General features: G+C 33.7%; 1 protein-coding gene across 3 annotated transcripts; it reads left to right on the top strand.

Moving 5' to 3' along the window:
• Positions 1 to 12,357: 12,357 nt before the first annotated feature.
• On the top strand, positions 12,358 to 70,582 carry LOC118190086 (alpha-tocopherol transfer protein-like). 3 transcript variants are annotated; one of them, XM_085827202.1, is made up of 7 exons: positions 12,360 to 12,745; positions 14,433 to 14,750; positions 31,052 to 31,156; positions 40,556 to 40,798; positions 50,310 to 50,506; positions 62,914 to 63,024; positions 67,635 to 70,582. In XM_085827202.1, exons 1-7 carry the CDS (start codon positions 12,493 to 12,495, stop codon positions 67,827 to 67,829), a joined length of 1,422 nt encoding a protein of 473 aa, XP_085683328.1. In that variant the 5' UTR covers positions 12,360 to 12,492; the 3' UTR covers positions 67,830 to 70,582. The 3 variants fall into 3 exon arrangements, with proteins under 3 accessions (XP_085683330.1, XP_085683329.1, XP_085683328.1); XM_085827204.1 differs by lacking the exon at positions 40,556 to 40,798 and having other exon boundaries at positions 12,358 to 12,745; XM_085827203.1 differs by lacking the exon at positions 62,914 to 63,024 and having other exon boundaries at positions 12,358 to 12,745.
• Positions 70,583 to 72,089: the final 1,507 nt, after the last annotated feature.

The following is a 72,089-nucleotide window of genomic DNA, read 5'->3' as shown; positions in this document are numbered from 1 at the left end:
AAATTCTCTAGCTTTGTGACTTCCCTCAAACATTGGCAAGACCAACGGCTGTCTGGTCAATAAAAGATAACTATGTGTTTAATAGGTTACTTCAAAGCTATGAAAGAAATAACAGTTGGGTAAAAATATGGACATTTTCAAGACACAAATGTTATGTCCTTTTGGTATTAAAATTATAAACAAAATGCAAAAATTTAGTTAATACGTAGATAAATCTCAAGAAAAATGGTAAATTAACATGAAATGTTTACTTAAAGTCTATGTAAAGTTGAAAAACAGTGATGGTAATACATTTGAAAAATAGTTCATATACAGTGCATTAAAATTTTGCACCCGATCTATGAATTCATGAAAATCAGCCAAAAATGTAATTTATCACGTTCGCTTGCTTGCAATATATTCTCCTGTCTTTTTAATCTTTTTGCTTTTGAGTTGTATTATTTCTGAAGTTGTAATATTTCTGAATCTGACGTTTTAAAAGACAAAATCACTCTGATTTATCAACTTGCGTCTAAATGTAAAGTACAGTCAACCAAATGGAAGATTTTAGCATAAGTAAATGTACTACAGAAAAAATAAAATTAAAAATTCATCATTATTTTTCATGCTCTGTTCATGAAACTAGTCCTGACTTATCCCATTCCGAACATTTTCAGAAAAAATATTCGTTTCTTGTTCATGTTTTTGCATACTCATATACTAATTTTGTTGGAAATATGGGATTTTCTTATTCCATTTTATATTTCACTGTTAAAATCTGGCTTGGGAAAATTGTTTTCCTTGGAAATGGCATCCTTGTCCTATATGTCCGCGACTGTTCTAATAAATTACATTACTATCAAATTTGAATAAAATCCCTAGTTATACAGGAATTATCTTGAATGTTTCCTTAATCTGAAATGCAAAATGTAACCCATGTGCAAAAATAGAGCAAGTTTATCTTAAAAAGTTCTCCACAAATACATCTTTTCCTCGGTCCTTACATGCTTTTCTGTATTTATCACTCAAGTTCATTGTGTACCTCTCTTTTATCTAATTTGTGAAGTATTCCTCTTTGAATACTAACATTTGAACTTGTTTAACTGATTTTAAAGTACGTGTATATTTTGGTCAATGCGTGGGGAAAAGAGGAACTGTCGCACTGAGTGTTCTAAGCATTCCATACTGCATTTTTCTTAAGAGTACAGTCAGTTAAAAGAGAAATGTGTTTCGTACTTTGTGAACATTTTATTTACTTATTATGTGTCATGCTCGTGATAAATAAATATGTTATACATGTGCGCCGGACTGTGTGGTTCCAATGTTTAGTTAAAATAATGCTTTTCAAAAAAGTGTGGTCTTTCTTAATGACATGTTAAAAATGCGTTAAAATTTTTAAAGTTGGTGACTATAGTCGATCCTTATATGGACGTTCTGTCATTATTACCTATTTTGTATAACTATTTGTGTGTAATTTTATTTACTATCTATGAGAAGTTAAATGTCAAAAAAGCTGTAAAAGTTCATTATTAAGCAATGTCAGTTTGAAATTTCTATCTTAAAATTATTTGTGTTAGGTCTTTTATGTTAATTACTATGCTAGACCATTATTTGGAACTCTGCTCAATATTTCATGTAATGTATCACAACTATGTAGGAGTCATTTGTCAGATATGATAAATTAAATTTCATTCTCAAAAGGCTGTAAGAGTTCAGTGATAAATAAATTATTGACAATGTGAAATATGGATATTTTTGCAGTTAAGTTATAATAAATACGTTAAAAATATTCCAAGTTGAGAAAAAGGCGATAAAATTTCATTTCCATGGTTGAATATTAATTCCATGTGTATTATAGACTTTAAGTTCTCTTTCACAAAATGTGACTATAATTCAAATTTAAAATAATACATTACAATGTGGATATTCTTCTCTGTAATTAAAATATAATTCAATCTTCTGTACCTTGTTAAGAGAGTTAGGCTGTGATAAGTTCAAATAGAGTAGTGTTTATAAATTTCTGCGGGAAATGATGGAATCATATTAAGAATCCGAGTGAGGTTTTCATATGAAGGAAAAATCAAGGTTCAGTGTATATTTGGTGATTTAAGTAGGATGTATGCAAGAAAATACAAGATATTTTTGTAAAATATTTCAAAGAGTTAGCAAAATTTGTGTCAGTAGTATAAATGAATCTTACTTAATAAAAGGGAGTGTTCTGAATATATATGTATAAATGCCTGTAGAGTAAAATAACAAGAAATGACGTACTATTGGTACGTATCTAAACTTAACTGGGTAGAAATGCTCCATGCATTGGTTTGAGTGGGCTTCATACCATGAAAATTTATTGCTCCTTATAAGATTTGTTTAAAGTCAGTAGGTCTTACAATAAAGAAACATGCGTAAGTCTGTATTTATTATGGGGGAAAGGATTCAGAAATACAGCATGAATATATTTTATAAGTTAAATATAATAAATGAAATATAATAAGATGAAAAATGAAAACATTGGCTGAAATATGATAGATATTGTTAGCGAAATGCTGATTGGTTGTGAAAATTGTATACGTTCGCCAGGGCATATGTAGAAAGCGTGAAGCGGTTTCGGCATGCTGCAACATGAAAGAGATGACGTTTGCCTGTTTCCCCCAGCTTCGTGACGTCATGGTTGTTTTTCTACTCAACGCGATAATCTGACATTGCTTGAAAGGCCTCCCTGGCATAGTGGTTTGGGCAATCGCCTACCACACTAAATGTGGTGGTTCGAATTCCACTCGTGGAGTTATTTTTAAAATTCATTAAAAATAGATTAAAATATAATGGAATCAATTAAAAGTAATTAAATAAATAATGACATACTAAATAATTAATATACTTATTAAAAAGAGTAAATAAGTAAAATTAATGACATACAAAATAGTATTAATATTAATCCAATATCAAACTAATATTAATCACGTGTCAAATAATTAAAAATAATAAATTAAAAGATATGTCATTGCAAAAAGTTGCCACAAAACCTAAAAATATATATTCGATGTCACAAAAAAAAAACTTTGAAAAATAGGGTCGTTGCCACAAAATCAAAATGAAACTTGCATGATGTCATTCTGTCAACGTCATTCCTTCCATCTACGTCACTTCCGGTTGTCACGTGATTCAAGATGGCGGCAACCACGCCCCTTTTCTGTGACGTTACTTCCGTCCGCCGAGTACCCTGGCTTACCACTGTCCCTCATGCCACACCTTGTCAAATGCCTTTTATAAATCTAGGAAACAGCTTGCAATAGTATTCTTTTTGGAAAAGGAATCGGCAATAAATTCAGTAATATTGAGAAGTTCATGTACTGTGCTATGCTGTGGGCGAAAACCAAACTGTTCATTTTGAATTATCCCTCTGTCTTCCAAGTGTTTGGTCTGCCGTTTCTGTAGAACTCGCTCAAAAACTTTGCTAAGGCTTGGAAGCAGGCTAATTGGGCGATAAGAGTTAACATTTTTTGGATCTTTGCCGGGTTTAACAAAAGTAATGATATGTGCCATTTTCCACTGCTGCGGAAAATAGTTAAGCCTTATGCAGGCATTAATTATGTTGGTAATTAGGACAATATATCTCTTGCAGAGAATTTTGAGCACTTTATTTGTTATCCCGTTGTAGCCGGGGGCCTTTCTATTTTTCAGATTTTTTATGTTTTGAATTTCAATGGACGAGGTCTAACCAATATGCTGTCCATCTGTTCTATCAGGAAGGTGAATAATGAAATTAAAAACTTCCTCTTCTGTATCTTCATCTTGTGAGTTATTTGTAGTGAAGATTTTTTCAAGATGTGTTGCAAGAACTTCTGCCATATCTTTTTCAGAATATGCGATTCCAGTATCGGTGTGCAACGGTCCAATGTTGTCGCTATGAGTTTTTCTGAGCGCTTTCCCAATACGCCACACTGTATCAGGGTTGAAGTCCATTGAGTCTAATAAATTAGTCCAACTATCCGATCTGTATTCACTTAGAAGATTTTTAATATTCCTATTTTTTCTGTTAAGAATTCTTTTGATATTAGGATCAGGAGTACGGCGCCAAATTTTAGCGGTGCGATTTTTGTCCTTAATTTTGTCAATAATGTTATCCGGAAGTTTTTCTTTTTTATATTCTTCATATTTAGTAGATTTGTCAAGAGCACTTTTTATACAATTATTGACCTTAGTGATTTGATACTCAATGTCAGAAATATCGGCTAAAGCAGGATGCGCTGGTAGTTTTTCCAGAGAGTGAATGAATTTATCCCAGTTTATGATTTTTCTAAGTGGAATATTTTTTTCAAAGCCGTAATAAGTAAACCTGACAGGCAGATGATCGGAAGTTAGCTGGTGTGAAACTTGTAGGAAGGGAATTTGTGCAATATTTTTTGTGATAACAATATCAAGAACTTCAGCACTGCCAGTATGGCTGTATCTGGTGGGATCCGTTGGTCCAAAGATACTTAAATCATTTGTAAGGGCATAATTATGAAGGAAGTTCCCATTTGCATTTGCACGTCGAGAGTTCCAGGAGTGATGCTTCGCGTTTAAGTCTCCGGCTAGTATTGTGGGAAGTGTAATGCCGCTAAAGATGATCATGTCACTGTTGCTGATATTATGTCCCGGGGGATTATAAGCAGAAATAATCACAATAGGTTCATTAGTGCGAGAGTGAGCTATGATGGCAGTAGTTTCAATATTACTAGAACTTGGGAGATTAAAATAGGTGGCCTGCAAGTGTCTTCTGATAAGAATCAGGGTGCCACCGCCCCTGTTATTTTCTCTGTCTTTTCTAAATTTTCTATAACCTTGGATGGTAAATTTATCACTAGCTCGAAGATGTGTCTCGTTAATTAAGAAAATATCAATGTCATGGCAATTAAGAAAGTTTATGATCTCAGTGTTCTTGCCGCGAACTCCTTTGGCATTAAAAAAGGCGAAATTTAAACTGCTGGAGGCAGTAAGTTGGATGCTTGCATAGTTATTTACAATATTAACACTCATAATTTTAATTTGCTAAAAGTTCAAAGGCTTCCCACCCTATTTGGAGCTTTTCCATTATTGACTTGGCTTTAAAAAAGCGTTCAAATAGCGCTTTGCCTTGGGTAAATAGATTTTTGATCCATTTCAGGAAATCCGGGGCGGAGCCTAATTGTTCTCTTTCGTGAGCTTCATTCTGGTTGGCTGATGAGGGACTGGCTTCATTAACATTTTCGTTAGTGTTTCTACTACTCGGTAATGGGGGAAAGTTCTCCAAGTTGTTTTCTGAAGGATTTGTTCTTGTCTATCTCCAGGCATCTCTTTGATTTTCTTTTTCAGCAATCTTACGTTTAATATTGTCAGGGTGCATTTCGCAATCCCTGTAGGAACTGACGTGGGGTCCCCCACAAAGGCGTGTCTTGCCCTTTTGGATGATGGATAGATGCCGAACTCTCGGCCAATCACGGCTCAAGGATCAAGGATCAAGGAAGTGCAATTTACGGAGTTCATAGGCAATTACGCCTTTACCTCCACATCTTCAAAGGAAATTAAATCATCCGAAAGAGGGTATTGTCAAATAGGGTAAAAATTTTGATAAGCCGAATGACTTGGAGTAAGTGCCTTCACACTGAGTCAAAAAAAGGCAAAAAACTCAGAAGGTCTTAATTTTGTGCCGAAAAAGGGCCAGAATAATTTAGATAGGGGCAGCCAGAAAAATTTTGACTAGAAAAATAAAAGGTGAAGTTTCCTTGAACCTTGATAATCATTTTCTTTGCATACGTCAGATGAAGAACACGCAGGGGAATTCCGATGCGCGTTCTTCGAGGTGGGAGGGAGGGGGGGAACCTGTTTACAGGTCGAAAAAGTAGTTCTGTCAGTGATCAGCTGGGAGGGAGAAGTTTCATTTTTGACCGCTATTCAATGCGGTTTTTAAAAGCCAAAAGGACGCTGTTAAGCGCCTAAGAAAGTTCCTTTTTAAAGGAAGAGAGAAGTTAAAGTTTAAAGAATCTTTTTCAGTTTTAAAAAAATCTTTTTCAGTTTTATTGCAGTTGATAGATTAAAGTATGTTAAATCAGTCCTATTTGACTGTGGTGTTTCTTATTAAAGAAACGTTAAGGAGGTTCCTCGAGTTAATGCCGTGTGCATTAAAGAACTTTAGAGGCGGGGGGGGTTAAGGAACGAGAGGTAGTTACTCACGTGGCTATCAGAGTGCTCATATCTAGCCCATTTAAATGGCAGAGCTGAATATTCCCTGTTAAGAACCACTCTGGGTCTTTTTCGGGAAGAAGCAACAGCAGGATCGTATACGGGTAGCATATGAAGCACAGGATTTGCAACACGTTGAATATTTTTGAAAAATTTTTCCGAAAGTCGCTGTATATAGCGATTAATGGGCATAATTTTGAGGTCGTTATGAATCTCTTCTTTCCGTGCAAACCACGGAGCTTTTAGAATTTGCCGAAGCATTTTAGATTGAAATCTTTGGACATGTTTTCTGTTAGTCAGTGCACATGGGCCCCATACGGGACTCGCATACGTAAGAACTGGCCTAATCATTGATTTGTAGAGCAAGATTTTGTTATCAGTTGACAGGTCGCTATGACTAGCTAAGAGGGGGCGTAGGGCGGTTTTGACAGCTGTCGCACCCGCTATGATTTTGCGGATGTGAGGCTGCCAAGTTAATTTTGAGTCTAGTAAAACACCTAGATATTTGTAAGAAGAGACCCAGGGAATGGGTTCACCGAAGAGCATTAAGTTAGGTAAATTTGGGATATTTCTTCGGATGAACATGGTGGCAGCACATTTTGCGACATTAATTTTGATTTTATACAGACCGAGCCAGAGTTCTAAGGTCGAAAGGTAACTCTGCAATTGTGAGATTACCTGGAGGGTGTTGGAGTGTTGAGAAATGATGGCTGTATCGTCTGCGTATAATGCAAGATCGATATTTGGGGCCTTAGGAATATCATTTACATAAAGGTTAAAGTTGGCGGGGGCGAGGAGACTTCCTTGAGCCACCCCAGCATAGATTGGGCGGGGAGAGGAGAATTCGTGGTTAACTCGCACGCGGAAACTGCGTCCGGTCAAGTCCGAGTTAATAATTTTAATGAGATGAGCCGAAAAACCAAGCCGCATGAGCTTGTAAATATGCCAAGTCCTGTCAAAAGCTTTGGCAACGTCTAGATAGACAATTCCAGTTTTCTCTCGCTTACGAAAGCCTTCATGAATGAATTCCACTACACGAGTAACTGGTGAACCGTGGAGTGTTTAGGTCGGAAGCCGAATTGTTCCGGGATTAGTAAATTTTGATCCCGACAGAATTCATTCTGGCGATTAAGTAAGACAAATTCATAGATCTTAGAGAGAGAAGATAACAGACTGATGGGTCTGTAATTGACGCGCAGGTTTAAATTTTGTCCCGGTTTTGGAATGGGGACGACTGCTGCAATTTTCCAGCAGTCGGGGAAATAGCTTCTCCTGAGCATTAAATTTATGAGTACCGTGATCCACACGATAAACATAGGGGGGAAGTTTTTGATCATGCGATTCGAAATAGAATCTATGCCAGGTGCCTTGTTAGGTTTCAGTTTGTCTATGAAAACCATGACTTCAGAAGGGTCCGTCGGCCTGAGTTCAGATGTGGTAGGTTGTGTTAAAAAATCTTTAACCCGTGCTTGTATGCGCCCCTGTGTAACCGGGCGGTTACAGTAGGAGTCGTGGTTTGTTGTGAATTGAGTTGCAAGGCTGTCAGCTATGACATTCGCCTTTTCTGAGTCAGTGTAGGCCATCTGTGCGCCATCGGCTGTTTGAAGGGGCGGAATGTGTGTTTTATGTTTGCGTAATCGGGCGGCTGCGCGCCAAATCGATTTGTCTTCAGTCGTTAGGGGCTCAATGAATGTTTTCCACTCCGCTTGTTTTAATAAGCGGGTTTCGGTCCTTATCTCGTTCTGTATCTTGCGAAATTGGGCACGGATATTGGGATCTCGTGACCTTTGCCAAATTCTTCGCAAGTAATTTCGCTGCTTAATTTTGAATTTAGTCTCAGGTGGGAGCCTAGCACCTGGATGTTTGAGTGGTTTTGAAGCCGCAGCTCTCGCATTTTTCAGTAAAGACTCCAGACTTTTGATATGCCTGTCAAAGTCCGAATTGCTGGAAATTTTGATGGGAGGGAGTGAAGTTTTTTCCAAAATAAATCTAAAGTCGTCCCAATTTGTTGAGACTTGCTCCTCTAATTTTTGAGTATCGATTTTGAATATCTAGGGATATCAAAACGCGGTAGTGATCAGAGTCCAATTCCTGAATCACTTTTATCTCATGCCGAAAAAATATATTATAAAAGGCAGCCAGATCAAGAACTGCAGGGGACCCTCTAACAGGGTAAAAAGTCGGGAGGGTAGGAGCTATGATCTGTACATGGTTACTCTGGCACCATGAATTTAGACTAATACCATACCTGTTCCTATTAGAACAAAACCATGCGGTATGGCGTGAATTTAGATCACCAGCAATTATTAGGTGATTTGAAATATTCAAAAGTTTATCAAAATCACTGATAGGAAAAGCTGGCCTTCCACGTGCTGTAGACAGTGGAGGTAGATAAGCTGAGACTATTGTCAGCGGAGAGGAATTTTGAAGGAAAATTTTGATGATTGTCGCTTCCAAAAAATTTAAATCAGGGGACGGTATCATGTGGTGCTTTAACGAACGCTTCACATAGATACAAGTGCCACCACAGGGATTTCTGCCGTGACACCCTGTCAGTACAATAAATGTCATAATTCCCAATTTTGGGAGTATTCCCTGGGGTAAGGTGAGTCTCTTGGACTAAAAACACGTCAATATCGTGCTCTACTACAAAATCACGAACTTCGTGAATTTTTTATGTTAATCCATTGGCTTTCCACGTGCAAATGGTCAGTTCTCTGGTGGTATTTGAACTGTTATTCATACAATTGAATTTTAAGCCGTTATTAGAGGTTCATCACTGAAAAACAGAAGACATGGGTCTAAAAAAGCCAAATTAGGTTGAAAGCTCAACATAGCTTTCATAAATATAAAATGCCCTCATTAAAGCATCTGCTTGCCTGAGTTTAGGCATTGCTTTTTTGAAGGCAAGGAGCAGAATATGCTTGTCTACCGCTGGGTCGCGGGAGATTCCGATTAAGCATTTTAGTGTAGATGAGAAGACATCATCTGAATCATTGCTACACTGTGCTGTGGCTGACACTGCTGGGGCTGCAGGGGCTTCTGCAACTGGCAGTCTTGGATTCGTGGATTTGAATCCGTGCTCGGTGGTGTTCTTCACCATCTGTGCATAAGATGGTGAACTGACGTTGCTTGGGGGAGCAGGCATGGGACGTCTTGTCTCAGCATTTGCTGGCGGCTTAGAAGAACCCTGCGGGGGGGCTGTCTGAGCAGCTGCCCTAATCCTAGGCGCGGAATTTTTACCGCGAACCCGTTTATTACCTGGGTATCGGGGACAAGATTTATATGAAGCTGGATGATCTCCACCGCAGTTGCAGCAAGTGGCAGGTACGTCTAATCCTTTGGTACACTCACGTGCCCAATGGGGTCCAGAGCATCTGACACAACGGATTGGAAGGGTGCAGAGTTCCGAAGAATGGAAAAAGCCCTGGCACCGAAAGCACTGAGTAGGGCCCTTGCGGCCGCGGTAACGCTCAATGCTGATCTCTGTGCCCCACATGTCAGTGACGGCAAACAGATGATCGAGGAAGGGGTGTGGGATAACTTGTAAATAAACAAGTGGCATTGGGTGTCTGGAGCCAGGCTGAGTAAGCCGAACGATGCGATGCACTTTAAATCCCATCGCCTCAACTTCCTCTTTGATATCCCCGATTTCAGTTTCAACAGGGAGGCCTCTGATGACAATTTTGACTGGCCGGTCCTGCTTTAGATCGAAAGTTTTGAACTGGATGCCGGCTTGCTTCATCCAGCGGGTGACCTCCCTGAACTCCAGCTCTGTCTGAACAAAAATTTTGAGATAAGGTCCAGTCAGGATGCTCCGTAAATTAGGGACAATTTCTCTCATGAAAGACACTTGTGTCTTCCAGTTTTTGCTGCTTTTGAGATGTATTGCCGGAATCTCAGACTGCGGTGGGGGGGGGGTACGTTCCGTGCCTGCTCGGAATTAACTCCCTCACTAGTACTTGCAGTAGCAATTTCTGCGTCATTGGATTGATCATTGATTAATGAATTTTTAATTTTTTCATACTTGTTAGTATTCCTCTCCTTTTTAGGAGTAGCATTTTTTGAAGTGGCTGTCAATTTGGAATTTGGAATAATATTATTTGCATCTTTAGTGTTTAAAGCCAAATCATCTATTGTGAGATCCACAATAGGCGCCTTCCCTTGCTTTCGAGCCGCGGGGATGATAAACCCGTCGGAGTCGATAGTCTGCGTCTTTCGCTTCCGCGATGACGTCGACTGGACCGGTTTCCCCCGCACCTCGTGCGTGGGAATAGATGACGGGCGGCTAAAACCGTCACCATCGAGATAGATAAGGCCTGCGCGCTGAGTTACTACGTCACTGTTAGGGGACCGGTGTTCGCGCAGTTTAGCTTCCTTGCTAAGCACCCGTTTTTCTAAACCTATTCTATGAAATTGGTATCTCATACTATAAAATCAGTCTAAAACAAAATTACAAGCGGCAATATAATGTTTTACAAAGCTTATACGAATATGAAATATTTTCATTTTCTTTTGTTAGTATTTATTTTCAAAACAAAATTATTTGAGAATGGTGTGGTGCTTTTTAAAGCAAATAATTTCTTTGAAGAAAAATTGGTTTTAAAATTCAAGTAGCTAAAATTTTTACTTTGATTTTTCTGCACTGTCTTTGTGTCTCTCGTTGATTCTCATCACCGCATCAAATTTTTTTGTTTCACCCACTACTTTAACAAAATGTTTGCCAGTGGGAACACATGTTATCTCTCATTCTATAATTATTGCATATTTTTTATATCTATCATATTAATGTAGCAGGATTATAAAACATCAAACGAATGCAAGAGACTACTTAATATTTAGACTAACATTTAAATGCCTTATATCAGTCAGAAAATTTTTCTGAATGTAATAAATTACTAAATAGTGTAGTCTTAAAATTATTTCTTACTTACATATTGTATGTTCATCTGTATTACAGTTAATGTTTTCCTCTTAATGCTACATACTTATTCGACAGAATCTGTAGTTAAATTGAGATAATGTTTATTACATAGCTCTGAAGACAATCAATATTAAAATTCCAAATAAGACAGGACAAAAGTTTTTTTAAATAAAGTTATACACAATTTTTTTGAAAATATTTTTAAAATATACGAAATACTTAAAAAACTTTTAGAAACTGAAATTTCTTGCAAATATTTACATCATACCTATTTAACTATAAGCGTTACCTCTGTTCTGAAAATACTTTTTCTATTAATATCCACATGAAAAGAAAATATAAATCCTAACATCATGTTCAAAACTTTTCTGTATAATGTAAGCAATTTTTTTAACTTAACTTACATAGCTTTTGGTGCTGCCACGTACTCAAATTAAAGATTGTAATTTAAAAGATAATTAAAAAAATTGTTTTTAAAATTGCATTGAATTGAAATACAATGGAAACAAGTATGTATACATATGAATTCAATTACTACTGCTTTTCAATTACTGTATATTTTTAAAATTTCATTTTGCAGTTTCGCAATTTAATTACCTTAATATGAATCTTATATACATTACTTAGAAACTTTTCTATCATTCTCAGAAAGATTTATATTGCATAACAAATTTTAAACAAACTGATTGCATGTTAATAACATATATAAAAGTGAACAGAAGCTATATTAGCTAAACATATGCATTTAAGTTTCATCATGATAAAATGATATTTAATGATTTGCAAAAAACATTGATATTTAAATTTAAGAACACAGTACTCTGTCAAGAATCAAATTTACTCTGCATTTGATATTCTACATATTATGTAATGAAATAAGTGTTATGATTTTAACCCCTTAGGACAGTTATTTCATATAAAATTAGTTTCCAATTAAAATAAATAATCATAAATTTTGCTGACAATTTTTATATTACTAGTGTTAGTAATTATTACAAGGGATGATGCTTCAGATGTCAAAAGTAAACATAAATTCAATTCTTAAAACATAATGAATAAAAAATTACAACTTATAAAAGCCAACAAAAAGTTTGCTGAGGGTCCCTTAACCGTGACGTCACAAGCCAGTTTCGTTTCAGAGCGCAGGCCTTATCTATCTCGATGGTGACGCTAAAACCCGCCGGGAACTGAAGGAATTCAACCAATCAGAATTAGACACCGCTGGAGACTGTTTTTGGCGATCAATTTTTTACGCCAACAATCGAAAAAGTTGTTCATTTCTCAAGCGCTCAAAAACAAAGCAAGTTTTTGTTTATATTTGTGCTGATATTATTTCATTTGTTTAGATCAGCGATAATTTTGCAATCTTTATTTTTAAAGGCAACAGAATGAATATGGAGAATTCGGAGGATACTCATGTAAAATGCGAAATGTGTGATAAAAGTTTTAAGACAAAAAAGATACAAGTGAAACACATGCGACTTGTTCACGGTGTTTCATCAGAAAAATCAAAAACTGTTCGATGTATCGAATGTTCTTCTTCATTTTTTAGTGTTGAAAATTACAGACAACATTTATTTTTTGACCATGACGTAGCAAATGCACATGAAAAAGTCTTTTTAAAGTTTACGTCTATGGAAGGTTAGCATTTTTATTAATTTAATAAACTTTTAATTATTTCAGAAGGTTTCCAGATACTAATAAATTATGATTTTAATTTCGTTTTTTAATTTAAATTTTTTTTATGCTGTTGAGTTTTGAAGAAATTTTATCCCTTATGTATAACATGATAGCAAAATTTCAGTATATTGTTCTTTTGAAACGTTCACTGGTATGGTTTGCTTTGTTTGTTAATGGCAAAGCACACTAGGGCTATCTACCTAAGGGGAGGGATGCCTTCGTGGAGGACCTTCTAAGGGAAAACTAGCTCATAAACACATTACACATGGAGAAATTCCCGAAACCATGTATGCAGCCAGCCCGTTCACTGGGTTTCGAATTTCATACTGAACTATTTGTATTCAATAACTTTACCACTCTGCTCCTAGTGGGCTGAAAAGTTTACAGTATAATTTTTTAAAATTTTATTATTTATCTAATAATATTCAGAACACCCTTCCAATTTTAACTCATAACAAATGTGCATAGTGTGTTCAAAAAGTCTTCCAACTTTTTTATTTAAATCTTAATGTAATTAAAATACTTGATTTATATTGCTGGTTTTCAGGCACATAGCTAGAGTGGGAGCAAGGGGGAACATCTGTCCCTGGGCGCAGCATCCAGGAGGCACCAAACTGACGTTATGAATTTCTAGAATGAAATGTTTTCCATTCTTGGCAAACAAGAGGGGCGTAAGATCTTTAGTTGTCTGCAGGTTCAGAAAACCCTATCTACAGCTCTGACTGGAATAAAAAATGTATATATATATGCATATGCACTATATACATGCACACATGAAACACATTCATCCATCCATACATGCACACATGAAATACATTCATCCATCCATACATGCATGTATGTATACATTTCTGAATCCAGTCCTGATAACAGAAGTGTATCACATTTCTTTTTCACAATTATAATATTTTCTCACAGAGGACTAGGTACAATATTTTTGCAAGCATAGCAGATGTATCAGTGATTAATGTATGTAATGGGGTTGGTAGACTTTTTTAAAAAATATCAGTAGCGTAATGTGAGGAATGCAAAATGTGAAAACTACCTCGTAACTTATTATATCTAGGAATTTATACTCATGGAAAAAAAAAAAAAAAAAAAGAGAGAGAGAGTCTCGTGAGCGGTAACACAGCTGAACACTGTTAATGAGACTTGGTTTAAATCCTAGCAAATGTACTGTTTGAGTGACAGTTTTCAAGATGTTCCCTGTGTGTACTGCAAGTATGAAAGGAGCCAAAAGTTCTTTTAAAAGATTATGTGGATTTTTCTGATTTGACCCCCAGCGTGTTCTCCATCAAAACTGGGGCAGAGCTGTACAGTTAGTGAGATGGAACTATAGCTGTGAACTGTTGATAAAATTATGGTGGTCTGCCCACTTGTTCCTGTTCTATCACACAGTATTTAGCATTTGTAGTGTATTAATATAAGAATGAAATTTTAACTCTCATTAATAGTACTGAATATATTAATGAATAAATTTTAAATAATCATTCATACTGAGTTGTACAAAACTTCTCTATAAATATTACTTTTATAAAATTAACACTGTGTTTTCTGATGAATGGTATAAGCTAGGAATATGTTAATTCTGAAAATTGTGTATTACAAGAAACTAAAAAATATTTTGAATGAAAATTTTTATTTATAGATTTTTATAAATGGCTTGCTGAAGAAGAAAAAGCAACAAATTCTTCATATATATTGCCTAGAGGAGAAGAAAAATTCAAAAATCATTCAACAGTTAAATTTATTTGCAACAGAAGTGGGGTATACATATCTGGGAGTACTGGTAAACGCCAGTTAAAATTTCAAGGTACAAGGAAGATTGGCTTTTATTGTACGGCTGGTATAACAATGAAAATTTTTGACATGCATGTTGATGTCATTTATAATAAATGTCACTACAAGCAGGATAATCTTCTGGGCCACTTACCAATTGCAGAGCAAGATCAACAAGCAATTGCTGGTAAGAAAATGTTTTACTTGTTTTTATAAATTATATATATATAAGTAAATTTAAATTCCATAACATGACTCTTTATATATATTTCAAAGCAATATATAATATATACATTGGTCTGTTAAAGTTAACACAAGTGGTGTCCAATAAAGGTTGTCTAGGTAAATGAATGTAATATTATATTTCAATAAAGCACGAAAGATACATAAATAAAAGAATGGTACTTTCATACATGAGTGGTCCATATTAGTATACAGATGCTGTATGTCCAAATGTAGAATAAACCAATAAAATAACATTCAGTAAAGGATGTTGTCACCTTAGAATGTTATGTTGTTGTCAATAAGTTATTTTGATTGCCTTTCCCATTCCTCCGTCAATACCATCTTGAACTGCTGAACATTTTGTGACTGATTTAGACCAATGGCATAGCTAGAGGGGAACATCTATGCTCTGGTGCAGTATCCAGGGGACGCCAAATTGAAATAACAAAATTTTAGAATGAAATGTTTTAATTATTGGTAAACCCAAGGTGGTACGAAATTTTCAGCTGTCCCCGGATGCTGAAAACGCTAGCTACGACTCTGATACATACCACAAGACATTTCCAGCATCTTATATGTGTTCAATCAGATTTAGATTTTGAGAATATGTAGGCCTTTCTACATATGTATACATGCATAGACCATTCCAGTATCTTTATTTTTTAACAGCTGTGTAGGAGGTTACAATACTACTCATGAATTACTGTATCTGATTTTCCATATATGCTTGCAGCATGATGCACCTCCTATAAAAGTAATCATAATCAATGATATTTATGAGATGATTATGCATTCCTGTCTCTTACCAGATAAGTCAATATCCAGAACTGTCGTTTACATTAACCGCTATCCTATAATTCTGGGTGTCATCTGTGAAGGATATCTTGCTGTACTGCTTTTTTGTCCAGTACTGTATTTTATGGCAGTACTAGAAACAGCATCTGAAATAAGTAAACGGTGGATTAGTGATGGCTATCAGGTGCTTTTATATAGCTAGCATGCCACACTGTTTTTATGGTAATGTAGACTCAATTTTTAAGATTTTTATTTTCTTTATTTAAATTTTGCCCCCCTGTCGTCTTTCTGAATAATTTTGTTATTTTTATTATTGGTGTGGACAGAAAATCTATTTCATCATCTGTCTAAATTAACAGATGTGAGAGAGATCTCATAGCAAATATTAAAAATTAAAATTTGAGAAAATAAAAATATTTATTGGCCTGATAGTTACCTTTTTACAGACAATCCGCGGTTCCAGCACTCTGATACGCCATCTAGTGGCTAAAAGGTGGAAACATAAAAAAATGGTATTTATGTTTGACAGTACTATGTAGTTTGCGAAGCGTGTTGTGATGAAAAGTAATTAAACATTTATTTTTTATTGTTGTGGACATTATGTATAACTTAGAAATACAGACCACACGTTTTGTTGTGTATCCCAGTGTAATTCATGAGCTTAGAAGGAACCTGAGTTATGCTTGCATCGTATTTTTGGCTCAAAAAATATCAAGCAAGATAGCTAAACGAAGAAAGTAGTGGATTCACATATTTTGAATTGGAAAGAAAGTTGGATGTTAAATGAAAGTGCGTTCTAAGCATTTAAAAAAACTGACTACATTTTTCTCGTTTTCTATATAAATGCAAAATTTCTTTCTCGTGTATATGTATAGACAGTCAAAAGTCGTTAATTTGGATATCCATAATCCGGACCTCAAAGCTAAAAACTTTCTGCGCATGCGCAGCGTCGACACATGCGCATAGACGTTTACGTGTGCGCATAAGGCCTTTTACGGCTGCGCATATGCGTGTGCGCAAGTGCAGAATACGTTTTCGCGTGCGCGTTTTATGTATAACGGCCGGTATAAGCTAAAATTATCTAATTATCTATTTCAGTTAATGTTGCTGATTGCGTTGTTCCTTAATCTTCAAATTGGATCTGGCTTATTATTTTTTGCAGACTGTAAGAGCAATACTATAAAAGTAAACTTGAACTTTCGATTATGTCAAATAGAATTTCCGATTCTGGAGCTCCCAAAGGATCGTACAAAACGAAAGTATGTTTCGATGTCCATCAAACAAAAAGTGGAATTACTGCAAAAATTGGATAAAGACATGAAGAATGTGACAGAGAGGTTAATGAAAACAAAAAAATTTCGATTGACAAGTTAGTCGGTATTCTCGGCACAGCAATTAACGGGATTTGAACAGCGGAACTTTGTAACTGAACAAGAAATTTTGTCTGTTTATAGAATTAAAGAGAAAGTATTATCACATAAAACGAAGCAACTTAAACAACTTACATTGAAAGAAATGTTTAATAAAGTAAACAAATAAATATTAAGCTTTTTTTTTGTAAATTTTATACCCTTTAGATCATAATTGTTCTTTATTTCATAAATTACGGTTTCATATTTTTAATTTTAGATTTTATGCGTGCCATCTTACGAGATTTAAACTGATGATCTATAATCCGGAAAAATCGATAATCCGGAATCGCCGAAGTCCCGACGAGTCCAGATTAACGACTTTTGACTGTATAAATGTGTATGTGTACTCTTCGAAAGTAAACATGCATATTTGTGTATTGAAGTATAAATCATTATAGCTTATTGATCTCTTAAATATTATTAATACACATACGTATACAATTAGGTTTTGATGCATATTTTACCTGCAGAATTTAAATTCTGTTTCAGTTCATGTTAGCAATGATTTAAATGAAAATTTGTAGCATGGCACATATAAAAATAAAAGTTTTATTTTACAGTATTTTTACTAAGAAAATTATGGTACATATAAAAATTGCTAAGAATAACAAAACCCTCTTCTTTTTGCTACTTTCTCCTTTTTCAATAATGAAATGTCCTTCAATTTCATGCAATCAGGACGCAATAGAACTTATCCTTAAATAGGAAGCCAAATTTGTACATTGGATTTTTCTAGTAAAATTCCGTGCATTACCAAATGATCTGCTTTTTAAAATTCTCTCTACTTCAGTAATACAGTGAGAATTTACACCTCCTTGAACAAAATTAAACATTTCGGAAAAGCTAAGCAAATTCATTTTTGAATGTACGAAGTCAGATCACAAATCAAAATACCGGTTTTTATCTGCCACACTAATGAGTGAGAGCGCCACCTATAAGTGAATTGAATCGTCGATTGAATGACGATTAAATATAACTTGTCCAAATCTACATGTACTCATATATGTAATACATGTTTACATGGTTTGGCTGTTGTGTATATACCTGAAAATTCACCAGATACGTGGCAGTTTTACCAAATGTTGAAATTGGGGATATGTCTAATTAGAAAATATCACAATTTACATTAATTTTTAAATTTATGCAGATTTTTAAGAAATTGAATTACATCTTTTGTTTAAAAATTTACATGCACAATTTAAATAATAAAAATAAATTATGTGCTTTAGTAATAACCAATTTCGTTTTTATGTGTGTGTATTTTAGGCAAACTTATACATGGGGTGACTTCAACAAAAATTCTCCAAGAAATAAGAGTACCTGAAGAAGAACTGAAAAGAGGAAACCTCATTTCAAGGAAAGACTTGAGTAACATAAAGCATAAATTTGGGATTTCAAATACATTAAGCGGGTGTCATAATGAAAACAATGCTCTTAGTGTAAAGTCATGGGTTGAGGGCATGAAAGAAAAGGCAGACAATGTTGTTTTGTTTTATAAAGAACAGGGAATGAAGCATGATAATCTGAATGAAAATGATTTTCTCCTGATAATCATGACTCCTGTACAAAAACATATCCTTAAGGTATTTGGATGTGGAGATAGAATTTGTATTGACACTACACATGGGCTTAAAAATTATAATTTTGAGCTGGTAACTTTACTTGTGATTGATGAGTTTGAAGAGGGATTCCCTGTTGTATTTTGTTTTACATCATCTGTAAATTTTTAAACAATGTCATTGTTTTAAAAAATTGTACATTCTGAAGTTGGTCACATTAATTGTAAAATTTTCATGTCTGATGATGCACCAGTTTTCTATAATGGGGTGTGTCTTGGGAAAGTGTCTTCGGTGCAGCAATGTGCAGATTACTATGTGCTTGGCATGTACACAGGGCATGGCAAGGCCATTTGAACAGCATTGGTAATAAAGAAAAGAAAAATAAAGTATATAAAGCATTAAAAACTATTTTATATGAATTAGATGAAACTAGGTTTACTGTTATGCTGATGGAATTTCTTACTGAGTTAGAAGAAGATAGCGACACAAAAGAATTTTATGTCTATTTTAAAAAATATTATGCAAATCGGGCAGAAATGTGGGCTTATTGTTATAGGAAATATGCCCGTATAAATACCAATATGCATGTAGAAGCCTTCCACAAAATTTTAAAATATATATATTTGGAAGGGAAAAAAAAGTAAGCGTGTGGATAATTCTATAAAAAGCTTAATATGCTATTTGGAAGATAAAAATTTTGATCGGTTATTAAAATACCATAAAGGGAAGATGACAAAAAATTTGTCAGTTTCTTTAAAAAGACACAAAGAAGGTATGCTATTGAGTTCAAATTGTGTAAAACTGAATGACAACAATTGGAAAATTAAGTCCTCACAATCTGAAACAGTGTACTATATTAAAAAAAATTCAGAACACAATTGTACTGGTAAATGTGTAATATTTTGTAGGTCATGTAATGAATGTGTGAGTACATTTACTTGTTCATGTCCAGATTATACAATTCAAAACAACATGTGTAAACACATTCATGCTGTTTTAATTTCTGAAAATAAAAGTGTTGGTGCCAATGTATTGTACACAGGTTCACTGGCAAATTTTCGAGAAAACGTAAATGAAAGCGCTATTTCAGTAAATGATAATACAGTTGAAAAAAATAACAATATTTCAGTTAAAGAAAATAAAATTGAGATTCTGAAAGATAAATTAAATTCAATAATAATTAATTTAAATAACAAAACAGACATTCAACCCTGTGTATACAAAAGTGTATTAGGCCATGTTAATACAATTCAAAATCTTCTACGAATAGATGAAGAAAATGCTACACTAATTTCTAAAGATATAGTTTCTCCCTCAGAACCAAGTAACAAAAAAAATAGTCCCACAGAAACCTTTTTACTCAGTAAAAAAGCAAAGTTCAAAAAAAACGTTTAAAATTAGCTAAACCTTCTACCAGTGAAAGTTATGATTTCCAAAAAGTACTTTTAGGTGACCCTGTCATTAATTTTGGAAATGATCATATATATTAATAGTACAAAATCTCAAATCCAGAAGTCCAGTAACTGGAATGATCTATTGTCTCCATCTAATATATACTTATATTTCCCCCTTTTTTTTAAAAAAAAAATTGTTCTCTTGATATAGTATAGGAACAAATATGACATTTAAGTGAAAGCAAGTGTGGTATAAATGGATTTATGTTCCAATTAACATTTAATTATGCCCTTGAATAAGATCATCATAATACATCCTGTAGTGTAGAAAAATTAAAATTTCTGCTGCTCTGTGCTTGCATTTTAGCAGCATAATAGCCAGATTTCATAATGATCTGAAACACTAAAAAATTTTAAAACCAAATAATTTGCAATTTTTATTACATATAAAAATTGGTGTTTAAAAATTTAGTATATAAGCACCTGTATTATATTGATCATTATATTATGTAATTTTAATTCCATGCTTTTAAAAATATTATAATAGTAGCTGCATATTTATTTTTTTCTTAGGATTGTTTTCTCTATAAATGCATTTGGTACTCTTTTGTTTTTGTGACCAGATTCAAAGATGTATGTATGCATGCTATATAAATGAATGTATGTGTACATGCATGCATCTATGTATATATACATACACACATTTCTGAGTCCAGTCCTGATATCAAAAGAGTACCATTCTTTTATTTGTGTTACATGTGCAACAGTGAAGGTGAAAGTTGAGACAGGAGATACGAATATTGAACTTCTTTTCTGAGGTGTTTTAATATTTGAAAAAATATGTTGCATTATTTAGTATAAGATAACTGTAATTCATAGTGCATAATTTCAGTTACTGTATACAAATTATGTGTTTAGAAATTGTATAATTGCTATATGTATAATTTTATTTTTATTGCTATATATTCTTTTTTTTTTTTACTGCTTATATGCGTACAGAAATAAAAGTTTAAAAACCAAGAGTAGTGTATGAGCCACTGTATAGAATTATTCTTATTCTCATATCTATGTGTACACTAAAGAGATAAAGTTATAAAAAAATATTTAAAGGCAAATTATGATTTAATATCTGTCATGATTAAAATACTACATTAAAAAATTATGCATTCAGCAACTGCTATAGCATTATTATAATGTATGCATTTAATTACTACATATATAAATATATTTAACCCTTTGGGTACTCATCAAATTGATTAGAGAGACTTGTCATCTGCTTACTTGGGCGAAGATTTCAATTTTGTGTCATGTATATATTTATTTATATTTTGTAACTAAAATGTTGTTTCAAAAATATATTTATATCACCAATATAAGCATATTCCAAATAAAATGTATTACTTTTACATATTAATCCATATAGTGACAAATTAAATCCATCCGATGGGCATAAAAATCTTCAAATAATTCAGTACTCAGAGGGTTAGCACAGTTTTAAGCAAGAACAGACCCATTTATTTGAATAATATTAAAATAATGAAAACAGAAGTACTTCATTTTTAAACAATTTGATACATACAAACATTTCAAGATGCACATTTATTTTCCAAATGTTAGGTCACAAGATTATCGTGCTTATGATTCTTTAGCATTTTTAGATAATTCTTCGAAAATAAGTGGGAGTAAAACAGTCATCCAAATTCAAAAGCTTTTGACTTTGACTTACTTTTTTCTGGTCATTAACTACCAAAGAGTTTTCGCCAGTAGATCGCATTAAAGTGCACTAGGCAAAGATATTTTCAAATAAATGGTACTAGGGAAGTACCAATACCCGTGGGCGAAGAAAATTCAGCTGCGTGAGCAGGCATATCTTAATACTTATGAAAGTAGGCATTCATCATAATCAAAAGCTTTAGAAAGTCGAAGCTAATGCTTTCATCAGGTTTCTATTTCTTACTGGTGAGGAAATCACCTTTTTCATCACCATTAGTTCCACAGTGGAAAGATAACCACTGAACAGTTCTGAGCTGAAAGTATCTCAAAATTTGTCTAGGCGTCTTAAAATATAGATCTGATATACAAGTAAGATCTATATTTAATAAGATCTGATATATAAGTAAAATCAGTACTTTACTGTTATCAGGACCATATTCAGAAATGTATGTATATATGCAAGTGTGTATACACATACATATATACATGCAGACATGAACGCACATACATTTCTGAATCCAATCCCGATAACAGAAGAGTACCGTAAAATCTATTTAGCCTATTCTTTGTGATAAGATTTCACACTGAGAAAAATTATTACCATCTTTCATAATTAGTATTTATAAGCAGACAAGTGGATAAGACTAAGGAGCATTGGTAGTTTGAACACTAGTGGACAGGCTAGCTGCATGGGATATTTCTCGTGTGTCACATGAACAAAAGTCATTTTCTGTTAAATATACTTCATGAAAGTCTTCTACCCTCAAGAAGATACTCTTTTCATGCTTTGTAATAATCAATTAAGTAGATAAAGAAACATTCTCATTTACTACCATTGGTTTAAAACTCAAGAATCTTTTTTAAAAAATCGGAGAGTCTCTTATCAATTGTAATATTTTTATGCATATTCTGATTTATGAGTACAAAAAATTTATTTATCAAAAAACAACAAATTTATTTTTTGATATTTATAGTTCTACTGAAAGAATACAGAATCATGAAAATTCACCATAATTCCACAATCGGAAATGATACCAAATTATAGGAACATAGGCAGTAGATGTGTAGGCAACAGTATAAAATTTGTTACTCCTTACAAAATAAAAATTAGAGGCATCCAATGCTGGTAGCTGTTATTGGAATATTTTATTTATATAGAAAAAGAAAATGCTTTGGATTTCAAGAAAACTTACAGAATTTCGGCTAGGGATTAATACATGACATCTGAAATCATAAGCAAATGGAATTAAAATTGCAGATTAAAGACTGTGATTTCTTAAAATATAATTACAAACTCTGGGGACTAGTTAAGGTGATAAATTATGACATATTATTCAGAAAAATCTTGACAGTAAAAGAAAATAATGTATATAGCAACACATACAAGTGTAAAATGCTCCACAGACTCGTCATGAATACAAATTACTTGATTACGCTAATGTTGCAAAACTTCAAAAAATACATCTTTATTTTTACATAACACAATGAAATGAAATAGAATTATTTAGATGAAGAATAATGCATAAACAAGTTTCATGTTAATTTCTGAATTATTTTTTTCTTTTGGGAGTTACTGGGTTACCTGATTATGGGTTTACTGGGTTATTTTATGAGTTATCCCACATCAACATTTTAATATATTGATTCTCTGAATAATCATTGTACTTTTTATATTTTACTAGGAGCTTTTGTTAGTATAGTTTTGCCTACGGAAAAATACACAAAAGATAGATTTCTTAAAGTTTTAAAAGTAGTTTAAATAAAAAAAGACGTATTCTTAAAATATTTTTCTTTATTGAATTTTACGATGTTTACAGTACATGAAATAATAAGAACTTAGATATCACCAAGCATTTTCAAATACACAAAGAGCCATGAAATTTCGCAATGCAATAATTTTTATCAATTATTATATTTACGCTTTATTTCAAAGCGTATCAAAAAGTTATTCGGTATCGAGATAGCAAATTGAGTGGAATATAAAGTTGTATTTGTTTTCGAAATTAAGAGTTACATACTTCACTTATCGCCCCTACAATAAATTAAATATGAAATCATATCAGCGTACCACAATATAACCAAAACAAATAAACTACTTCCACCCAAGAAGTACAAACAAGTTACCATAACATTAACAAGTGCATTTCTTGTATGCTAGTTTTGCACAAAAATTGCGTTTGGCGATCCGAAAATGAAGCCAAAAGTTCCTGGCGCAATGGTCCTCTCTGATTGGTTGAAGTTCTCCAGTTCCCGGCGGGTTTTAGCCGCCCGTGAATAGATGCCTCGTGCTTTCTAGGATCTTCTGCGGATTGAGCGGCAGCCATCTTGGCTAAGCGCTCGCTCTCCAATATATTTAGAAATTCCTCTCTGGTTGAGGGAAGATGAAAAATGGGTACATCTAGAGCATTAGCAATGTCATTAATCTTATGGAAAAGTGACTTACCCGCCCGGTCGAGCTGGTCGTATCCATTTTGATCCAGTGGCGTTGGCGTCTTCTTCATAAAATTCTTCTGACGCTGTATGGCCTCAAACTCCTCAAACTCTCCGTACTTTATTCTTTCCTTTAATTTTGAGTTTAATTTCTTGAGGTATTTTACGAAAATTGGGTCTGAGGGTGGGTTTTGATACTTCCTTATAAGTATCAGTTAGGGTGTTCGTTAATTGATCTACTGCCTTGTCTATATCATGGCTGGATTTAATTTCGAGGGAGGGTAAGCTTTTAGAATTTAGTTTAAAACGAAAATTGTCCCAATTTTTTGAGACGAGTGCCGGAAAATTTTGAGTAAAAATAGAACAGCTAAGGTCGATGAACACGGGGTTGTGATCTGATGATAAACAATTTTCAACAGTCACTTGGTATCCAAAAGGGATGTTTCTAAAAAGTGCCGAGTGAATAAAAGAGGGGGCACCCCGTGAACCATATCTAGTGGGGGAATCCGGCGCAATAATTTTAATTTGGGCGCACTGAGCCCATTTTAGGAGGCCAAGACCAGCAGGGTTTGATCTATGACAACGCCAATGCTGATGGTGACAATTTAAATCACCAGCTATGATAAGATTATTTGAAAAATTGAGCAGTTTATTAAAATCTACCACAGGAAAATTTCCACCTGGTGGGAGATAGGCAGAGATCATAACTAGGGATGGCGAATTTTGAATAAAAATTTCGATAATTGTTGCTTCAAGTTTGCTCATATTTGGTGTATCAATTCTGCGATGTGGTATTGAATTTTTTATGTAAATACAAGTGCCACCATGATAAACATCACGTGAATCTGAAGCTTGTCTGTCATTTTTATATAGTGCATAATTTACAAGCTTGGGAGCTCTCCCTGGCTGGAGTTTGGTCTCTTGGACAAAAATGATATCAAAATCCTTCTCTTCTACCTAGTCTCTAAACTCATGAAATTTGGAAAGAATGCCATTTGCATTCCAGGTGCATAGTTTAAGATTTTTCAATCCTTTCAAAGTATTGAATTTTAATGAATGTGGGAATCAGAGAATTGGAGAGTGACATAGCTCTCAAAGATGTAGTAGGCCGCGTCAGCACCAGATGGAGCCACTCTGAGCTGCGGTAAGGCGTTTTTGAATGCCAAAAGTAATTTGCTCTGGTCAATACCAGGCTGGTTAGAAATTTGAATAATAGCCAAAAGGATTTCGGTACAATTTAGTGTCGAATTAGCTCCTAAGGGGACCGATAAATTTGGAATAATTTGTGGTGCTGCCTGTTGCATACCCATAAGGGCAGCAGAGTATGAAACTCCAGAGCGAGTATTATTTGCACTGGGAGTGTGTGCAGCCGGCAGTGTTGGGAATGTATTGTGTTGTAAATTAAATTTGTGTTGTCAACGGTCTGACTGGGCTTGGTACTTGGTTTAGGTGGCTGACGATTCTTTGATCCTGGGAATCTCGGGCATGATCTCCAGTTGGCTGCATGGCTCCCGGAACAGTTGGCACATTTATTTGGTTCTTCGAAGGGCTTGGTGCAGTCTTTCGCCTGATGCGGACCAGCGCATCTTACACATCGTTGGGGTAGAGTACAAACCTCCGAAGAATGAAAGAATCCCTGGCAACGCCAGCATTGAGAGGGACCTTTCAATATGCTGAATTGCGTCTCCGTCCTTCCTTTTATTCTACTGTTGAGCTGCCGACATCACACGTTTTGTGTACGCTCACGTCGCCTCTGACGTTTCGTTCCTGATATCTGCATACACATCACGTTTCTACTGACTTACGTGTTCATTATACTGATCTCCAGACCTCCTTTTCTGCAATTTTATGGTTATCTGCTAAATTTTTACATTGTTGCTTAAGTTTTGCACACCAGTTTATTTATTTTAAACAGTTGAATTCTCTATTAAATATCAAACATAAATGCTTTGCAATGTGGCAGCACATGCTTTTAAATCACTTAGTTTTTTATGTAAGATTTCATTAAAAGCGCAAGAAATGTAAGATAAATTTTGTATATAAGATAAAGGTTACGTGTGGCGACCCTAAGTGGCAACTCTAGGTGCCGCCATTTCTTCCCGATGCGAGGAACGTACATACATAAAGTGGTGTATGGTGGTGCATTGAGAATACGGCAAAGCACACTAGGCCTATCTGCCTAAGGGGAGGGATGCCTTCGTGGAGGACTTTCTAAGGGAAACTGGCTCGTATACACGTTACACATGGGGAAAACGACGAAAACACCCATGCAGCCAGCCCGTTCGCGGGATTCGAACCTCGGACCGAACTACCAGTGTTCAGCGCTCGGCCGCTGGTGGGCCACATGCATAAAGATACTTTATAATTTAATAATAATTGAGATCGAGTTCAATTCATCATCAAAAATTGCATTACAAAAATGTAATCTAAGATTTAACATATTAATTAAAGTGTCCCTGTAAATTTAATCAGTAAGTTTAATTACTGATTGTACTTAAAATTACTACACATTTTTTTTTATTAACAAGTTGTGTTTTTCACGAAGCTGTGAAAGCCCTCGCTTTCCTTTTTTAATTATTAACGCTACTGTCAAAAGAAGAGAAAAATGTTTCCTTCACTGTTGACCTTCCTGTCGTTTAATGTAATACAAACCTTTGATATCTTTCATTTATGATAAAGATATCAGGGTAGTTGTAAACATTCTAAAGTCTGAGATAACTCGTATATTTAATTTTGAAAAAAAAATGTAAATATCACGTGAATAAATGCAAATGCGATAAATCTGCGCATCTAATTTAAGAGGAAATGCATTCACTAAGCAATAACGAAAGACGTTTTTTTAATTCAGCAGCTTAGTTAAATCTAATATCAGTTATATTATAGCTGCCAATTCCTATTTTCTTTCTCATTCCTTTCTTATTTCATTTCTTATTTCATATTTTCTTATTTCATTTACTATAACTACTATAATATTATTACATTTTATTACTTATTTTGATAAAAAATTTAAATATCACGTGAATAAATGCAAATGCGATAAATCTGCGCATCTAATTTAAGAGGGAATGCATTCATTAAGCAATAACGAAAGACGCTTTTTAATTCAGCAACTTAGTTAAATCTGATATCAGTTATATTATAGCTGTCAATTCCTATTTTCTTTCTCATTCCTTTCTTATTTCATTTCTTATTTCATATTTTATTTCATTTATAGTTTCTTTCTTATTTTTTTTCTTTTTTCTTTTTTTCTTTCTTATTTTCTTAATAATTAACTTACTTTTCTTCTATGTACTTGCGACTAAAATAATTTATTCATTGCATGATATGCAATATTTAAATAATTTACCCTCTACTCATTCGGGAAGCAAGAATCTTTAAAAAAACAAAGCAAAATGAAATGTGAAGTTTCTGGCAGCAATCACAACATGATTATGGTGCAAGGAAGTAAAAACATGCGTAAAATTGCAGTCGATAGATCCATCTGTTTCCTTTTTTTGCATTCCTATCGAAACGACATTTTTCAAAATTTAAGTGCATTTTTATGCAGTTGCATATATCTAACAAACTTTAAATTTTGTTTTCATAATATTACTTGTATCCCTACCGGGAGAGTAGTTAAAGACTCTGACTGCCGCTCCGAAAGGCTCATGTTAGAATCCCGCAGAAGGCAAGGATGTTTGTACACATATAGTGTCTGTGCGGTATGGGGAGCACTCTAAATATGCGGCGAGCCAACGACAGGAGCAATCTTGCACTCTTTGCCACGATACATTTTGTGGGCTTATTCTTTTGTTACTGTCATACAAGTGGGATAAGTCATAACAACAACAACATAATTTTACTTACCCAAATATAATGAGTGAGCCTATTTACATTTGTCTTGAAGAGGGAATGTATTATTTAGGTCCTGATCTTATTTAAAATTATGCTATTTTTTTAAATATTCGAATTTCCTTCAATTACAAAAAATTTTCAAATTTTTAGGTAAAACATTTGGAATAAAAATAAATTCACTTAAATTTCTGAATTAAAATGCAAATATACATCACTGCAAATCCGAAGTGATTCTATGAACAATAAAAAGTTCAACTTACTTTACCTAAGTTACCTTACTTACTAAGTTACCTAAGTAAGTTTTCTGGGTACCTAAGTAAGATCATGTATCTAAAAATCTGTCCATCAGCGCCGAACGGTAAAATCGCTGAATAGTGGTAGTTATCACTTCGGTTAGATTCTAGGCGATCGAAATGGCTGAAATTTTTCGTTGTTTTCCCAATGTGGCACGTATATACGAGCCAATTTCCCTTAGAAAGTCTTCCACGAAGGCGTCCCTCTGGTAAGGCAGATAGCCCTAATATGCTTTGACAGAATCATAAAGTTAACCAAAAGTGTCTAAAATCTATGATTTCAAAACTTGTTCAATATTTCTTTCCAAAAAACTAATATTCAGGATAAAACTTAAATTTTTACTTTAACAAAAATTAAGGTGTAGTTCCTATAATAAAAACATTTTAACTATGCAATTACTCGTAGTTTTACTAGGAAAAACGACGGGTTCATAACAATGGAAACTTTCACGTTTTTCATAGTCGAAACATTTTCACTCTCCTTAAGTAAACAAATTTTCAAATATTAATTGCATTCAGTGATTATTCTGGGCAGATTTTATAGAATAAAAATGAGCATTATGGACTAGACCAGAGCTTCTTAAACTGTGGGTCATGACCCCATGGTGTTCGCGAGACCTGCAACAGGGGGTCTCCAAAAATTTAGTAATTTTGGTATTACTTTAACTTATTATAATAATTTTATAATTACGAAATATTTTTATATAGTGGATCTGAAAATAGATAAAGATAAGACAATACAAAGAAAAAACGAAAAACGTTTCGACGCATTTTTAGTTCAAAGGGGCTTTGCTTCTGAAGAACTATTTCTTCGTTTTGCGATTTTGCGTTGGTTCACTATAAATGTCCATTTCACTTTTCAAACTGTTGCTAGAGAATGTTAAAGTCCTGCATTATATTTGAAGAAATTAAATAATGGATTGGATTGGATTGGATTGGATTATTCATTTATGTCAAAGCACACGATGGCTATCTGCTTAAATGGAGGGAAGCCTTCGTGGAGGACTTTCTAAGGGAAACCGCCTCGTATAGACGTTACACTTGGGGAAAACCACCAAAAAGCCCATGCAGCCAGCCCGTTCGCGGAATTCGAACCTCGGACCGAACTACCAGTGTTCAGCGTCTTTATCGCTCGGCCGCTTGTGAGCCCGAAATTAAATAATGAAAAATCTGCATCAATGTATGTATATTTTTCGCATTGTGATAAAACAACGGTACATAGAGCCATCGAATTTTGAATGACGTAATCCTACTACGAATATGGGCATGGGGAAGCCCACATTTGAAATTTGTAATTTGTTTTATTATCGATTTTGTAAAACTTTAACAAATTTTTGACTAACAAAGTCAAGGATTTAAAAGCGAACAATGGCAACGTAGTACAGAAAAAAACTTTCTTATCTCCAGCGCGCGAGACCCTGTATCCGAAATTTTAAGATACGCTCAATTTAAAACTATTTTGCGATATTGCTCTTGAACTGAATTTTATGGTTTGTGTGCGAAGAACGTGATATTTAATAAATAATGGTAACAGACAAAATGCTAAAAAAACGCCCCTTTGGACGTAATTTAAAATCTGAAACCTTTCACATTTCCCTTTTTTTTACTTATTCATTTATTTATTTATTAATTTTAATAATAGAAACAGTACAAGTGAAGAAACTGATAGTTTCACTCACGCGTGTGTCGGATTTGCGTAATGCTTATGGGGGGGTCCCACAAAATTTTCTTACATATTAAGGGGTCCCCAAGCCAAAATGTTTAAACCCTGGAGTAGACAATGTAACATGTATTTATTGCGGACGCACTGTAACAAAATAATATTCAGGATAAAACTTAAATTTTTACTTGAACAAAAATTAAGGTGTAGTTCCTATAATAAAAACATTTTAACTATGCAATTACTCGTAGTTTTACTAGGAAAAACGACGGGTTCATAACAATGGAAACTTTCACGTTTTCCATAGTCTAAACATTTTCACTCTGCTTAAGTAAACAAATTTTCAAATATTAATTGCATTCAGTGATTATTCTGGGCAGATTTTATAGAATAAAAATGAGCATTATGGACTAGACCAGAGTTTCTTAAACTGTGGGTCATGACCCCCATGGTGTTTGCGAGACCTGCAACAGCGGGTCTCCAAAAATTTAGCAATTTTGGTATTACTTTAACTTATTATAATAATTTTATAATTACGAAATATTTTTATATAGTGGATCTGAAAATAGATAAAGATAAGACAATACAAAGAAAAAACGAAAAACGTTTCGACGCAATTTTAGTCAAAAGGGGCTTCGTTCCTGAAGAAGTATTTCTTCGTTTTGCGATTTTGCGTTGGTTCACTATAAATGTCTATTTCACTTTTCAAACTGTTGCTACAGAATGTTAAAGTCCGTACGTAATAAGTTACGAGTACGTAATAAGTTACGAGTTGAAATCCTTCCTTGAAAAATAGTCAAGGAAATATAGCGCTAATGAACACAATTAGTGAGAACAAAAAAATCAGAGAATTTACAAGGATAACGAGTGTCCCATCATCGTTCGGAACTGGTTACCTTAATTTAAATACGTAAATCCGAATGCGCAAACTGCTTATCGCTGTTCTGCGCAAAAGGAAAAAAATATCGGACTTTGAATAGATTTAAAGAGTGCAGCGCGCGCGAGTAAATTTTGATAAAGAAGTTAAACTCGGTGATGTATTAAAATAGAATAACCTAAGGCTGTACTTATTAAGTCACTAATTAAAAAGTTATCCGAACTACTATTCATTAGAAGTTAGTACTCATTTTACTTGAGGTTATTTTCTCAGTATGGTACTTGTGCCTTTTTCAGCGGAAGGCGTAAGTCCTGAAATGGAAGCAATCGCAGAAAAGGATCTTGGAGAGACACCTTCCGTAAGGAAGGATTCCCTAGAAAGACTAAAAAAACTCATAGCAGGTTAGTATAAAATATTACTTGTTTCACACTGTCATTAATACATATTGTCACAATTATATATATATATATTATGTTATCATTTTGATCCAGTTAAAAGCAATATTTGTCACTGTTATTAAAATACGATAACAATTTTATCATGAATGAAGTGAAGCACATTGTATTAAAAATATTAATATTTACGTGTCTTAAAGGATATCAGAAACCCCTATACCGACAATGTTAAATTCGCCATTTTCGATGTACCTTTTCTCAAAATCTGCTGTAGATACCAGCTTGAAATTTTTTGTGTAATTAAAGTGTACCTATCTGATTATACTGAAATGAGCTTTTGAAGCATTTTGAATTTTAGAGTAAATTACAGAATATTTTGTTAGGCATAGTAAAATTTAGCACTTTTCTCACACAAAAAATAATAAAAAAAATTTTTGTAAGTTTATTACAAAAAGCTCATTTCAGTAAATATTAGGAAACCTAATAAATAAGGCATAAGAAGTTTAGATACCTGTGAGAGCAGTAGTTCCTGAGAAAAAGTACATCGAGTATAAAAAAAATCCCGTTTGGAAAAAAACGCGTTTTTATGTAAAAATCCTCATTGATCAAAGTAGCAGATGACAAATTAAAACTAGATTTTTTTTACAGTTCTAATTTTCATAGAAATTAAAGAATGGCATTTTTAGAAAGATAAAAGTGTAGAGAATTTGAAAATTCAAAAATCCGAAATCACAATTTTTTGAAGATTTTGGGGTTCCAACACCCCTTAACTAATTATGATCCTAATGTCTATCTACAAGCTTTAAATTAGAAATTATTTAAAGATTTTCCAAAATGTGCATTGTAAAGATTCTATAACGTGTATCTTAAGTTACAGATGAATGGGAAGAATCTGAAGAACTAGTAAGCGAATAATTGCTTGAGTTCGTGAGACAGGTGACGGAGGACGGGGACGCCTGGTGTTTAACATAGGTAAACAGGCGTGTGTCCCACGCCCTCCCCTATCTAGGAATAACGACTCCCTGGGGCCCCGTGAGGCTGCCTCGGGAGTTTATAATACAGATCTAAAGATCAATACATGGCCAAACAGGGCCTGAGGATTATTGTTTGACAATGGTTGCGTGACAATAACTTTGTGGGTGTGCATGGCTGTTGGAATAACACAGATACATAAAAATATACAAAACAAATATAAGAATAGATACATACACAGGCAAAAACAAACAAATACTAACAGATACGAACATAAGGATGCATTGATATTAAGATAAATATGACAGTGTAAATAAACTTGGAAAGGGTTAAAAGACCTTTTATTATTCAAATAAGATTTAGCAGGACTCCGTCTTGGAGTTTTACAATAAAGCCGACACTCGGGCTTGAACTTAGGGATCTAAGAATTAAAATTTAACTAAATTAACTACAAGGATATAGCCGAAGCTATCACAATTCTAACGGAGTTAGCCCCTTAACGCTAATTGACTGCGAAGCTATTAAGGGCCTAAAGTATGGCCGAGCGTAATAATAGCTTAAGAGAGAGTAGCCTAAAAAGGCGGACGCGTGTTAGTAAGAATCTCTGGTTCTCTCTGACTAATACATTAGAACTTCGCGGTTAAATACCGCTCTTCCTTAATTTGCATTCAAACGTGATTCTAAAACTACGTTCTGGCCGGGAGTAGTAAGTTGAAATTAAGAAGCGATAGAAAAGGAAGTTTAACTCAAAATTAAACTGCTGGTATAATTAACATAATCCTTACAACGTTAATTACATACATTGTTTTGGGAATTTTAAAGAATTTTTAAATATTTTTTATGATGTGCCTGCAAAGGTAACAAAAATATTTCACTAGCTGCAATATGTATGTTAATTTCTGGGAGCTGTATAATATGGAATTTATATATATCCACATACAGTAAAATAGTAATTGCTAAACATGGCATGTGGAAGATAAAACATTTCATCTACAAATGATTGATGGATTCTAATACACAAATATTTCGTATATTTTAGCAGTATATTTATTGGTTTGTCAGAGTCCATAAATGCATAAATAAATTTCTTATAGGATAGATATATTGTAATCATAAGGACTTAGAAACTTACGTATGCCATTATTTCTGATTTTCAGCTTTTCTTCTGCATTATATATATATAATTTAAAATTTTTAAATCAAATTCATAAATTATGAAAATAGTGCAGTATGCTTCGAATTTATTCAATTAATAAAAATATAATAATAGAGGTTAAATAAAGAAGCAGGCCCACCAGCGGCCGAGCGGTAAAGTCGCTGAACACTGGTAGTTCGGTCCGAGGTTCGAATCCCGCGAACGGGCTGGCTGCATGGGCGTTTTCGTAGTTTTCCCCATGTGTAACGTGTATACGAGCCAGTTTCCCTTAGAAAGTCCTCCACGAAGGCATCCCTCCTCTTAGGCAGATAGCCCTCGAGGCTTTGCCATAATCACACACACACACACACAATAAATAAAGAAGCCAAAAAAGTTTCAATAGAGCCGCATTTCTGAATTATATCTAAATGACTGTGAAAATTTAAAATAAAAGAAAGCTGTAATACAAAATTTAATTTAATAAAAATCATTAAAATCCTTAAAAACGAAATACACTAAAAATCAAAACTTTAAGATATAGTTCATTTTACCTAATCGTTAAGATATTATCTGCTCCCAAGTGACCTTTAAAATAAAAATTAAAAGTAACTAAACGGTTATGAGGAAAATTCTAGAGTAACAAACCGAAAAAAACCACAGGGTAAATTTACAGCAAGACAACATATAAATACTAATTAAAGTCTGTGCTAAAGGAAAAGCAGAATATATATTTTTCCAAAATAAAAGCAATTTTTCTTAAAAAAAGCATTTCAAGTCAAAATTTTGAGGAAACGAAGACTGTTTGAAGTAATTTTATATTTGAAATATTTCAGATTTCGGTGTTTGAAAGAACGAAAGGATTTAAATTTACGATATACCTTCTTCAGGGTGCTCGCAATCCGAGAATGGTGCATAAACATACATATAGATATAGGAATTGACATAGGAAGATGTTTAATAGCGTCGTTATAAACAGAAAAACGACGAAACCACTAAGCTGTTAATCCGTTTTCTAGGACTCAAAGCTAGGCCGAATTGTTTATGTCAGGTGGCCTTTTCCTATTAAGTTAATTCTTTTTCATGCGTAAATTTCATGCGTTTGAAGTTTAAAATATGCATTATAAATAATGTTTTTCGTTCATACTTTGGTGCAAGTGGTTGCAGGTAACGTTGATATGGCTTTTAGGATACAATTAAAGTTTTACAATTTTGTAATAATATAATCTAATGGCAAAAAGTTAATTTAATTTTTAATTCATTGTATATTGATAAATGCCAATTTAATCTGGTCTAATGGAGTAAATTTATGCATAAATTTGAAAAGATTTTAAGGTCGTGGTTGTAAGTTACAAAATCTACAGTTTTAAAGTCTTGTTAGACTGAGGTTTAATGGATTTGTGAGACTACTATCTTGTTGCTATTTTAAAAAAATCTGATGTGGACACCACATGACTTCCTTGTACGGAATATTAAATTAAACGCATTTTTTCTTGAATTTCATTTAAATTGATTGGATTGTATTGAATCTACTTCGTCGACAGCGCATAAACCACAATAGAATAAATGCACTCTTTAAAATTCACTATATTTATTTACTATAACGACACTCTGAATGCACAAAATTTATATCATTTGAAGAATTATCTTATCGTTGCCACATGTTCTATTCAAATACTATAATAAAGCTACAACGATGTATGACATAAATTAAGGAAACAAAACAGAAAAGAAACAGTTTTTCACAGACGATTTAGTATTTCTCATTCAATTAATTCAGTTCTCACTTCGCGACAAGGCAAAAATACATAAAAACTCAAAATATCCGTATTAAAAATTACGAAGTAAATCTTAAACACTTATTTCCTCGAAAACATTCCAGAAAGGATTAAGCCTGATTTAATTCGCAATAATAAATGAAGGCGTTATCTTTGTTGTTGCGAAGCTAAGTTTCTCTAGATTGGCATCAAATCTACAATTCTGCTGTTTCGAATGTAAACAAATATGTCCGCCATGTTATTTAAAACTTAACCGCACTTAAACAGCTTTTAAATTGTTGATAATTGTACAAATATTGCTTCCAGAATTACGAAAGGCATAAAAACCTTAACCGGAAGAACAACATAATTCAATCATTTTTAAAGCAAAAAATGTACAATTTACAAATATATAAGAGTAAAGAAACTGAGATCACCGAGCCGCGTAACAGAGTGGATATATATATATATATAAATATATTTATATAGGTTTGGTGCGGCCGATTGCAACCAAAATACGTGGTGCACATCTACATCTTATAGCAGTCCTATATACAAAATTTCAACGTTCTGAGGCTACTCGTCTTCGAGTTATGCGAGATACGTATGTACGCACGTACGTACATACGTTCGTACAGACGCCACGAAAAATTCTCTTCAGAATTCATTTTAAAGCAGTTTTATCATTTTTTTGGAGGAAACGAGTATTTTATTCTGTCCTTACGTACATATATGACGCAAAAACATCGTTAAATTGCATTCGATAGCGGTCAAAATGGATATTTTCGTTGAAATATGCTGCCTGAAACTTTTCGCGATTACAATACTTCCTTTTTACTTCGTACAAGGAAGTAAAAAGAAAACATGTCCTTTAGGTTTAAAACACAGTTGTGAATTTCATTTTCTTTTGTATATGTAAAACGTATTATAAAATTTTGATCTAAATAAATTAAAATAATTTATCTGCCATAAGAATTACGTTCTAATAAGCCATCATTTTCTACCAAACGTATTACATAATGTAATTAAATATCGTTTTCATTTAAAGATACATGGAAATTCATACACGTTTTAGCAAAGATACATGGAAATTCATACACGTAAAAGTTACGCTTTTCATGTTTCCAAAGAATATTATTTTTATCCTGTAATAAAACAATGTTGTTCAAATTGTGATGTTAAAGAATACTTATTAAAAGTAAGTATTGCTATTAACAATAGCAAAATTTACAATTATAGTTTAATAATTTATAATTATAATTATATTGATAATAGCAAAAAAGTAATTTTTAATATTCTGACTTAATGTAAAATTACAGCATTTGTAAACATATCTTCTTCAAAAGTAAAAATAATAATTAAAAATTAGATGACTCCTAAATACTCTGGAATTTGAATTCGAATCCTAAAAATTTTCAAATTCTTCGTATAATAATAGTACAAAAAGGTATTATACCATTAAAATTTTTTAACTAAAATCAGACTTTAAAATTTGCATTAAATATAAATAAATTTAAGAATAAAGTTTTAAAAAAGGTTTTATTAGAAGATACAAGTGAAATTTAGCGAAAGAAGGGATGATTAAAATTCTAGAGGTTCTCTTTTGATGTAATTTGACACAAAATATTTGAGTAATGTTAGAAAATTTTACATTTGTGAGAAACTTTTATAGTCATAGCAACTGTAGTGGAGGGAAGATTATTTCAAGAGTTAATACAGATAAGCACAAAGCATAGGATTCTAAATTCTCTCCAGAAACCGAAGAGTGTATCTCTCAGTGTCGTTTCAAAATGATGCAGTTCAAGTCCATTGAGATGACAACCTGTTTTTAAGTTAACGCTTCTCATGGACTTCAATGAAAACTAATGTTTCCGAAATTTTTAAGCAAAATTTTAACGGTTTTTCTAAGTTTAAGATATAGAAAACTGGGATAAAAGCACCATGATTCGTGTTTTCAAATCTCGTACCGGTTTCAAGATTCATGGGATTCGAAGATTTTAAATACCCATCCCTAAAATAATAAAGATTGAAATCTTAAACAATTTAATGTACGGACGGTACAGTGATTAAGTGAGCCAATTGCATTACCGAAGAGAAGGGCCTCGAATCCCGCAGAAGACATGGTTGTAACTTTCCGTCCATTCATAGGAGGAAGCGGTGGCCTTCTATCAGGTGCCTCCCCAGTAAAATGGCTACCACTTCTGGCCCTAGAAGTGTGCTGTGCTAAATAAGCAAGTGCTCGCCATTGGATAATATACACTGCTCGCCATTGAAAATGCAATACCAAGAAGGAGTGGTCAGAAATTTATGCAAATTTTAGAGTAGACGCACGTCACTGAGTTATGCGGATGATGGGAAATGCGCAGCTCTCCCAAGCACGTGATGCAAGGGAAGGAACGTGCAGAATGGGCAATATTCGTGTCGTTATTTCTGCCAAACGAATTATCGAAGAAAGTTGGTTTTTGTCCCGGAGGTTTGGTTTGATTTTGGTTTATTAGATTACGGCAAAGCATTCGAGGGCTATCTGCCTTAAGGGAGGGATGCCTTCGTGGAGGACGTTTCAAGGGAAACTGGCTCGTATACACGTTACACATACGGAAAACCACGAAAACACCCATGCAGCCAGCCCGTTCGCGAGATTCGAACCTCGGACCGAACTACCATTGTTCAGCGACATTATCTCTCGCTTATTGGTGGGCTTTTGTCCCGGAGGATACGTGTAATAGGAGAGAATGTTAGGCCGCCGTCAACGAAGGCACTTCCAGCACATAGGCGATTTTACGAGGGGTATGGTGATCCGACTGAGAAGGGCGGGTTGGTCCTTACGTCAAATCGCTGCCGATACCCACATGGAGGCGAGCATGGTGCATAATCTACGGCGAACATGGTTGGAACAAGGAAATGTGAGAAGAAGGAAGGGTGCAGGTGCAGCCATAGTGACGCCAGCACACGGGTATCGGCGACAAGCTGTGGCGGTCCCGCAAGTCACTTCTACCGCGATTCTGCAGCATTTGCAAGATACCCTGGATGTTCCCGTGTCGAACATTTCCTGTCGATTGGTTGAACGTGGTCTGCACACACAGAGTCCGTTAAGAAGACTGCCATAGACCCCACAGCATAGACGCCAACGTTTAGAATGGTGCCGGACTGGAGCGATGTGGATGGCAGAATGGTGAAACGTCGTGTTCTCAGATGAGTCAGGCTTCTGTTTATCCAGTGACAGTCGTCGCATACGTGTGTGGCGTCGACGTAGAGACAGATCTAATCTGGCAGTAACTGTGAAACGCCCCACCGCTCCACAACGTGGCATAATGGTTTGGAGCGCTACTGCCTACGATTCCAGGTCACCTCTAATTCGTATTCAGGGCACAATGACGGCCCAACGATACTTGGATAATGTACTGCGGCCGGTTGCAATTGCCTACCTTAAGGGGCTGCCTAATGCAAATTTTCAGCAGGATAACCCCCGACCACACAGTGCTCACATCTGCCAACGTGCTGTGGAAGGTATACAGATGCTTCCCTAGCCACCGTACTCTCCTGCCCTGTCACCAATCGAACATGTGTGGGATGTGATTAGACGCCGTTTCCAGACTCTTCCCCTGCCTCGTTCAGAAGACGAACTGTGGCAAATGGTTGAAATGGACTGGAGAGCCATCCCTCAGGACATCATCCGCACTCTTATTGACTCTATGCCTAGACGTGCTTTTTCGTGCGGTGGTCTTACACCCTACTGAGCTTTGTCGCTTGGCTGAAGGCACATGCAGGGACGAAAGGCAATGAGGAGGCTGACATCCTAGCCAAAGAAGCAGCTAGGGGTCAAAATGCACAAAATTTATCAGTACCATGGCCTGGCTCGCACCTTAAAAAAATCATAACCAACAAATCTAAAGCTGAATGGCAGAACTGGTGGGACAACGCCGAACAAGGAAAAAGGACTTATCAGTTGTTCCCAAATGTAGGCACAGCTCCCAGTTTAATAACTAGAGAAAAAGCGTGGTTCTTATCAGGGCATGGCCCTTTTCCCACGTACTTCTATGCAAGGAGACTAGCAACTTCAGATCAATGTGCATGTGGAGAAAGAGGCAGTCCCGACCATTATATATTCAAATGCCCCCTTACAGCTGAACATCATCTAAAAGTCCCTAATTCAGAGAGTGAAGTGACTCCCTTTATTAGATAAGCTACCAAGAACATCGACCTCCGAAAAAAAAATCATAATTATAATGAGCTTCCTGTCCACAAGAGGCACTGAGCTATGCAGCACAACCTAGAATAATATAACAAAGCTATTACTTAAAATATAGTATGCAAGCAGACCTGGAGCTGCCCTCCATAGCATGTAAGTGCGAAAGGTACCAACTGTAAAAACACCAATGTATATTTAAGGGAAAAAGAAAGGCACTACCCGCGGTCTGGTAAAATACAAAGCATTGCAAGCAACGCCTGGCAGGATTACCTGTAAGTCCTGTGGGGTGTAATTTATCTGGATATCTAGTGTGGCTGGACAATACCCACATTGCCAAAGGTTAAAAAATGGGTGTCCACCACATTTCTCCATATCCATATCCTACTGAGCCGACGCCGTTCTCGCTCTGTATTCTGACTATCATTTTGAAATAAAGATCACTTATTGCTGCTTGCTGCCTCTGTCTTTTTTCCAAATTTCATCACTTTCTGACCACTCCTTCTTGGTGTTGCATTTTCAATGTCGAGCGGTGTATATATATATATATGTAAGATATATATATATATATATATATATATATATATATATAATTTTAAGAAAACTTTCTTTTGCTTTTAGTTAGCTTTTTATACACTCATATCGCAGGAATTTCCACTTACCCAGCATTCCGCATTTCCCGAGCTCTCTGGATAGTCGAGCTTTTACAGTATCAGTTTTGAAATGTTATTAATACTTTTCGTTGCTAGCAAAAACTGTATTTAGGCGGCAAATTTAATTCAAAAGAAAAATCTCCCGGAAACAATTATTTTCCTGAATATAACAGCTGCTTTGATGTTTAAAAGCGAAACAATATGCAGGATGATTCAATATTATCGCGGATATTGTTGTTTTTGTAGGGTAAACCTCTCAAGGCTCAGGTCATAGAAACAAAACTCTATTTACGGTATACTCTCTTTTGCTTGAGTATATTATCCATTCTTATATTTCCCTAAAAAAAGGAAATATTAAAAAAATAATTTGATGATATATCCAGATAATAGATTATTCCGGCTATTGAACTTCCGAATTTCGGATTTGCACCGTATTTAACACAATTATCTGCCATTTAATTGCATTTCAAATTTTATTGATGTATTGTAATCGCCTTAATTTTGAGAATTACTTTTGCCCTTGGCTGTGTGCACCTTCCATTGGCTGGAGCCAAGGGCCGCTGTAACAGATTTCCTAAACTTCTGGTATGATTAATTTCATCCAGAATGACATATACTGTGGTGAGAGTGATTTGAATCACTGCTTATCCACTTTACAGTCCTTGCAGAGATAATCAAATAAGCCTGTTTCATTCTGTTTTGCAGCTGAACCAAATTTCTATCCTTTTATGGATGACCAGTTTTTGTTGACGTTTCTTCGACACCAGAAGCACAAGGTCCCAAAGGCTTTGAACACTCTACGAAATTATTATCACTTTAAAGAGAAGTACTCCCGCATTTATACTGATTTCCTACCTTCCGAACATAAAGAAGTCATAAATACGAACTGTTACTCAGTACTGCCTTACAGAGATTCCCAAGGCAGAACTATTATCGTCTGCACACCAGGTGAGAAATTCCATTATAACCTTAAAGTTATAAGAAGTTAAATTCTTGTATTTCTCAGCATAATTTTCCCCTTCTCTCCCTCTCTATAAATATATATATAGAGAGACTGATATATATATATATATGCGTGTGTATGTAAGGTAAAAAATATGTTTGTCGAAAGTTATAATATAAACTAGCAATAGCCTCTTAATTCCCTTACCTATCCTAAAACTGGGAGTTAACTAAGTAATGCCTTTTCCTGGACTGAGTCATTTCTGGATCAAACCATCAATCGTATGACTTCTGTAACACTAATGACGTAGCTTTCTGAACCTAAACTCAGAGTTTCCAGAACTGAAACCTTTCTCTTAATTAGTAATCTAAACCAAAATCCTTTCTTGGTGAATTTGATTCTACCTTTGTAGCCTCTAAGCCGCTACTTCGTTCGATTAGCATCTGCCAGCTATTGTCCATGGTTCTAAAAACATTAGCTACATAAAATTGTGCGATGCATAGCTCACTCACACTGATGATGTGAAGTGGAAAACAATATGATAATCAGAATCCATTATCCAGGAAACTGATATAACTGACTTCGCTGGTTAGTCTTTACATACACTATAATCCAGTGTCTCTGGCAAAAAGTTCACATATCCTCAAATGCTGGCTGAAAACTATAGAACTTCTTTAAAGCTACCTACTTCCAAAAGTGGGACCATTTGACCCACGGCTTCTGCTGTGACAAAGCCCGTCTGCTTCCGTTCCACGGTCACTGTTCATCTGATACTGTGCTGGAGGCAACCTGGAGTGACATCAGTTTTACGTCTCCTGACTGGGTGTAACTTCTTACATATATATGTACAATAATAATATGTAAGTGAAAATTCTAGCTTTAATTTTTCAAATGCCCTTTAATTCTTTATATTAGTTTGAGTATTTGTCGTTTTCATCCATTAAATAACGCTGAAAGATGTAGTAAATAGTAACTTAAAATTTCCAAACCAAAGCTGTCTTCCTGTTGAACTAAGCCTTCATATATTTTACAACTCATTTCGCTTTCATTCTCGATCTATCTAGACTGATGCTGTGCTGCTCCTTTCTTACAGTAACGGTATCAAAATGTAAATTTTGTAAAAAACAAGCATGATTAGTGCACTATATTATTTTTGGCTGCAAATCTCACCTAAATAAAGATATATATTACTTAATTTCTGCTATGACTTTAAGTATATACTTTATTAAGGGTAACATATGCTACATCAATCTTTCCACTTTAATTCATAACATATGTATATGTAATAAGATGCATAATGGTGAAGAAAAATTTTCAGACGTCAGCGTAGCTACATGGAAAAAATTTTATTTCTTGATAAATAATTATGAGGGTACATATTCTCTTTCACACATCACTATAGATGCGACAAGCATCCCCACAATGTTAGCTACCTACTTCCAGTATAGCATGAAATACATTTTAGATATTGCACGACATAGAGAACAGAATGATGCAACAGCACATAGTATAGTGAGAGGCAAGCAAATGTAGCGCGCATTTCATCAAAGGGTATTTATAGTCTTGATTTCTTTATTTAAATTTTAAAAATAATTGCACAAGAGCTAACCTCAACTTCAGGATTAATAAAATGACATAATGCGGATTAGGTTTTAGATGATGCAGTTTACATTCATAATTTTTATACGCATGGAAGAGGATGTAGCTAAATTAAACTGAGGAAAAGGGGACGAAGCGAAATTAAAATATGGGATTAAAAGGACTATTGCTAGATTAAAGTCAGTAGTTTTCTTTCATATTTTATATTTTCATATTTATATTTATATATATATATGTCTATATATATGTCTATATATATCTGTATATTGATATAGATATATAGAAAGATAGATCTGTGTGTGCAAATAAATACACTGACAGTCAAAGAGTAAGGTCACAGAATAATCAGAGGAAATGAGAATATATAAGAAGGAATTGCTGATCTCGTACCGTCTTCTCAGGGGGCAGGTGCCGAGAGAGAATCTAACAGGATTGCCATCATTGTGAACAACACGATAAACAATTACGTTTGGTTTCCAATGAAATGTAAAGAAAGCAAATCCTACACTTTTCTACATTAAGGCAGCAAATAGTTCATTAATAAAGTCCACGAAGGCAGGTACAAAAATAGGATCACATGACGCAGATCAGATTAAAATTGGAAAATAAGCAAATTAACATTGGAAAATAATAGTAAAAATATCCATCTGAATTAATCAGTTAATTAGAAGCAACAAATCAATCAGCAAAATAATTAAAAAGAGGAAAATAATAATCAAATCTAAATGACAAGATGTTGAAAACTGCAATCATCGTAGAAGTAATTTAAATTATAAGTAGCTCATATAATACAAATTAAATAAATGTATATTTATTGACTGAAAATTATGGAAAATAAATTCCAAAACATATGTTTTATTAATTATTAGAAAGTAACCAAGGAGTGAAAGTCAGTTCAAGAATACTTTTAGTTAATTAATTAAACACAGCATTCAGATGTACAATGGTGACCAAAATTGTGGACACTTTTGGAAATTTTTATGTTTTTCAACTTTTTATGCTTATAGAAAACGTTACGTTTCACAAAATGCAAACTTGTATATATCATTTTTAAAAAACATTTATTACTGAATTCAATACAAAACACAAAATTCAATTATTTGCAATACAAAAAAAAGTTAAACGATAATAGTTATCGATATACATTAGATAGTGATGATTGCAGTGAGTTATCAGTACTTAGTGGGGTACCCTTTATTTTTGATTCCAGTTTCACATCGAACGGTTCATTGAGCTGATAGGAGTTTTAAGCTCTTCTTTCGTCATTACATGATGCCAGGAAAATATTATAGCCTCAATTAGTTCCCTTTTATTTGATGGGTGCCTCATTCGGACAAGAGTTTTCAAACGGTACCACAAATTTTCGATAGGATTGAGGTCAGGACTGTTTCCTGGCCATGACAGCAATTTAACGCTCTTTTACGAAGCCACTCTTTCGATATTTTGGCAGTGTGGCAAGGAGCAGAATCCTGCTGAAAAATAAACGAAGTATTGTTGGAAAAGAGATCTCTGATGGAAGGTAGAAGTTTTGGTTCTAGAATAGTGTCAATGTATTTTCTGGCATTCAGTGTCCCATCGATGACATGAAGGCGACCAATACCATCTGCTGACATGCATGACCAAATCATAACACTAACTGGGTTCTTCACAGTTGCTTGAATGCAGTCAGAATGTAGCTCTTCTCCTATTCTACGTCTTACATATTTTCGCCCATCACTACCGAATAACGATATCTTAGTTTCATCACTCCATATAACTTGTGACCACTGATCATCTGTCCAATTAATGTGTTCCTTTGCCCACTGTAGTCTTTTTTTCGTTGCTGAAAATTAAGATAAGGCTTTTTTCCTGGAATTCTACCTCTCAGTCCAAAATCTGTTAATCTTCTCCTGATTGTTCTTGAACTGACAGAAACACCAGCATCATTCAAATCACTTCTGGTGGCCGCTGATGACAATTTTCTATCTTGGAGACATAGTCGTTTTATTCTTCTGTCATCAATAGATGTGGTGAACCTTTTTCGGCCTTTTCCTTCTTTGTTTTTTATTGAATTTGTCTCCTGATATTGTAAACAAAACTTTCGGACTCCAGATGTAGTCACTGAACCACCCACCTGTCTTGCAATTTCAGCATAGGAAAGACCACTTTCTCGTAACACAATAATATTACATCTCTTTCTAGGTGTCCCATCTACTCTTTTATTTGATGTCATTGTTTCTTGACTAAATATTAAAAATTTTTACAAAACCTCCTACTTGAAATTGCTGTGTATAAGAAACAGGTCCTCCTTCTACACAACAAAGCAAAATACTGAATTTTTTCAAGTGTAAACATGATGTCAGCTTCTACTGGCAGTTACTAACATTTGATTGGTTCTCAGAACAAGAACAGTGATTGGCCAGGAAAGCTAGACATTACAAACCACTTCATAACTGTGTCTTTTATTTATATTAAAGTACGTATAACTTTTTTTGTATTGCAAATAATTGAATTTTTTGTTTTGTATTGAATTCAGTAATAAATTCTCTGTAAAATGATATATACAAGTTCGCATTTTGCGAAACGTAACATTTTCTATAAGCATACAAAGTTCAAAAACATAAAAATTTCCAAAAGTGTCCACAATTTTGGCCACCACTGTATGTATTTACAAATAAGTGCAAGTGTGCATAGCATGAATTCAAAGAGAACTCGAAAAAATTATTAATATGCTTCATACTTTTTGTTAATAAAGTTTCATATATGTAAACTTGTAAGCGCTAATAATCGATGCATATGTAAGTATATCAGAAGAGAGTTGTAGTTACAATTACAGCCGTTATTTTTAAATTTAAAATTTTAACATTATTTTATGCTTATTATTTTTTGCATATATTTTTCCTATTTTTATTTTTTGAAGGAGGGAGACTTATTGCTTCAACACGTTTTCTTCTTTTCCGTTCATTTCTCTTTTCGCACTGATTTCTCATTTAACAACATTAAATTCTAATTAAGACACAATAACACGCCGAAAAAATACTAATTCAGAAGTCAAACAACGAAAATCAGCGTTATATTTTCAAAATTTTCACAGGACTAGTTTCGATGGTTTTATCGAACCAACATCCTCAGCTGCAAAACCGCAAATGAACAAGATAGGAAATAATGATTAGATAAGAGAAGAAAGCCTGTACAAGAATAAGCAAGTGGCGCCATCTGTTGATGAAACCAGAACTAAAACATAATTTCTTTTAAGGCCGAAGGCAAAGTTGGATTGGAATTAGGATCATTAACTAGAACAAAAAGATTTTTTTGAATGTGAAATGCCTCTAGAAAATCCAGTTCTCCAATGGAAGATGTTTTTTGAATAATTTTGGCAGCAGAAAAATTGAAAGTGTGATTTTCGGACCAACAATGTTGAGCAACAGAAGACTTCTGTGTTTCCTTTTTTCTAACATAGGCCTCATGTTCCTTGACGGGAAATTTTAAGTCTCTCTTAGTTTGGCCAACGTAAATTTAATTTCCCATCAATAAAATTCCGAGTTCCATACTCAAGGACCCCATTCCGGATATGAATACCTGGGGTATTTATAGGATTCCCTGCCAGTGTGGTTTAATTTACATTGGCCAAACTAAGAGAGCCGTAAAATTTCGCGTCAAGGAATATGAGGCATATGTTAGAAAAAAGGAAACACAGAAGTCTCTGTTGCTCAACATTGTTGGTCCGAAAATCACACTTTCAATTTTTCTGCTGCCAAAATTATTCAAATAACATCTTCCATTGGAGAACTAGCAATTTTACTTGGTCTACAAATACATTTCAATTATGTGTTTATTGTAAATGCAGTGTTCATTGTTTCAAAGTTGCAGAACTATGATCTGAGCTCATTCGTGTGACTACTGTTGAAGTGAAAATAGTACATGAAACGGATAGTTTGAGGCTTAGTCACTAAATGCTTACATGCCTTCAGTATGCTAGTTGTTTCGGATATTTTCTATTTACTTGGCACTTCTGATGTACGCTTTCCATGAACCAGTAGCTAGTTTGTTAACTGCAGGCAGATCTGCGGAATTTATATTGCTTATAGAGTTAGAGCGGGTTACCAACATTACGTCTTATAAAACCTGTTTATTTGTGCTTTTTGTTAGATCTACCTTATAACAATATCTAATTCTTGCAAAAGTGCATTATTTCTCAGTGTCCTTTTTGTGCTAGAACTCGTCTATCATGTTGCATTCAGATTCTTAATAAAATTATAGCAGAGATTTTAATTTAGAGAATACACTTCACATAACATGTCTTTAACAAAGGGTTAAAAAATGGACGAAATTTGACGTATTTTTTAGGATAAATGGGAAATTATGCTCTTTTTAAATGTTGTGCGCAAAATAATTTTATAATTATTTACATAAAAATGTATGTATTATTTCTGTACGTCTAGGAAGAAAAAATTATTAATAAATAAGTAAAAAAAGAATAAGTTTACATTATTTATTCTTAATTTTTATCCAAATCTGTAAGTTTTCATAATTTGTTCATTTTAATGTAAGTTTAATGAAGTTATTTTGTTCATAAATTGCTGAATCAATTAATTTTATGCTGCATCAATTAATTGAATTAAATGCATGCAATTAAGTGAATTGCTGTATCAATTAATTTTAATTATTTAAAATTAATGTCGGCTCGTAAATTTAATACTTAGCTGCTAATACCTTCGCATTACAAATTGCAGCCAACAGACATTTCGGTACATACGTATTATCCTGTCGACTATGAAACTGTGGCCAAACATCGCTAAAGCGATGTTTGGCCACAGTTTTATGTAGCGCCCGTTTTATCGATGAGGATCACATAACATACAAACGCATAGCTCTTGAGCTTTCTTTTGATGGAAGCTTAGTTGATTCTCGATGAGTTACTTTGGGTTCTTATGAGAAGGATATAAATTTTCTGTTGCGACAGCATTTTTTTTTCCTTGTGCTGTATTTTGAACAAAGAATGGTTGATCTTTACATTACGGTAACTGGTAGTTTGGCGACATTTTGGAAGCGATAAAGGTTACTACCTGGGACTTTGGTAATAATGTGAGCAGTACTGAGTTCCGATTACGCATTATTTTGTGTGGGGGAAATGAGAGATCATGGGATATGTCATGTGATATTAATGGACGAATTACGGTTCTTTAATCGGAAGAGATCATGGGATATGTCATGTGATTTTAATGGACGAATTACTGTTCTTTAATGGGGAAAAATCTGGGAATTTTGTATTTGGCTTTATTCTGTGTTGTGTGAAATAGTGTTTGTGAATTTTTGGATCCCATGGCCGTAAGTAAAGTGAATTCGAAATGGGTATTTAGTGGTATTGAAAAGGATAGTAAGAAATGTTTTTTAAGGTTGTGTGAGAGAGAAATAAACATGTTTTATTATGTTATTTATTTTACGTGGTATCTTGCTTTGAAAGATAAGTATGATTTTAAAGATTCTGAAAGAGAATGAAGAAAAGTGTATCCGCCACGTAATGAAGATTCTGAAGGAGATTAGGTAAGTTAGTATTTTTAATTATTTTTATGCATTGTTGGAAATGTAAGGTGGAAAGGAATTTGGTATTATTGGGAAAATTGTTATTAGCAATGATTTAGTTTAAAGTAATTAGGATTGTAAGGTAATTTTTATTAATTGAATGTATGTGCTCATGTATATTTTAAGTGGTGTTTTTGAATTTAATTATATTTTAATGAAATGATAGTTATTTTGTGAATTTTATACTTGTAGGAATTTGGTGTATGTTTAAGTTGAAATAAATGTGCATGGAAATAATTTAAATATTTGATAATAAATATTTGTAATGCTTCATGTATGAATTCGTTGGTGACGTGTATAATGTAATAGATGATTTAGAGGTAAAAGTTTTTGGATATTTTATTTATTTTATATGTGGAAATGTTCATATTTGTAAAGGGTAAATACTTTTTCGCGATCATGTAATTTCATATATGTTCTTTTTACCGGGTTTAAAGATTGAGAAAATTGTCATGTATTTTCGTGAAATTTTTCGAATTTATGAGAAAAAAGCAGTGTACATGGATATAGTGAAGAGTGTGCGCAATGCCATTTTTGTGCAATTCTGGGATGTTTTTTTAAGTAAAAATAAGTCGGCGTGTACATGGTTTATGTGTATGTGTTATTTTGAAAAACGCGTAAGGTGTATGGTATTGTGCACTTTTTCCGAATTTTGCAGTGAATATTTGTCATGATTAAGCAGTTTTGTTTGATAAAATTTCTAGCATAAGTGTAATTCGGCTAGTAGATTGTTGGAAGAAGTGTTCAGTAGATAAGAAGAAAAGAAACATGTCTTTACTTCGTGAAGACAAAATGGCGGCGGGGAAAAAAAAATAGAGGGTTGCTGTAGGGGAGTTGGTCGCCAAATTTTCGCCAAAAAATCGCCAAGTTACCGTAATGTAAAGATCAACCCAAATAATTAGTTCGAGAGGTTTGGCTTGGTTTTATTTATTAGATTATAACAAAGCATACTCGGGGTGACTGTCTAAGGAAAGGAATATATGTGGTGTTCATCTTGTCCCGCCCCACTTAATAGGGTACTACATGTCCAGCTCCACTACATTTTTGTCATCCGCATCAGGCAGAAGGCGGGAGACAAGCCTCCAAAACATGACATTGAAATTCACCATTTACTGCCGACAGTCTCACATTCACCGAGCACAGATTTTTTAAAGTTAATCCTAATCAAACGTGCCCTAGGGGACACCAGTTCCTGTTTTCTGTCTCCTAGAAGGGCGTGGCTAATAAATTTCAGCCTGCCAATTTGACTGGTCGTCGATAGCTCCACCAATACTACGCGAGCAGCCCAGCGCCAGAGGATTTACACATAATGCAGACTTAACGACAAGCAGTGACGGCTACTGATATCTTAGCTTGAAGACTGAAGCCAGTCCTTCCTTGGGCCAACCGTATTGAACAATCTTCCCTCGGGGTCCTGTAACCGCCAGTTTCGCGCTTCTGTTCTCCCAGTGTTCTACTGCCATAGTAAAGTACTAAGTCAGTGTATACACCCCAGAAGTTTAAGGAGAGGGATGCGCCTATAGAGCATTAGGGTAAATTGACTGGTATCCATAATACATATGGAAAGAAACGCGGAAAGGTACGTGTAGCCAGACCGTTCGCCTAGAATTGAACTCAACAAGTGATCAGACTATACCTTTCGACCACATCCGAGGTCTTAAGAAAATAGTAAAAATCGACATAACCTTTACAGGAATCGCAAAAACGAAGCAAGTCGAATACTGCCGCTATAGTGGTATATTCGGTGGATTGTGCAGGGACACTGACTAGTGTTTGATTCCAAGCGTTGCAGAATGAAGTGTGGCTCAGAATTCCGCAGGAAGGTTTGGTGGGACTTTGTGGGAATCTCCATCAACTTTTCACAGTTTGATGGTAGCGGATTGCCGACTTTCATGTTTCAAGGGATAATACTTAAATACCAAAATTTTTTGCAGCTACCAACCTTTATATTTCAGATGGAAAATAAATGTAAATTTAAATTTTTCGTTTGAGTTATTATTATTGTTATTAGCGTTTATGCTTATTTTGATAAGCTTATTTACTAAGCGAAATTTAAAATAGAATTTTAAACACTTTTATTTTGCTAGGAAAATATTCCAGTGTCTTAAAATTTTTTCATTTCGTTTTAAAAATATCAGACCATTTAGCGGTTGTCAGGCTGTGCATTCGGGCCACATGCAATTTGTATTTGTGACCATTGCATTTATGACCATTGCATTTATGTCACCTTCTTTACTTTCTCAAAAAACAATTATTATATTTTTATTTATATTCTCTATATGTATTAAATGATTTTTATTCATGCAAGTAAAGCTTTAAATCTTAAAGTGGGGAAAAAAACATTATTAATTGCAGCTCGATTTAAATGGCAAGAAACTTCTATAGACGATTTTATGGCAGTAACTTTGACAGTTGGGTTGCTTGGTTGCAAATTTGATGCTGTTTCTATATGCGGCTGGGTGCTAATCTTTGATGCTAAGGACTTCTCTATGGCAGATTTGTTTAAATTTGCATGTATGAAGCTTTTACTATTTAGCTTCAATTCTGTAAAGGTAAGTACAGATTAATATTTTGAAATTACATATTTTAAGTATGTTAAACATAGAAAATGCCGTGGTTCGCCAAACAAATATTTATTACTGAGATATGCAGAGTAATACGCAGAGTTACATGCAAGCAGAGTAATACTAAGTACAAGCAATAGCACAGATAAATAAGTACAGGCAGAATAATACTAAGCAGGCAGAATAACAGAAAAATACTAAGCAGCGATAAGCGGTTACAAAGGTCATATATATAACTTCACAACAGATCATGGTTTAGCAAATCATAAACAAGACACAATAAATAACCAATCAAAAGTAACATACAGAATGAGATTTAAGTTTCAGAATAACTCGGACCTGGCTGAAAGCTAATGAATGTTTCGGCCATGACAGAAAGCTATACTTCCTTTTAACCAGTAAGAATGCGATTACAAATATCTCAACACTCCCCCTTAATCGCATGTTATACAAAACTTAAAAGAATTACACAATTTCTAAACAGCTCAAAGATAACAGTTCATAGAATTTTGTTTTGAACAAAGCCTTAGTTAACATATCCGCAATTTGTAAACCTGATTGTACATATTCAGTTCTAATATTATTTTCCTTAACAGTCTTACGAGTGAACTTTAATTTTATATCTATATGTTTCAACCTACCTGAAAAGTTTTCATTAACAATACTTTTGATAAATGACTGGTTATCCTCAAAATATAAACATTTTTAACACTGGAAATTTCATTTACTACATTTTTTTTTCCATAAAACATCTTGAATACTTTTACATAAAGCAATTATTTCAGCTTCTGTTGATGAAAGTGCAATACACTTTTGCTTGTTACAGCACCACATAATAGGACAATTTGAAAACATTATAAAGTAACCAGTAATTGATTTCCTATCTTGAGTATCTCCCCCCCCCAATCTGCATCTACAAACACAAGTTTGCCCTTTCCAAATCACCATATTTGTATATCAATTTTAAATTTAAAGTGTTTTTCAAGTACCTAAGAATTCTTTTTAAGGCACACCAGGCAACATCAGTAGGATGCTCCTGCTGTTGGCTCAAGCAATTTACTGCAAAAATAATATCTGGCCGTGTGATATATGCTAAGTAAAGTAAAGATCCAATTAATTCTTTGTATGGGCCATGAAATGCATTTCCTTTCTGAAAATCAGCTGCTGTAGATTTTGGTTGAATGGGAGTTTGGGCTGTTTTACAATCAGACATTTTAAATTTATCAAGTAATTTTTCAATGTATGGTTTCTGATCTAAATATAAACAACCAGACTCAAATTTCAGTCTAATACCCAAAAACTCTGAGACACTTTCAGATTTTGACATTTTAAATTCATTTGATAACAATGATATTATAATATTTGTTTCTTTTACATCTGAACCTGCAATTAATAAGTCATCTACATAAAGAGCCATAATTACTTTCTTACAATTTAAATTTCTTATAAAAATACATGGTTCAGAGTCCAATTGCTTAAAATCTAATTTAATAACAAAATTAAGAAATTTCTGATACCATTGTCGAGGAGACTGTTTAAGACCATATAAACTCTTTTTAAGTTTACATTTCTTACCACTCATATCATCATATCCTTTTGGCTGGTCCATGTAGATGGTTTCATCTAACTTACCGTTCAAGAAAGCTGTCTTGACATCTAAAGTAAAAGTTTGCAGACCTTCATTATTGATAATTACCAGGATTAAACGTAAAGAGCACATACTAATCACTGGAGAAAACGTTTCTGTATAATCTATGCCTTCCTTTTGCATAAAGCCACGAGCAACAAGCCTCGCTTTGTAAGTTCCATCTTGTTTTTTACGTAGAACCCATTTGCAGGAAATGGCTCTTTTATCAGGGAGTAAACTTTGTAGGTCCCAGACGTCGTTATCTTCCATAGATTTCATTTCCTCGTCCATAGCTCTTTTCCATGGTTCTTGTTCTACTTGTGGTAGATTTGCAATATCTTCAAATGTCAGAGTGTCTTGTGCAAACATTACTTGGTAAATCAAAGGATCAGGATACCTAACTGGCTGTTTCTTTTTTCTTGAGGATTTTCTTTGTTCCTCCTTCTTATTTGCAGCATTTAATTCGCCGTTATCAGTGTCTGAAATTGATTTATCTTCATTTTTAATGTCATCATTGTTATTTTCACTCAAATCAGAACTATCGCAAATATATTTTTGATTTTCTACTTTCTTCTTTTCTTCATTAAATTTAACATTTCTGGAAACAATGATGCGTCTTGTTTCTGGAATCATTAAACGATATCCCATTGTGGAATAACCTACAAATATCATTCTGACAGAATTTTCATCTAGTTTCTTTCTTTGCGATGGTGGCACTAGAGTATAAGCATCACAGCCAAATACACGCATGTTTTTTAAATCAGGATTTTCACTATACTTCAGAAAATAAGGAACATGATTGTCAATTGAACTATTTGGGAGTCGATTATTTATGTAAGCAGCCGTAAGTACTGCTTCACCCCAAAGGAATTTTGGTAATTTTGCCTCAAGTATCATTGCTCTAGCTTTTTCCAGTACAGTTCTATTTGCTCGTTCAGCAACACCATTTAGAAAAGGTGTATAGGGAGGTGCAGGATCTATTTTTACACCTGCTCTTTTAGCAACTTCATGCAATTCTCCACTGACATATTCTTTGGCATTGTCACAGCGCAGTTTTGCAACAGTTGGATTCAATTTAAAGAATAGCTTGAGTTCATCAGCAATGTCACTTTTTCTTTTGAGCAGTCTGATTTCCATAAATTTCGAATAGTCATCAATTATAGTCATGAAATACCTTTCCCCATGGAGTGTTTGAGGTTCTATTGGACCACATATATCAGTGTGTATAGTTATAAGCGGTTTGGATTCTTTTATGCGAGGACCCTTTCCTATAGGCAAAGCACTTTGTTTGGCACGAACACATACTTCACAAAAGGATTCTTTTGCAGGAAGATTCATCAGTTTTAATTTTTGATCACAGCAGTGTCATAACCTTCTGTGCCATAAATCATCATTCTTTACTGCTAAAACTGTAAATAAATTTGGTGAAAAATCACTAAAATATTGTCCGCATTTATCCAAGTATCCAAATCTAAAACGTTTGTTTTTGTTTTCAATATAAATTATTTCATTTTTAAAAATTACGCTCAAACCTGCTGCTTCAATATTTTTAACAGAAATTAATTGTCCGTTTAATTTTGGAACGTAAAGAACATCTTTTAACATTATTTCAACACCATTCTTAGTTTTACCGCAAATATCACCAATTCCTTCCACTTGTAAAACCGCCGACTTAGACGCGCACTTAACAGTTCCAGTCTTAGGCTTAATTGAGGTAAACCATTCCTTGTGAGAAGACATATGAGAAGTTGCACCAGAATCAATAATAAATTGATCATGCACAAGATTTCCAGCCATAAAAGATATTGCAGGGGAAGCATACTTATTACTATTTGAATTTGCCTGCTTTTTAGAATTATCAAAACATTCACTTTTGAAATGACCACTTTTCCCACAGTTATGACAGATGCAGTTCTTTTTCCTACAAAATTTAACAGAATGTCCTTTTCTTTTACAATAAGTACAAAACAATTTTTTACGAGCACTAATAAAAACAGAGTTATCTGTATTTGTTTTAGAATACTTATTTTCATTTTTATAATCAAACATAAGAGATTCACAATCAATAAGTCTACTTGTAACAAAATCTAAACTCAAATTATTGCTTGGCTGATTCTCTAGAGATGCCTTAATATTTTCATATTCTTTTGGCAAAGACATTAAAATGTAAATAATAATATCAAAATCGCTTACTTCAGAGCCAGAGACGCGTAAACTACTCACCAGGTTCATTATGCTGTCGATATGCTATCTCATTGACACATCCTTGGATTTCCTTATGGTAGCTAGACGTTTACGCGTTAAAATTTGACTCACTGCACCTTTAGCGCTATACGTAGCTTGTAGTTTCTTCCATATTTTACATGCAGTGTCTTCACGTTGAAGAGAAGCAATAACATTGTCACTTAGAAGGGCAAGTATTAAGGCATAAGCTTTTTTTGATTTCAAAACATCTGCAACTCTGTCCGCAACTGCTTCTGTTTCCAAAAACGTATCCAATTCCCTTGCCGTAAATACTGCTCGAACTCTTCGACACCAAACAGTAAAGTTATTAACACCGTCAAATGGCGCTACACCAAAAGCTTCCCTTTCACCTCCGGAAAAAGCCATCATTCACAATATACCAAATCAAAATCACGCGAACGATAAATTATTACACTGAAGGTTCAATTAGGGAACTATCAGCGAATTCTAACTTTTGAAGGAACCACGCTCTGCTGTTAAACATAGAAAATGCCGTGGTTCGCAAAACAAATATTTATTACTGAGATATGCAGAGTAATACGCAGAGTTACATGCAAGCAGAGTAATACTAAGTACAAGCAATAGCACAGATAAATAAGTACAGGCAGAATAATACTAAGCAGGCAGAATAACAGAAAAATACTAAGCAGCGATAAGCTTTGGAACTTTGCGGTTATACTGGCTTTCAGCAGGAAATTAAAGTCCTGCTCTTGCCAGTTCCTGATGTGATCCCATGTGGGGCCTGACAGAGTAGAAACCTGAAAGAAATATTCTCTCGTGGAGGTAGAAGTGTGCTGGAGAGAGAAAAAGCACTTTGCTCCTGTACTGCTACATCTTGGATGGAATCCGCCAAGCAGGGGCCGGAGAAAGAAACTTCGGATGACCTGTGTAGGATAGCCCGATTACTAACTGTTCATTCGTCGGAGCCAGTCACGTGGGAGGTCACCCTCCCAGAAACTGACCCCGATCGATGCTGCTTGAAAACCAGAAAACTGGAACTTAGAATTCTGAACTCAAGAGGTGGGCGGCAAATGGGCGGAGGATTTTGTCTTCAGCCAGGATTTCGTAGATAAGAATGTCCGTGAAATTAGCGGGATTCACATTGATAATATTATTAAAAAAGTTGTTGTTTATTCTGCTGAGGTAGTCCTGAATAGTATCTACTATTTTCAAGTCGGAGTGGAGAGTCCTATTCCGAACATAGTAAGGAGCTTTTGTGATGATTCTTAGCACCTTATTCTGAAGCACTTGGAGTTTGCTAATTTCGTTTGCTTTGTAGTTTGCCCAGGCTGGGGAAGCATACGTGAGAATGGGTCGGATGACAGTTTCATAAATCCTCTTTTTCAGTCTGAGGGTGAGGTTTTCATTCTTTAGGAGAGGAAAAAGCCTGAAAATCAGCGATAATGCCAATGCCAATGATTTGAAAATTACGGAGTTCCTATGGTTCAAAACCATTTACCTCCTCATCAGAATTACTAAAAGCGAGCAGAAATGAGAAAAAATTTTGCATAAGTGAATTACCTGATGCACACTAGAGGGAGCCACTGGCTCAAGAAAGTTTAGGGATAGAGATGAGATAATAAAAACTTAAGAATCAAAATATTTTTTAAAAGTTTTTAGGTTTTATAATTTTTTTGTATTTTATATTTTATACTTTTTTTGGTTTTTATAAATTTTTTTTTTATACACAATACAACACTAAAGCAGAAAGCGGAGAGGAAAGATTTTAAGATTAATAGGCTCATTGGCATGTGGCTAGCGGTTACAAAGGTCATATATATAACTTCACAACAGATCATGGTTTAGCAAATCATAAACAAGACACAATAAATAACCAATCAAAAGTAACATACAGAATGAGATTTAAGTTTCAGAATAACTCGAACCTGGCTGAAAGCTAATGAATGTTTCGGACTTGACAGAAAGCTATACTTCCTTTTAACCAGTAAGAATGCGATTACAAATATCTCAACAAAGTACAAATAATTTATGTACCTTTTTCTGCTTCTCTACACTATTTTCCATTTTTAACATCAATAGCAGATTTTCTTAACATGTTAGCTTCTCGATTTCAATGTAAGCCGTCAAATTGCAAACGGACTGCTAATAGTATATTGGCATGAACAAAATTTTAAGGAATATTAAGCTTTTCAGTTAAAGTTTTATACTAGAACGATTGGTAAAAGTATATTTTAGGGTACCCCTTGGCGAAACTTGGCAATTTTTGGCGGTACATGGATACCGAGTTTGTGCAATCCTTTGATTTGTTTTTTTGGCCTGTGCAGCGGCGATTTTAGCGCTAAAAATTGCCGCTACGCAAGCCAAAATTACAAGTCAAAGAATCGCACAAACTCGGTATCCATGTACACATCGACCTATTTTCACTTCAAAAAAATCCCCGAATTGCACAAAAATGGCATTGTGCACTCCCTTCACTTTATCCATGTACACATCGACCTATTTTCACTTTAAAAAAATCCCCGAATTGCACAAACTACGCTTTACGCACTCCCTTGAGTTTGTCCATGTACCCATCTATATATTTTCACTTAAAAGGTCAAAGGAGCACCCAATTCTACAGTAGAGGCAAACAAAAAATACATAATCTCAATAAGCTACATTTTAAACCAAACAATAAAATAACACAAAAAAGAAAAACCTGTTATGTATTTTAGCGCTACACAAAGCAAAAATCCCCTTACCTTATTTAGATATTCGTTCGTCTTCAGTCTGGGGCACACAAAATTCCTTAACAGCATCCAAAAAATTATCTGAACTGCAATCCGTATATCCGCGTCGCCACAGAAATTCACAAAAAATAAAAGTCAAAATATATATTACGTAGTTTCGGACTATGGCTACTAATTAAACCTTCTTTTACACAATTAATTCACTTTTCCTCTTTCGTTCCAAATAGTACAAAAACTTCAAATTAATTCTACTACATTCAGCCATTGTACCGTCTAAACAATGAAACAAGCAATGTACTTCCTAAGCAACACACATCACAAAAGCCTTTGCAAAACATCCCATGATTCAAAATTTCCCAGAATAATGCAAACGATTACGTCATAATAGGGTTTCCATAATGTTCAACTACTCAGGTTACCATAAATAATACAACAACTTGGCGATAAATGAAACAACAACTTCGCGATAATACAAGGGGTACCTTAAAGTCAACTCTACCCGAACGATTTATGTATGTGCAAAGCCATACATTAAAGTCTTCATCAATACATGAGTTACTTCATGATATGGAACTACTCTTATACACGCCCTCAGTTGGCGAGAAACTGCACGGCGCCATATTACTATCTGAATTTTTTATCTACATTTCGAATTTTAATCCTAAAATGTCTGCAAAAACGCGTTTTTCGCACGTGCAAAAACAATGTTTTAAACACAAAATTTACGCTAAAAATCCGAAACAAAAAATAGCAAAAACGTTAAGTTTCTAATGAAAAATATTTGACAAGAAACCATGTTCACAGTGATCTTTTTAACTTAAAATACCATCAGAGAATTGCACAATCTATGCAGCATAGGAATCTAGGAATTACGCCCACCTCGCTAAAATAAACATAACAACAATAAATTTCAAACAATACCATGTACACAGCGTTTTGTTTTAATTTTAAAAGAAATCAGTGAATTTCATAATCTAGGCATCGCGCACAGCCTCGGCATTGCGCACAAATCCACAAAATAAACTAAAATAACTAAAATAAATTACAAACAATTCAAAAAACAATAATAACGATAGAAATTCATTCTACAAATTAAGAACAACAATAAAATAAAATGCACTCACCATTGTGAATGCTTTTTCAAACAGCAGAAATATCAATTTCAAGCATCAGCAAAACTCATCAATTTCCACAGCTTGATTCTTTCACCCTAGCTTCAGAGACACGCAGTATACAAAGTCCAGCATACATTCGTGAATAAAATCCGCATAAACACACTCGTGAACAAAAGACTCGTTAACAACTCCAACATCGTACCTTTTAATACTAAATTTACCTTGCACACAATCCGAAATACGAGACTGAAATTTTGCCACCGGGCCAGTGCAACATATGTCATTTCAAAACTCCCACGAAACTTACCAAAGCTTAATCCTAGTACACGGTGCACATGAGAATTGGCAAAATTCGGGTTAAGAGATTAATAAGCGCGCCAATTGTGGTAATTAAGCCGATTTTGGACGCTCTGGAGGAGAGTGCATTTGGGAGCCTTTTCGCGCATGCTCATTAAATATTTTAAATTGAGAAGTTTTGATTGGTACAGATGGAAGAGAAGAATTATTTCAAACCATTGTTTGAAGTTCCGTTAATCTTCGGTCTTCGGCTGAACTGAATGAGAAAGGATAACGTATGTTCAGGTAAAATTTATTTATCTTTTATTTTTTGTGTGGTTCCACCGAGTTTCTGATTGGTTAATATTTTTTAATTAATCGGTTTTTGGTCAGATACTGAATATTATTTTAGTTTGATAACGTCTTTTATTCTACAGTTCGTGTTGCTAACGTATTTTGTTCTACAGTTCTATTTGCTAACGTATTTTGTTCTACAGTTCTATTTGCTAACGTATTTTGTTCTACAGTTGGATAACGTTACTTTTCGATTATGATGTGCAGTGCTATGAATTGCGAATATTTAAACACGAAATGTTTTTGGAAGTCAGAACTGGAAGGAAAGCTTGCTGTAATTCAATGGGCAGTAGATGCCGGATTGCTGCCGAATTTTAAAAATCGCGCCATGGCCGCACCGTATACTAGGATTTGGAAGGAACGTGGAGTGCTGTTAAGCGTAGAATGAAGGGGACAAAAAAGGTAAGCGAAGAGTTTGTCTCTTATTTGGTGGTATATATGTGGCGGCGCCTAAAAAATAATAAATCGTCATCCGAAAAAATGAAAGACTTTATATTTGCAATAAAAGCAATATCTCCGCCACCCGAGTTTGAGGGCCATGGCATTTGAGTTATGACACAGACCCTAAAACATATGTGACACTGAGCCATGGTATTTCATATATGAATGTTTTGTATTTGTTGCGATGCATGTTGAAAATTATATTTTTATTTGTTATAAAGTCTGTTAAAAATTATTTTCAATTTCTAAATGCTTGCGTTTTTTCGTGTGTCTCACCGTATGCTTACGATTTATTATCTTATGATTATCATTTTGTTTACTTTTTTTGCCAACTCAAACTTGTGGTGACGCTTTACTTTGAGGTTGCCAAAAATTTGGCGACAAACGTAAACGCATCATTTTGGTGTTGGCGACAATTTTAAAAATCTCGCCAAGGCCGCACCGTATACTAGGATTTTACCCTTACCAACCAACCATTATAGCAAAATAAAGCTTCAGCGTCAAAAGCGTTGCCATACAATCAACATCGTGCCAAAACCCAACGCAGAACACATATCGCGACATTTGGAGACGCCATACATCTGAGGGCGTATATAAGAGTAGTACCCATGGTATAAAAAATTGTTCAGGAATCCTAGTTAGTTAAAATAAGTAATAAAAATTTTACTGCATCATTGTTACGGAAATTACAACTAAAGATTAAATGAATAGAATGCACTTTTTAGTGAAGTATGCAGTCAACTCAAATAGCACTGTATGAATTTTCACTCTGTGTGCTTACCGTAGGTCTACGAATACCACGCACCAACGAATAAAGCTGCGTTCACACTGGCACGTTCGAGCGAAATGCGGCCAACGTGGGAAAAAACGGTTTCCGCATAAGTCAATTCACATCAGGTCGGAAACTTTTGCTTTAAAGATTGTCACATGCGCACATTAGATGGTCCTTCATATCGGAAACTTGGGGGAAAACGTGAATTATTGTTTCTTATTAGCAATTTCGATAGTTTTCAGCTGACGCATTTCAGAAGAAACAGCATAATCGACTCGCCCGTTTTTTAATCAGAGCAATCAGAGCTCGTTATGATGAACTCGCAATCTCGATCAGAAAAGATAACTTTCCTCCTACCGCATTCATTGATTAAAGAACAGGTTTTTGTCACCTCCATTTCAGCACTTCTATTTAGAATAATGTTTTCTCGTCTTCTGTCATCTTATCGATTTGTGAGACATAATATCATGTGCCAATGATTAGTACATCCAAAATAACTCTTAAGGCTGAACAAATTCCCTTTAATCTACTGACTTGATATTCTTTACACTGCTCCTTATTGTAATGGTGTTAAATATCTGGGTGCTTGGGCACAATACCTTGCCCCAAGTACAATAAAATTTAGTTATGAAATCATTACAAAACGTAACTTAAGGGAAATAATAGGCCATGTGAGCCTCTGGTTCAAAATAATTTCAAATGTTTGAAGTATAGAGATAATGTTTTTAGTGAAATAATGGTGAATCCGCATATTGTTTATTTATTTTTTGCACTTAGCTGCAAATTTTCTCAAATTTCAGGTTTAAATGAAACATTTGCTGTCATGTATCGAATCTTTTATCCCTATTCAGTGCGTGACTCAATTCTTTATACATGAGGACGTTTTCAGGTTTCAGTCATTTGAAACAATGAAATTTCTTTAAATGACTTGGGAAATATATTCAAGTATTCTAAGCAGTGAAAAGTTTGAAGAACAGAATAAGCGTTTGCCGAAAGACTATCGTATAGAATTTCTGTGGCATTTGGGATATTCTTACTCTCTTCTTTCAAAATTTCATTCCCATTCTTACGTAAATCTTTGCTTTCCACCATTTACAGATAAGAACCTTTAAAAGTGAAAAAAAACATTGTTCCAGTTACTTGTTATTCATGCTGATTTTGAAAATTCCTCCCAAATATTAATTTCATACGTACAATAGATAAAATCTTGAGAAAAACAAAATAACCATTAAAATTATGCAACTCTGTATGGCATAGCTGTGAGGTGTATCTGAGTCTCAACTGCAGGAAGTGCTGCTGTGCGATACGATTATAAGTACGCACTAAATCTAACTAAAGAGCTAACAGAACTGAATAGCAACAAAATAGCAAAAACGAAATTGCTCTATCACAGGAATGTGATTGTGAGATGGCATGATTGTGAGGTCTATACATTCTATTAGAGTTTCTGCTAGGTTTTATAAAGTTATTTATTAGCCTTTGTCATGCGAACGTGACCTTAAAATGGGTCTTTGATTATATACCTGATGTAGAAAGTATAAAATTCAATTTTTATAAAAATTATTATGTGCATGCCAGTTAATAGTGCATTTAATAAATGCAATTATTCCAGTTTATTTAAAGTGTATTTAATCTTTATATAAATACTGCGATAACTACAGTAAAATTGGGTAGAGACATACACTGTAGTTTCTTTGCATAACCCGCATGTAAATACAGCAGAACTTTATTCTAATTGTATAAACAAGATTATCGACTGAGAAACATTTTGTTTGCTTAAATTATTATCAAAGTTGTGATTTTACCCCAAGCACAAGAATAAATTTCACTTGTAAAATAACTAGTAACGAAAAAACATTAAGACATTTCTGGATGAAATTTAAATTATAGAAGAAACAGTCGTTTAAAAAGACGGAAAGAAAGAAACTTCTTTTACAAAGAACACAGTGTCATCTACCAAATAAAGCACAATCAACGGACTTCAGATCTTTCAATAAGGCTTTTAAGCATTCCAGAAAAAGGAGACTTTAATTAAGTAATTAACTAAAGTTAACAAGTTGAGTTCTCATTCACTACCTGAGAAGGGTTTTTGATAATTTATACCTGTTAATGATTTTCCACATTAATTATATTACTCTGAAATCTTATTTACCAAATTTTCCAAAACTTCTCTTTAAACAGCATTCAGGAAATTACATCAAAATTATCCACGAAACAGCTTAAGTAGTTAGTGAACTAAATTCTTTTGAAATAAAATCTGTTTATGGGGAGAATACTTTTGCTTCTAAAAAAGAAGGAACTTTTGGCTTCAAAATTTATAGTTTTCTAAAACTCTGCATGCTTAAAGTCAGTCTGAGGATGAATTTGGTTTACATTTAGCATGTCAGCTTGTTTTCTATATATGAGAATTAAAGAGTTTTAAAAGTATCTTGATTCTTGATCAATATTATTCTTTAATTTAAGATCTTAATTTGAATTCAAATCACTTATAAACATTCCCCAGTAACAGCCCAGTGAACGTCAGACCCGAACAAGCGTAGCCTGTCTTGAGCTGACGATATTCCAATAAGACTGATTCATTTAGACGCAGAGGCCCTATAAAAGTTAACTAGAGACATTTAAAAACTGTTGCTACGCTTATAGATGAGCTGTCTACGATACAAATCAAACTACGTTAGTGGGAGCTAAACGTAACACATGGAAAATTTATTGTAACTCAATGTTAGTTAAATAATCCTTTCAAAAGTTAATCAACTATTTACAGTTTAATAGAAATAGAGCCTGTTATAAAAGAAGTTAATTTCTCTAAGATAAATATTGAACGTATATCTATTTATGATATGCATTTGCTTATGAAATATTTTATAAACTTGTAGGATTGCCTGCCTTATCGGATTAAGGCAATTCATGTTGTAAATGAACCACGGATTTTCCATGCTATTTATAATACTGTGAAACATGCCCTGCCTAAGAAGATAAGAGGAAGGGTAAGTACAGTTTTCATTAGTGTTTCTAAAATCGATGAGGGAATTGAGGGATTATTTGAAAGACATGCCATCTGTCAGGAGCTTCAAATGGAATTTCTATGCTATGGGTTTATGCAAAATCTATTTACAGGCTTTTTAATAAATAAGGATAACTATATTAATAAGAGATAGAAGTTAGCTTTAATAGAATTAATATAACTACATCGTGTATCAGAAAGACTACTAAGATTTTAAACACACAGGCTCCAGTTCAAAGAATTTTTCATGTTTTGCATTTCTAAGCCATTTGACACGGTATTAATCAATTGACATTAGTTGGTTCTGAATGGTACCACTCAAAGTTAAACATAATTTAAAATTCGTTTATTTCTATTATACTGAAACAGAATTCAAATAAATGGTTGCAATTACTACAATGGATTATTAATGAAACAAGAATTTCACTATTTACTTAACAGCTGCTTTAATAGCTAGGGTGGGGTGGACTATTAAGAACCCTAGCAAACAGAAGCCAGGTATTCCATTAAAGATTGAAATACAGAAAACAAAATAAACCTTATAAATATATTAATTACTACATAGTATAAAACAAAGTCGCTTTCTCTGTCCCTATATCCCCGTGTATGCTTAAATCTTTAAAACTACGCAACGGATTTTGATGCGGTTTTTTTTAATAGATAGAGTGATTGAAGAGGAAGGTTTATATGTATAATAACATCCATTAAATAGTGGAGAAATACTGTTATTTTTGAGGTTTCTAATGGGATGTCGTAAATAATTACATTTTTTCCGCTTACATTGCAAACGCAGGCTGAACCTTACGAGATTTATCAAAATAATGTACTAAGTATTGTACACATTGAAAAGTTCTACAGATTAAAAAATTGCGGGACGTAGCGTTTGTGGCGGTACCGGCCGGCCGGGGCGGCGGGAGCGAGCCTATAAATAGTGCGTCGGAGGCCGCGGTTCTCCCTATAGCACTTTGAATTTAGCATCGATCGGACGCGTTTATTATCGGAGCTCTCTAGCTTTCAGCGCGACAACGTGTCAATAATTATAAGTAAGTTACGATAAATAATTGTATGATAGTAGTTTTAAAATATAAATGATATTCTATTCTAAGGTTAATTTTTAAATCGCACTTATAGTAATTATAAGTACGTAAGGTTAGATAAGATTAGATTAAATAAAACCATAATTTATGGATTGGAATTTTCTATTAAGATCTTGGTTAAAATTTAGAGTGAAATCAATTTAATATTAGGGAAATTATTTTCAAAAATCGTAGTTTAAGGTGAGGTATGTAAATTCAGAAAAAGATTATGAACTGCGATTCATTGTTAAAATATCCATTAATATTTTATATTCGTGCGAAGCCGGAGCGGGTCGCTAGTAAGAAATATGAAAAATAATTCCTGTAAAAAAAATTAACTTGAGAGTTTTTTTTTTTTTTTTTTTTTTAGTCCAAAGAGTCTTTGTCCCTGAATGACTATTGTTTTCGTTTTGCGATTTTGCGTCGGACTCATAAACGTCGGTTGCCACAAAATGTTAGAGTCCTGCATTATATTTGAAGAAATTAAATAATGAAAAATCTGCATAAATTATTGTCTATTTCTCGCATTGTGATAAAACAATGGTACATAGAGCCATCGAATTTTGAATGACGAAATCCTACTGCGAATATGGGCATCTGAAATCCCAAATTTGGAATTTGTTTTATTATAGATTTTATATTTTGTAAAACTTTAACGAATTTTTGATTTACAAACTCAATGCTTTAAAAGCGAGAAATGGCAACGTTATATAGAAAAAAAATACTTTTATCTCCAGCTCGCGAGACTGTGTATATCGGAAATTCTAAAGATATGCTTAATTTAACATTATTTTGCGATATTGCTCTTGAACTGAATTTTATGGTTTAAGTGAAAAGAACATGATATTTAATAAATAAAGGTAACACTCAAAACGTTAAAAAAACGCCCCTTTGGACGTAATTTAAAATCTGAAACATTTCAGATTTTTTTTATTTATTTATTTTTTTTATTATTATTATTATTATTTTCCCAGCTGAAACTTCAGGTTGATTCAGAGATATGCTGTGTATAGCAGGTTTTTTTCTTTGTTTAATTTAATACTACAAAGCGCAGGAGAACTATTTTACCGGTACAGGAAAGTTATTAAATAAAATTATACATTTTAGTAACCCCTGAGGACACAGTGTCTTCAGTGATACAAGTCTAATAACAAACAATGTTTTCGGTCGAAAATTTGCATTTCTTACTTGCGGGGGAAATGAACAATGACGTCAAGAAGTTTGAGAAGTTACCTTCGAATTCTTCTCTATTCTTCACTTAGGTTCCTGTTTTGTTGAATGAATGCTACTTGACCGTCACAGAGAGTATGTGGAAGTTAACGGATCCCGTTTAACGAGATGCAGCGGTCATTAGCTATTTCCCACATGGAAGAATTAGAATCCTGATAAGGAAAATTCAAGTTCCTTTGACTGTATATATATAATGCATCATCAGCAAGAAATTTCTTCTTGTAAACTGTGTGAAAACCTAAAAAACTCTGCCAGCGTTTCTTTAAAGCGATAGGCACTTCCATTTTATTTCATTTATGCTATATTTAGCATCACAAAAATCTTATGTCTTCACAATCCGAATTCTGTACCTGATTGCTTTTAAAGCTCTATTCTCGAAACTGCTCCTTTTATTGCTTCTAATTTGTAAGATAATTTAGATGAACAAGATCCTCTACACGTAACTCCAAGTGTTAGATAAATGCTAGTACTTGCTAACTTTGATTTACAAATGTTGATCTCAGTTTCCTTTGCTGTTAAAATTATACGAGACTTTGTAATTTATATTGCTTAAATTTTGTTCTAAAATAATAAAATATTCAGTACGTTTTATGAATTTTATTATAATATGACTATTTTATGCAAAACAATGAAAAGAATACAAAATGCTTCATAGAAATCGTAAATGCTGATGTTTCATTTTTTGAGAATAAACAATTTAGTTGATTGCTAAGTTGCAACTGTCATATTGGATATGTAAGTAGACAATTGGAAAATATTAGCAGTTCACATATTTGCGAAGAAAGAGAGGATTTTTCAGAATATTAGTTGACAGAATATTTGAATATGGTGAAATACAACTCCATTAAAAAATTGTTAAGAGGCTTTTTAGCTAAACTAACAAACGTCAACCCAAAATCTGAAATGTTGCATTTCAAGGACGCCAGAGATCACGTGTGCAAATTAAGATATTGGAAAAACATCTGTCTTAAATTTATATCATCCTTATTTTTTCTCGGTGATGCATAAATTCTTTCGCAGTTAGAAATTTGTTCCCTGTCTTTTCTTTTTCTGATTGTCATTATTTCAATTTTTATTATTTTTGATAATGCTTTTTTTTTAATCAAATTTTGATTGTTATGCCTATAATTACAAAAAAATAGTCATAAGGAAGAATGTAAGGAAATAAATTTTGTCTGATATTTCGAAACAGAGTGCCTTGCAGTTAATAATTTAATTGAAGGCAGTGTTTTTCCTCTATTATATTTCCTGTGTTGCTATTTTGAAATCTGATGTTTTTTTATATTTGTAGTCAGTTTCGATACTTGATTTATTCTCTTATCAACATTATAATCTAAAAATAAGTAAATAAATAAATAAAAGAAGCAAATTTCATTTCTTTTTTTCAAGTACTAAACATGTGACCGGCAAGGAGTGGAAAAATTTCTCCTTAAAGTTGCTAAATCAGTTTATAATGAACTTACGTTAAAATATACATATTTCCTACTAAACAATTAAACTGAATAGGCACTGATCAGTGTGTTTCATCTATCCTTCATCAATATTGAACTCCTTTTTAAAACTTTTCTCTAAACTACTTGCTATCATTATTTTGATCTATTATTTTATCTAATAGGTTGATGATTATAATCTTGAATTAGGTATGAGAAATAAATAGTTGCAATAATTTCTCATAATATTTTTTCTATACATTCAAAATGTTACTAGGTGGTGGGAAATGAATAGTTTCAATATATTTCTCATGATATTTTTTCTATACACTCAAAAATGTTACTAGGTAGGGGGAAATAAATAGCTCCAATACATTTTTCATGGTATTTTTTCTATGCACTCAAAAATGATACTTATCTTTAAATTTTAAACATGAGTATAAATTGATTCAATGCGGACAATGTACTCACGTGACTTTGTTTTACTCTCCCCATGACGATATTAGGAAAATGTGGCATTACTTGCGGGGATATTATGGCAAATTTTCTGACTATTATTTAATTAATGAAAAACTCTATAATAAAAATATTAATATATTTGAGCACAGTTCTATAAAAAGTTATATGATCAGCTAAGACATTTTAAGTAAAAATATTTCAGTAAATATTTCTGCTCCCATTGTACTCTGTATTAATGTTATAACCAATCCATAAGTTTTGAAATATTAAAATTCATTGGTGTATTTCTTTTCACACTTTGGTACATAGGTATTTCGCCCATTATTATGCTCTGAGCAAATATTATCTTTAATGCAAAAAAATTAAGTAGTGTAATAATAACATAATTCTTTTCATAGGTATTTATGCACGGGAGCAATTTAGAAGAACTCCATAAATACGTTTCACCAGAATTCCTTCCAGAGGAATTGGGAGGATCTTTAGGTCCCATAGATAATACAGAATATTTCAAGTATGCGCTCACGCAAGAGGCAGTTTTGGAAGAGATGAGAAACTGTGGGTTTAAAAAGGGAGACACGATAAAATCTGAGTGATAAATAAATGTTATAGTTACTAAACTTTATTTATATTAATATCTTTTTAGATTACAGGTTATATTAAAATATAAATTATACTCTCAGGTCAGGTAAATTTACTTAAAATTTAAAAAAAAAAGAAAAAAAAAACAGAAAATGTCATTAAATAAACTCAGGAGAAAGGGTATGAAATTTTGAATCAGTGAATCAGACACCGGAAACTATCAACCATATCTGCTAATTTATGTAATCAAACATACCAAAAAGTATTGAAATCAGCAAATCTTTTAAAATTTTATAGTTTGCTGAAATATATATATAAATGTGGGATTTTAAATCCTTAATATTTTTCCTCGCGCGCTGTCTAAATTTTAGCTGTTAGCACGAGTGAAATTGATAGAACTCTCACCATTTTGTTTTAATGAGAGGAGATGTAAGATGTTGTTTTATAGATGTAAGATGATATAGATCTTGTATTAATAGATGTAAGATGATATAGATGTATTAATAGATGTAAGATGATATAGATATTGTATTAATAGATAAACGGTGTTATAGATGCCGTATTAATAGATGAACGATATTATAGATGTATTAATGTTTCATTAAATATGTTTTGTTTGAGTATGAATTGTAATTTCGAAACTAAAGAACCCAAAAAATTGGTGTCAGAAGTGGGATCAAATTACAAACAACAAAAAGAGGAATATGAAGCAGTATTGGATGATAGAAGAAATATTTCTGTTAATAGTGAAATCCATGCATCAACTGCTCGAATTTTCAACAACTCTTCTTTTGCTGCTGTTGATGAAGGTCATGAGCTAAAACGAAATATTAGTAAGTCATCAGTTCAATTTCCATTTTCACAGTTTTCAAATGCGTATATAAATTTTAATGATATTGAAAGCTTGATTTCTAAATTTGATGGCAATCAGTATAATTCGGTTGACAAATTCATTGAAAACTTTGAGGATGTATCTAATTTGTTAAAACTAAATGAATTTCAGAAACTGATATTCGCCAAAAGATCTTTAACTGGCAAAGCAAAATTATTCATTGAAAGTGAAACGAAAATTTATTCGTGGAATGCCCTTAAGGCTTTATTAGTAAATGAATATGGTATTCAGTATAACTCTGCTCAGTTACATGAATTATTATCAAAACGTAAAATGCAGCAAAAAGAATCTCTATATGAATAATTTTTGGTAATTAAAAATATGTGTTCTAAAGGTAATATTGAAAACGCTGCTTTAATGGAATATGTTATTAATGGTATAAATGATTCTACATATAATAAAGCTATTCTTTACGGTTGTAAAACTTTGGCAGAATTTTAGGAAAAACTTAAGATATATGAAAAAATTAAATTAGATAACGATAAAAATAAATCCGTTAAGCCTTATTCTAAAACCAGAATGCTTCTAATTTTCAAGCAGGTACTGATTACACTGCTGGAAAAGAAAGCATTAAAGAAATAATTGACGCAGAAATTCAAAATAGTTTTGAAACTTACCGAGAAGAGCTCCGAAAAGATGCGAAAAAACAAATGTTTAAGATACAAGAAGAAAATAAGAAAGCATATAACCTTCGAAGACGTTCTTCAAAATGTTATGAAATTAATGATTTAGTAGCAATCAAAAGAACGCAATTTAGACCAAACCTTAAGTTAAAATCAAAGTATTTAGACTCGTCTCAAATTGTCAAAATAAAGAATAATGACTCCTGTGACGTTGTAAAAGAAGATCATGAAGGGCCCATTAAAACAACTGCATGCGCTGAATACATAAAACCATGGACTCAAGCAGAAGATGTATAAAATAATACTGATTATGAGGTTTTAACCAGGAGTGATACAACTGATAACCGAACTGTGATGTTTTACCTAATAATGACTTTTATTTCAGTTAATGTTATTTTTAAGGTGAAATGAACTTTTCCAGAAGTGTGAAAGATTGAAGATACTTTTCGATTGAGATGAAATTTCTGAAAAATAGAAGGGACTGTTGACGAGGTTGTTGTTGCAAAGATGAAGGACAATTAAGATATTTCCTTTCAATTTTGTCCTTAGCACACAATCTTCTCCTCTCCCTTCGTATTTCTTTTCAGGTTTCGGCTTATTCTTGATGATGGTCCTTTTACAGAAGACGATGATGTAAGATAATCAATGATTTATGATGCCAAGAGTAGAATAATGTCGTCGAGGTTGACGCATAGCAGGAAGGCCGAATGTGGGATTTTAAATCCTTAATATTTTTCCTCGCGCTGTCTAAATTTTAGCTGTTAGCACGAGTGAAATTGATAAAACTCTCACCATTTTGTTTTAATGAGAGGAGATGTAAGATGTTGTTTTATAGATGTAAGATGATATAGATCTTGTATTAATAGATGTAAGATGATATAGATATTGTATTAATAGATAAACGGTGTTATAGATGCTGTATTAATAGATGAACGATATTATAGATGTATTAATGTTATAATTTGTTTGAGTATGAATTGTAATTTCAAAACTAAAGAACCCACATATATGATAATGTAATCAATTAATCAATATTGTTTAAGAAATATATATATTGTTTAATACAGCAAGAAAATGACTCAAGTCTTGAAAATTATGTTAAGATAGTTACCCAATTAAATGCTACACTAATGCAAAAGAAATTTATAATGTGATTTTCCTGACAAAAACTGTATTACTGTATTTGTTATATCTTTGTATTTGTACTAAACTCTATCAATATGTCGAATAAATAAAACTATTTTAATACACAGGCAATGTTATTTAATATTTATTTATTATTTATAGTTTAAATTTAAACTTTAAGTTTTAAGTTTAAATTTTAAACTTAACAATGAATTTTGACGTCCGAGCGGTTAAAAATGTTTAAGTATTTGAAAAGTTAACAGAAATAAAGTAATAGATATACAGAGATCTACTTTGTACAAAAACGCAACAGAAGAAGGAGCAGGCTTTTAGAGAGCAAATATAATTTATAATTGAACTTGAATATGATATGTAATTTATCAACAGTGAGCGCATTAAATGTTCCATGCTATGGAAATGCCAAATATTCTTCCTCCGTTATTTGGTAGATGCTCACCAGAATTGTATATTTGTTGTGGCACTTGTCAAAGCCCAAGTTTTGCAAATCTTTCTACTTAGCGTCATTCCCTAATAGTAGTATGTAAAGAGATTATTAGGTGCATGTTTTTAACTGTGTGGTACTTCCGTGATTCCTGTCACTTCTTATGCAATACGGTTATGCTTCTCTGATTACTCATTTACGCTTCTCTGTTTTAAAAGTCAGTTTTTATTATGCGTTAGATACTGATAAAATAAATGAAATGGAATTAGAAAACACCAGAAAACAAAGAATAAAAACAAGTACAACGATAATTGGCTTTATGATTTTCTGTGCTTCTCTTCTCACACAGTTAAACATCTCTGCTTTAACCGTTAGTTTTTATTATCCGTCAGATACTGATAAAATAAAGTAAAAGTAAGGTGGAACTGGAAACTATCACAAAACAAATAAAAACAAGTACAAAGATAATCAATCATAATTTAAATGGCTCCATAGTTGGCAATTAATTATAGTTATTTTCTTCCTATAATTACAATAAACTATTGCTTTTAAAGAATATTGTATTGTATTGTTTTGTAAAATTACGCAGGAAAAAGGAACCATTTCCTTCCAAAACTTGCCTTATAATTACATATAACCAACAGTATCAAAAAAATACAAGTATAAAAGATAATAATAAATATTTTTCAATGAGCCTTCAAGTAGTAATAAATACTCTTTACAAGTTTCCATAGCCAATTTTCTCTAAAAAATCGGTGAAAATAGAACTTGAAATCATAGCAGGCCGGTCACGTGATATTGGTCACCATGATATGGGATGCTGTTTGGGTGAGAGCGAGATATACAAGAAATACTCTCTACACACTATGTACATTTTCTAGGATAATTATGTAAATATCTTGATTAAATATGCAAGGGACTATGTACAAGTAAAAAGATACCAAAGTGTTCCACAAAACAAAGTTCATAGAGTCACTGAGTCAAAGTCTCTAATCACTTGTGTAAAAACATAATACGAGAGTTTATAATGGGCAAAATTCTCATGAGTCCGTGAAAAGAGTACTTGAAGTTATACAACAATAGGATTGGCATAAGGTAGAAATCAAATGTAAGCAAAATTCACTTTACAGATAAACATAATATAACACATTCATGCTTATTTTTTCTCGAATTTCACGACGAAAAAGACTCA

The sequence above is a fragment of the Stegodyphus dumicola genome, chromosome 11 (genome assembly GCF_044657685.1).
Source record: "Stegodyphus dumicola isolate Sdum_Otavi_A_Nest chromosome 11, ASM4465768v1".
NCBI lineage: Eukaryota > Metazoa > Arthropoda > Arachnida > Araneae > Eresidae > Stegodyphus > Stegodyphus dumicola.
Note: the sequence above shows the minus strand (reverse complement) of the source record. Positions and strands in the feature narration are given on the sequence as shown.

Coding starts and splice junctions, on each gene's coding strand:
- LOC118190086 (XM_085827202.1), top strand. CDS start 12,493: ATGAATATGGAGAATTCGGAGGATACTCATGTAAAATGCGAAATGTGT. Junction 14,751..31,051: donor AGATCAACAAGCAATTGCTG/GTAAGAAAATGT, acceptor TGCCTTTTTCAG/CGGAAGGCGTAAGTCCTGAA. Junction 31,157..40,555: donor ACTAAAAAAACTCATAGCAG/GTTAGTATAAAA, acceptor TCTGTTTTGCAG/CTGAACCAAATTTCTATCCT.